At 42.8% G+C, this 63,158-nt stretch overlaps 1 protein-coding gene across 1 annotated transcript; it reads right to left on the reverse strand.

Moving 5' to 3' along the window:
- Positions 1-320: 320 nt before the first annotated feature.
- Positions 321-43,075, reverse strand: TGFBI (transforming growth factor beta induced). The gene is made up of 17 exons (XM_083428878.1): positions 42,287-43,075; positions 38,446-38,544; positions 24,909-24,973; positions 22,497-22,654; positions 20,250-20,414; positions 19,582-19,728; positions 19,291-19,432; positions 17,128-17,340; positions 15,978-16,115; positions 14,089-14,225; positions 13,390-13,526; positions 11,106-11,236; positions 7,691-7,815; positions 6,323-6,425; positions 5,026-5,105; positions 3,920-3,944; positions 321-2,073 (listed from the first exon to the last, which is right to left on the reverse strand). Exons 1-17 carry the CDS (start codon positions 42,406-42,408, stop codon positions 2,033-2,035), a joined length of 2,028 nt encoding a protein of 675 aa, XP_083285004.1. The 5' UTR covers positions 42,409-43,075; the 3' UTR covers positions 321-2,032.
- Between the last annotated feature and the right edge of the window lie 20,083 nt (positions 43,076-63,158).

The following is a 63,158-nucleotide window of genomic DNA, read 5'->3' on the forward strand; positions in this document are numbered from 1 at the left end:
TTCTCTCTAAAAAGAGAAATGGCTGTGATTTTCAGATGGCGATACTGCCAAACAAATAAGTTACCATGTGCAAACTGAGATGGCAGTGTCCTACTTCCTCACTGCCAGGATAGTGTGAGGTAATATTCTGAGGTAAATGGCTGAAAGAAAAGCTTCACAATGTGTAAAATCTGCAGAAAGACTTTGCAGTATTTTGGGGTGGTACTCATGGGATTTCTTAAAGCTATCTGAGGTAAAACTGTGCCCCTAAACAAAGTATGCTGATGTCACTTGTAATATTACTGACACAGTCAATTTATATTTTTAAAAGAAAACCCAAGTTTTATCACAAATGAATTGTTTATTTGAAGGTTTTGATGAGGGATTGCTCTATGACCACATTACAGAGAGGATGTATTGCCAGGCTCAGGAAGAAAAAAAGATATTAAAGTTAGAACCATATGTGTAAACAAAAGCTAATTGACAGCACTGATCAAACCATAGCTTATATCATGCAAATTCCCTAATATCATCAATGAGGCTTAAAAAAAAAAAAGCTAAGACACAGAATTTTGTGGAACATTTTCAAAGCACAGGAGGGAAGAAAATAAAAACCACATGTTCTTGCTGAAGTACACAACTGGCATTGTTCAGAGAGTGCCTAGCAAAGTCTCTTAAGACTACAGGCCGCAATTCTGAGAGCTCGTGTTAAAATGTGTGATAGTTTGTCCACACACAGGCAGCTTTTTGTAAGTGTACGTTACATCGAAACTCCCCCCTTTTTAAAGAAAATCTCCTGAATTTCTGACAGGTTTTGTTCTCTATCAGGGGTGGATGAATGAGAAAGCTTCCACAGCATGTAGGGAGCTAGTTCTGTAGCACCTGTATTGTGACCTAAATAGCCAGTTTTAACTGAAGGCACAAGCTGTACTTTTACATCCTTTAAAATGTCCACATACAAATTTATGTCTAAGTCATGCCTAGGCTGTGCGCTCTGAAAAATGATATTAAGATTTTACGTAATTGCTATGCAGCTTGCTGCCTTCATTTTCAAAATGTAGTTGAAAGCCCCACCCAAACCCATTAACTATGAGAGACCAAATCAGAATATCCTATCTGTAAGCTTGCAAGCCTCAAGCCATAAACTGTGGAAAAGTCACAAAGTTGGATTATTACTCCAAAGCAAGACTCTTTTAAAAACTCTGTTTTTTTTAAAGAAAAAGAAAAGCACCAGGGTACAGAGACCACTCATGATCCATCTGTACCTACCAATATACATATAGAAATGAATAATAAATGCTTCTGTGGCTATCTTCTAAAATATTTTACGACAAAACTCTGTTAAGTAGGAAAATACTACTGTTAGCACCTTATAGAAAACGGACCATTCATCTCACTGACCCTCAAGAATGTGAAGGGCCAATTTGGACAAATGAGCTTCACGAATCTTGGTTTTAGCAGTGACTGTGTGCAAAAGTGCAGGATCAGTCTACGTACCTGCACTCAAAACCATGTAGACAGACTGTAGCAATTGAAAGCCAGCCTGAGACTAATTCAGGCTGCATTTTTGAATAACTCCCTTTTCTAAAGCCAAAGCCTCAGATATTCAATAGGATTCTGAGCATAAGCCAGTGTGTGCAGTTCTTGACAGCACATGCAAGCCTTAAACATTTTTATTAAATACTAACCAGAGAGGGAACAATTTTAGCGTGTCTTGCAATCAGAGTCATTTTTAGCTCTTGCGCAACTGGAGGCTGGGCCTAAATAATTTTGGAGTAGACACACATACCTGAGGCTTCCTGAAATCTCAGCTACCAATTGTAACAAAATTAGGCTTATCAAACAATGGTTTAAATATATATGGCTTTTATTTTCTCTCCTTCATTTCAGTTGAAAAAAACATAACCTTTGTGTAATACATGGTGGCATGTGTGTATGTGTGGGTGTTGTTGTTGTTGTTTTGTAGAAAACAAAGTCCTTCTTTTCAGCAACCCAATGGCAAAAGCTAGTTGAATCCTTGGTTGTGCTTTACATATACAGAATGGCTGTTGCTTTAGTGTTTCATCCTGGCTAACAATCTGGAATACACAGGAGCTGAAAAAGGAGAGAAGCAGATGCTGTCATAAGCACAACTGCATTAATCATCTATGGCTGCATCAAAAAGATAGTCAGAGGTCTTCTCAAACTAAAATCAGTAAACCATTTACTACCACTATGTTATTCTGTTCCTCTCTAAAGCTGTTCACAGCTAAATGAAAACTGAATTGCTTGAAAGATGCTTTAGAATGTGCCTACAGTGTTTGTTTTGAACATTGACGGCAATCAGGCACACATTCCCACATACTTAATTTCACTGGATTTGCAAAGCTTCATTAAACTAGGCTGGATGCCTATGCCACAGTGCTCTGGCATGAACATGGCAATTTGCAAGAATTGGGCGATATGATATTACAGTATGCTATCCCCTTCACAGTGGGGTATAGTATGACACGTCTAGGTGTCTCCTAGACGTTTATATACACAGCATAATTTGTTGTGAATTTGGTGGCAACATCCTGAGATGGAAGAATGAAGAGTACCACTTCAGATTCCAGGTGGGGGAATTACATTTATAAAATATGTTCCTCTGTTAAAACAACACCCCGCAAGCCCTCCCTTGTCGCAGAGCAGGGAACAGAGCCAGAACCTAGCTTTTATTTAAAAGGAGGTATATTTTAAAATGTGGGTCAGTGTTCAAAAAATATAATCTACCATCTGCAGGCTGCAATGGCATAGACCACTCTGTTGCCTCAGGGTTTTATCACCTCACTCTGTTGCATGTCTAGACCAGGCAGGACAAGAGGAGAGAGATTGTTTGGCCACTATGCAAGGGAAAGGAAACCTGTCCCTCACCTTGCCTAAGCAGCCAAGCAATGTTCCCTATCTCCAGGTAGGGCCGGGAAGAAACCCTGACTGAAACCCTAGAGAGCGGCTGCTGTCCTGTGTGGGCAATATTGACCTAGATGATAAAAGGTGAAGGATCCCTGGACAGTTAAGTCCAGTCAAAGGCGACTGGGGTGCGGTGCTCATCTCGCTTCAGGCCGAGGGAGCCACCGTTTGTCCACAGACAGCTTTCTGGATCATGTGGCCAGCATGACAAAACTGCTTCTGGTGCAACAGGACACCGTGACGGAAACCAGAGTGCACGGAAATGCCATTTACCTTCCTGCGGCAGTGGTATCTATTTATCAACTTGCACTGGCATGCTTTGGAACTGCTAGGTTGGCAGGAGCTGGGACAGAACAACAGGAGCTCTCCACCGTCATGCGGATTCGAACCGCCGACCTTCCAATCAACAAGTCTAAGAGGCTCAGTGGTTTAGACCACAGTGCCACCTGCATCCCTATTGACCTAGATGGACCAGTGGTCTGTCTCAGTGAAAGGAGCAGTGGGAGACAGGGAAATATGGCTGAGCATATCTCCCTACTTCCAACACGTTTGTGTTTTGACTGGGGCATTTCACATTCCTTGTTATCCCAAACATTTTTTCATAGCTGATAGTTCAACTCAGCCTTAGCAAATTGCCCTTGAAGAGCCTACAAGAAACAAAGAGCAGGAAAGCCTCACTAAGAAAGGAGGGACTGGCATTGCTTCCCAGAAGGCAAATTTAGAGGGGCAAATTCAGCAGGCAAATTCAGAGGGGGTCCAAAGTATACATGACCCCCACTCAGAGTGTGTCTAAAAATGTTTCCATTGGCCAGCACCCACACAGCACTCGTAAGATATCAACTGAAGATGCCTGGAATATATGGAGGTCCCTGTGAGTGGATTAAATATGTCCATGTTCTGAGAGAACACAAATGGTTCTCATGGGTGAGGCATAGGATGCAACTACAAATCCTGGTAGCTGCCACACCACAGAGGAACCATTTAAGTAATGTGGCATGAAAATTTTGCTTACCTAATCGAACATTCCTGTGGGAAATCTGCAAGGGGGGAAAAGAGAGAGAGAACGTTTACATTTGTACAGATGAAACAAATCAATAATATTTATATAATTTTATAGCAAACTGGTGTGCAATTGAAAACCCCAAACAAAAACATTCCCTTAGTAAGCATGGGTTTTGCCCATATCAGAGCAGTGTTGTGGGGCTGGGGGCAAGAACCAGTGGGCTAATCCAAAGGGAACTTGTGTCAGAACAGCATCTGTGTGCCCTGCGGTTCCCCCTGCGCCACCTGGAAAGCTGCTGTAGGTCTAACTTCAGCCCTCGGCTGCTACCACCGTAAGCCTCTGTAAAGATGGAACGAAAACTGGGAGAAGCAGGCTGTGCCCGGGGGAGGCCATTTGAACCACAATCATTACTTTGGAGGCCATTAAAATATGGCCAAATGAGAGATTGCATAGCATGATTTAGAGAGCTGGTACAAAGTATTTCACATCTGATCCAGGGATAGCAGTTCCATTGGTTCTGTATGGTTCACTACATACTTAGGATTGTGATTTTAGGAGGGTGCTGCAAACAGGCAAATTTCACTGTAATCAGTGGGAGATCTTTCCAAGCAAGCACATTTTTGGATATGTTCAAAATATATTTTTGGGAGAGTACCTCCTGTTGCAAACCTCTATGTGTGGTGACATAAAGGCAGTGGGCCAAGTCCTTAACTCACATGGGCTCTCTCCCTGCCCTCTTCACAACATATAACTGATCTGGAAGATAGCAGCTTAAGACACATCTGTCTACCCTGGCCTTTGCAGGAGATTGATGTGTTCAAGGTCTGCTGTGATTACATTGCCCTCTGCTGTGTTGATTTTGAGAGCCTGAATATGATGATGATGATTATAAAATTAGTGGTTAAAGGTTTAGTGGTTTTATTACGGTTTCGACTAGATATTTTACAAACTGCCCCAGGATCTTAATTGAAGAGGGCAGTTTAAAAGTGGAACAAGTAAATAAATTATAATAATTTAATCTGAATGTAGGTTCCAGTGATATGATCTATGTTGTACATGTCCAAATACAGGGCCATTAGAAATGTCTCTATATGCTGCTTGAGCATTATGCTTACCTTGGATAACGCAGAGGCTTGCTTGAAGATTTCCAGCGCAGGATCTGCAGGCTCATCGCTTCTTTCATTAGGCCTGGAAGCTAAAAGACACAAACAACGTTCAAACAACATTCAAATACACTTGTGGATGTTTTCCGCTTCCATTAATTTAGAACACCAAATTACAACGTTCTGTTGTAATGCTTTTATTTTGGGTTGGTGTTTTGTTTCTTGAGCTACCTTAAGCATCAAATGAAAAGGAAGGACACAAATTTATGGGACAAACTAAATGCAATGGCAACAACTCCATAGAGGTGCTTCAAACTCTGCTGTCAGTCTGTCCAAGCAACCAAACATTACTCTTCTGTGCACAAACCCAGAAAATTCCACATACTCTCCTAGATACTTCTTTAAGAGAAATGCTTTGTTGCCATATGCAGGAAAGGGAAACTACTACAGCTGGATTGTACATTGTATTTTTAGGAGGTGTCCACTGCTCCTGTCATTGCCCTCCACCCACCAAAACTGGTAGACTTTCGGGTAGAACACAATTAAGATCATAGGTTGGGATATGGGGAACCTTTAGTGTTCCAGATTTTGCAGAACTACAACTCCCATCAGCCCCAGCAAGCATGGGAAATGGCCAGGGATGATAGAAGTAGTAGTTAAGAGTGTGGTGCTGATAATGCCAAGGTTGCAGGTTTGATTCCCATATGGGACAGCTGCATATTCCTGCATTGCAGGGCATTGGACTAGGTGATCCTGGGGCTTCTCTTCCAACTCTGCTGTCTTCAGCACTTCCATATTAAGTAAAGAGGCCTGGAGCTCAAATCAACACCACTGCCATCATTCTCACGGATGAGTAGGCAGGCAAACATCCTGTTTGTTCTCAAATGAGCAAAGGAGCCCTTTGAGCTGGCTCACCAGGAGCAGCCTGATGGAAGCTGACCACCACCCACCCAAAAATATTGTGTCCAGTATGTTTTTTGTTAAATTGTCAAAGGAAATTATGATTCACAGCCCTGCAAAATCACTTTCCCTTCTTCCCTCCCAATGTTTCCAATCACGTATATGGCACATGCAGTTTTCCTAACGCTTCATGTGCGCCCTGTTGAAGTGAATGAGGGCTTTGGAGACTGAAAATACAATGTTTCTCAGGAAGATGAGAATTACCCACTTGTTTCCTGCTGCACAGGAAATGTGCATTTCACTGCTGCTCCACAGTAATAATAATGTGACCTTAACTCCTTAGGAAAGAGAAGCAAACCTGAGGGAGGGGGTGGAGATCTCTTCTATTCCTGAACCTAACTTGACCTACCTGGTGGTTGTAAAACAGTATTCACAGCATAAATCACACCATTAGTGGCCATAATATCAGCATCGGCCACAGGTTCCTTGTTGACATTTACGATGTGGTTTTTCTTAAGAGAAAAAAAAAGAAGCAGAGATAAGTCATCAGAAACATATGCTAGGAGAAATAATTCTAGAGGAGAAAATATGCAGAGGGGTTTTTTTTTAATCTTCTCCAAAAGACCCAGCAGCATATTGCACGGAAATCTGCTGCACCCAAGCAGTTTGTTTGTTTTAACAAACTAATTAATATGCCTTGAACAAACTTTTGTGTTCAGAGGCCTGGGGTTCCAGTAAGTAAGAATGTGGATGCAGACTACGTTAAACAAATGTAAGATTGCTTTTTGTGGTTCCTCCCTTGCAGGCAGCCACAAGTAGACTCCTATTTTCCTGCAGGCTGTCCCTTGCTCTGCCAGGCCAGCATAAGTCGTGAGGGGCACTAGGCTGTGCTTAATCCCCAACACACTGCCATGGATCAAGGAATCTGCTGCATAAACTATCACAATTACTGTATCAGTAGAAGCTCAATGCGAAGCTGTTCGTGCCATGATTGCTAACAGCACTGCATGTGTTTTTGACAAGTGAAAAGGTTATTAAAATGAGATAACGTTATTATGTAACAGTGTCTAGACAGTGTGTGTATTTTGTTGGTAGTTGCTAACCACACACAACTGGACTTTCTTTTCCAGCCTCTCTCCCTCTGTGGATAGTGTCATTATGTAGCTTTGTCATAGATGGCACTGGACTTAGTTGTGTCCAGGTTTGAAGTCTGAAGGTTCATGTTCTTGTTTAAGAGACATGATAAACATCATTGTCTAGTTTCCTCTAAACCTTCCATGACAACCCTGTACCTATTCAGATTATATGTCAGAACAAACCTTGAACTATCTCCACTACTCTATTCACTTCTAGAAGTGAATGAATGGATAGGGGATAGAAGATCTGAACATGAGATCACTCAGTCATTGTGAGATAAAGGCTACATTTCCTCCATGGTGAGGAGAGGAGGGAGAAAGGGTATGCAAAATTGAGGCTCACTTCTAATCTTCTCTTCCCCTCCCAGCCTCCCACAAAGGAATCCCAGGGAGGTAAAGCTTTGTGTGAACATTGTTAACTGGCTAATATTAGGAGTATGTCTTTGTATTTATAACAATCCTGCATGATTTCTTACGAAAATGCAGGGAAGGAAAAATAAGAGGATATTATACGAGCACAGAAATGAGACATGCAACAATAAAACCAATGTCTGCTTTTCAGAAATTCAAGTTATTTGCATATAAACAACTCAGTAATTTCACAACAAGAGATAAAGGGTGTTGGGGGGAGTTGAACTTACAGTGCTGACTTCCAGTTTATCACCCTGCAAGGTCTTCATTCTTACAACTGCACCAACTGCTCCACTAACCAATATTTCATCCCCGATGTGGTACTTCAGAATGCTGGCAAGTTCTTTAGCATTACCTGTGGGTGAAAGAGACCCAACACATGTGTTATAGCTCATTTTACTTGTTTCGTGGTATTTAGGAAAGAAAACAAAGTATCACATAGTGAGGTAAACAGATGAAGGACAATACCGGGAGTATTCCGCCTTCCACTAACAGTATGCAGCTGTTCCATGAAGTCAGAATACAGCCATATATCTCTAGAGTGCCCATATTCAGATTCTCATGTATGCTGGCAAGTATTCCTTCCAGCAAAGAAACTCTTAAGTACTGAGCAGCTGAAGTGTTTTGCGCAGCAGGAGGAAGGATGCAGTATAAACAGCTATACTGTATTACATAGAATGTATTGAAGTTATTTGACTTAGCTCTTCAAATGCATGAATGTGTGATCTGAGTGATCTGCAATTTGGGGGGGAAACACAGGGCTTTAAAAATAATTGGAACCTCTATCCTTTAACAGCAGCAATGATTCCCGTAGTGCTCTGGGGTTTTTTTAAATAGTAAAACTGCTCATTTGACATCACATCATTTCCTTGCAATATTTTTCTGCTATGCTGCCGCAGCTGGTGCCTTCATTGCTTATGATTGCCTTTGTCTCTATCTGTTTCTTCCATAAGCAGAAGAGGATGCCAACATATACTGGCAATGAATCATAGCAGCTTATAAATCTGATATCTGGCAAGTGCTTCCAAAAGTGGCAGAAGACGTACTGGAAAAGAAAACCCCGGTGCTGTTTTTGGAAACAGGTGAAACTGAACCAAAATGTTTGAAGCTGTTTTGATAAGCCTTTACACATTACTGATCTTTTCCTCTGTGCCTTTACCAACAAAGGCACATTTGTAAAACAGAAAATATCATGATCCCCAAAACACCCATCTAAATTTGCTCTCTATCACAACATTGATAAATCCATTCAAGAAAGGTTCAAGGCCTCACTATGAAAAACGGATTTCGTGTTTCAGTTGGTCTGGGATGAGATCAATATGTATACTTTCTGGCAAAGTTTTAGGCTAGAAAGTAATCAACAGTTCCTCATTTAAAAGATAGCACTGGAATTTCAAAGGAAGCATTGCAATTATATTGCTGAAAATTCACTCTCATATCTCATGCATCTATGGACTGGTTTGGTATTGAATTCAGTACTTTTCTATATGTACTTTGCAAAGCATGTGCAAAGGCATAACACTGGAGGTAATGAATTTCAGGATTTTGTGTGTGAGCCTTAACTCGTGCAGGTTTTCTCAGCTCCAGAGTGAAACTGAAATTTCTGAGATGCAGAAATGATATGCAGTCAGACATTATACCATTTATATAATTTATACTGCCATCATAGAGTTGGAAAAGACCACAAGAGTCATACACAACCTGCTTCTATATTTGCTCCAAACAATTCAGTAGCAGGGGGCTAGACTAGAACCCCCTGCTACTGAATTGTTTGGAGCAAATATAGAAGTAGGCTGTATATTGTCCCAAATCCAGCTGCAGCTACGAGTAACACATCCAAGAGATAAAGCTGATCAAACAAGAAATTACAGCTCTTCTTCCCTTTTCCGTCTTACACAAGTTGCTCTTTGCTATATATTCCCATCAATGGTGATTCATTGCTTTCAGAGGAGTAAGCTAAATATTTTGCTTACAAAGCCTCAGAACATTTTGGCTGTTCACATCTGGGATGCTTCAGTTCCACAGCTACTTACGGTAGCTACAAATCAGTTACAAACTATTTGTGCATTAAGCAATAGAGCAAATGTGCAGACTGCTGCTCTGCGAACTTAAAAGGATAACCAGCTCCCATCAGCAGATGTTGCATTATGATGTCACAAATGGGATGGGCATGAACTGAGAAAAGCCATTGCACCAGAACAGCTCATATTCTTTTCTAAGCCACAACTATGTTTCAGTTCAGGCAAGAGAATGTTTCAATATTTACATGAAAGATAATTGAACAAGTTCACATACCCTTTCCTTATAGGGCTTCCAAGCTGAAGCTTTTTTTTTTTCTTCACTGGGCCTGGGGCCTATGAAAATCTCACCCCTGTCCTTACCAGCCCGGCTAACATTCATCAACATTTATTGATGGCCATCTGTGATTTCCATCTTCCCTGCTATGATTCTTGGCAACTCTTTTAGACATACACATGACATTTTTCTTACTTAGGTCCTTCAGTAGCCCAGGCGTGGTTTCCCTCTCTCTCTTGAGGAACATATTAGAAGTAGTTTTTTAGATGTTGGTTGTTAACCTCTTTTTAGATGTTGTTTGTTAACAGAGGATGTAGCATATAAATACCCATGCACTACAGCCCACACCACAGAGCCAGTGTGGTGTAGTGGTTAAGAGCAGTGGACTCGTAATCTGGTGAACCGGGTTCGCTTCCCTGCTCCTCCACATGCAGCTGCTGGGTGACCTTGGGCCAGTCACACTTCTCTGAAGTCTCTCAGCCCCACTCACCTCACAGAGTGTTTGTTGTGGGGGAGGAGGGGAAAGGAGATTGTTAGCCGCTTTGAGACTCCTGAAGGGGAGTGATAAAGCGGGATATCAAATCCAAACTCTTCTACTACTACTACTACTGCTTGTCCATCTTATCAACCCTGAATCTTGACTGATACTCTTCTTTCTTTGCCTTTTTTCTACTCCTTTATTACCCCTGCAATATTCCATAAATGTACTAGGAAATTTCAAGGACTGAGGCATAAGGGATGTCTGGACTATCTATGTCTTTTCCACACACACAGACAATTGCACACATGGCAGAGAGACTGGCAGGTAGACTATCATTGCCTGGCTCTCACAGACTTGCTCTTTCACACATACATAATCACACACATAGAGAGAACAGAGACTAGCTCTTTCTCTTTCTCTCTCTCACAACTAAACTTGCAATCACACATGCTAGCATATAGAAAAACAGGACATTCCCCCCTCCCCATAACAGCAGTCTGATGAGCAGGGGAGGGAAGTTCAGCAGAGTGGGTGGCAACTCTGCAAAATATTTCTTTTCATTCTGATAAATTGTTGGGATCTAGTGCACCCCCCCCCCCAAAGTTTGAAGGGCCTGAACTGTCTCACCATGGGTGTCGATACTAAATCACTGTCACCTCACGGACAAATCATTCCTTGTGACATCAGTGAAAACCAGAGCCACCACTTTTGTAACCTATTGTCACTATCCCATGGACGAGCAAACAAAAGAGAAGCTGAATATGAGACTGTAATAGCACAGAATACTGTAAAGCTCACTTATCCAAGGAACTCAGTGTAAGTAATCTCAATATCACACACCACAGCCAACCAGATCTATGGACATTTACCCATAAGTTTGTTCAGCTCCCCTTGTGGCATGGCTCGGAAGGCTTCGTTTGTTGGTGCGAACACTGTGAAGGACCTTGGCCTGTTCAGCGTTTCTGTGAGGCCTGCAGACTGGATGGCAGCCACTAGAGTGCTGTCGGAAACACACAGAGAAAATATGCATTTAACGCTCAAGCATTTTCAAAGAGCAGTTTAAAATGTCACGGCTGAAATAACAAAGAGATCCAGCATAGAGCTCCATATATGTCCCAGCGTATACATAGAACTCCCGAGCTAGTGGGCTTCTCTGTTCCTTTCGCCGGAAGAGATTGCTGTGTTTAGGGAACCCTGATGTGCCTGCAATATATTATTGGGGAGGAGCAAGGAGCTCTTAAACAAAGACTGCCCAAAGGGAACTGGCTGGACACTGCTGGAAACAGGATGCTCTAGACCTTTGTGTTGGCAGGTCACATGTCCCATTAGAGCAGCAGTGCCGGGTGAGGCGCTCAGGCCCAGGAGCCAAAGATGGCTTTCCAGACACCTCTCTTTGGCCCTGCCACAGGCCACACCCTCCTGAGTTCTTTTCTTTGGCCGGAATATGTCCTTGAACACGGATAATACTTCTTGCTTGCCTGGAAGGAGGACAGAGGAATGTGTGCGGTTTGTTGAAACCTCTGACTTTTGCGTTTCTGAAATATAACCTACTGTACCAAGGTGAGCATCGCACCATCGCTCTTCCCACTTTTGCATCTGGCAACTTTGCAAAAAGTTCCCCACTGCAATATTAGAGCAAAAGCATCCCAGTGGCTTGACTGGGTGCTATTTGCATTCAGGTGACACAGTTCAATCAGCTTAGAAACCTTGACCACTGCTGTCTTTAATCATGAGCTCTTTATCTGCAAAAGGGAATTAATACTGCCCTACTGGCCTGCTGCACTTATTATTAAAGAGGAAAAGAAAGTACAAACACTTAACATGGAAAGAATTATAATGAAGTTAGGATCTAATTAAATTGCACCATTGGTCTGTGTTGAATTACTTCTGGGCAATCCTAACCCTGGCTGGGTAGCACTGAGCCTTAAAGGAGAGGCAGAACCAGGTTAGATGCAGCAAATGGGCTTGAACTGGAGTTCCTGACAAAATCTGCAGCTCACTAAAGCTGCGTAGGATCTAGTAGATCCTTGGTTCCCACCAGCTCTGTCCCTCCTTTTCTCCAAAATGATGTATTCTGGAATTTTTTGCTGCCTTTCCACATTTTAGATGAGTGAAGGAAAGACCTCTATGGAGGGAACAATCAGATAGAGCTGCCTTCCACCTCATCCAAACCCTCTCCAGGGTGGAATGCTCTGCCCGTCCTCTGTAATCATGGAGAATACAAATCACTGTGATAAAAATGTATTTTGATTAAATATTCAAATAAAAGTTAGGTCTACAATGCCACTGAGAAAAGCTTTCAAGCAAGAGCCTCAAATTAATTTTAAATGCTTTGCCAATGTATGAGTTAGGCTTGAACTGGAGAGACACAAATAGAATTTCCAAGTAACAGACAGACAACTACACAACTATGTGTGCCCATCAGGACTTTTGATTCATTTATTTTTTTAAAAAACATAATAAAATCCAGAGGAGGTACAACAGCTGCCTTCTGTTTAAACCTTTAAACACCAGTCAGAAACTTTTCTATGTTGCCACATTTATACTGGCCATTAAGAAAATATCCTTTTGCAATAGTTGCTTTCCAATTTTAAATATTTACATGGTTTTTATTGTATGGTTTTCAGTTTAATTGTGGTAAACGGCTCTGGGTTGTGTTTTTTAATGAATAGTGATACGTAAGTATTTTTATAAATAAAAATAATTCAAAAATCATGTCCTTAATATTATAATAATGGTGTCAATTTATTTATTTGTGAGTCAAAAGCCATGCTGTTAAACACTATATCTCAGTGGCATGGCACCTGCTTTGCATGCATCAGCCCCCAACATCTCTAGGCAGGTCCAGGAAAGACTCCTGTCTGAAAAACCGGAGAACTTCTGCCAGTCAGTGTATACACAATACAATACAATATACAATGTATATACAATATTGACCTAGAAGGACTAATCGTCTGAATCTCTATAGGACAGTTTCCTATGTCTGTCTTCCATACTTTTTTTATATAAAAAAGGTTTAAATCAGATAATTGGTTTTAAAATTCAAAATGTGATTAAATATGCAGAAATAATCAGCCTCAAGCTCTCACTAAAGCAAAACCACTTCTCCCACGTCACTGTTCTCAAGCTAACAATACAAACTAAAAATGTCACCTGAAACGATCATCCGCTTTGAGCACATCCATAACGGTGCCAAGAGGGGGAGTCACCAACTTTTCCATACTGAACAAGGTTCCAAACCTTCCTCTTTTGTCGTGGGCAGCAATGCAGGCATTTTCGATGCAGAGAGTCTACAGGATGGATTGGGTTTTAATTAAAAGCATTGCAGAAGTTTAAAATGATTTAAGTTTCCACACTAGAGACCCTGTACATCTTGGTCTATGGCATGAGGCCTAGAAGTACTTGAACACCAACTGACTAGTAAATCGGACATTCCCACAAGGTTAACAGTCTCTCGACTGCATGCTGATCAAGTGGTTTAAAAGGCAGAGCATTCACACAAATCAGCTCAGTGTAACACTACAGTGGAATCAATACAGTGTCGTGTGAAAAGAACTTTCAAGTGTAGAAAAGGAAGGAACCAGCTTGTTCATCCATACAGAATCACCAGGCCTTGTTCTACTGTGAAACCCACTGAATAATCTTAGGTCAAATACAGGATTGCTGTGAGGACAGAAATGAAATAACCCCATTTAAACTGCTACATATGAGTACCTGGAGAAAGGATTTTATTTGAACTGATTGTTACTACTACTACTATTATTTCCCTACCCTTCCTCCCAAAGGAGCCCAGAGCAACAAACCCTGTTTTAAAAGTAAGAACTGGGAGGAGTAATTAAATGGCAAACATACATTTCGGTACACAAATACTCTCAGTTGCTTGCCACTCAGAGTTTCTAGTTTCTGTCCATGGAAAAGGTATTTAGAGGAAAGCTGCTCTTTAATAATGTGATCCCGGAGCACGTTCCTGCCTGGTGTAGGAGTCTGATCTGCAGAACAAAAGAAAGCCAAGAGTCATAGTTTTATAACAAGGCATCTAAAGCATGCTGTTGTGTAGAATTTTGTTGCAAAATGCAAGTTTCAAACTGAGTCCTCTGCGCGACCCCTCCCCCACCGCAAAAAAAGGGCCGGGAACTGCTTTCTTTTAAAATGTAGTCAGTGTCTGCAAAAACAAAATTTGCATCTGCAAACCCATGTGGCTACACAGAAAACCCGCTGAGGGGAAAATTGTGATTCACACCAGTGTCACCCTTGTGCATCACTCTGATAGTTCCTGAAACTAAAAATAATAAAAGTGCTTATTATTATAAAAGAGAAAACGCCACTCGAGTCAACACTTTCAGTATTTCAGTGCAGCATGCACTGTTTCCTTTGTAGCTCATGGTTCCACAGTGTGAGGACCAAGCATACTCCATTGCCTCTTTCTCCCTCCATGTTAGTGCCAATGCATTTCAATTCCAAAGAGATAGCCATTTAGCTTCTGTAACAAAAGCAACACAGAATTCTGTGGCACTTCAAAGACTTAATGTTATTGAAGCATAAACTTTTGCATCACATTGTCATAAAGTTCTAGCAATTGTTGATCAAGCTCATTTTTTTAATCGCCTTGGGCGAGAGGTAGCCTGAGGTTCTCTGAACCCAGCTCCAGAGAAGCGGAGACGGAGCAATGGATCCAAACTACAAGAGGCTTGACAACCATATGTCAGGAGTGCTCTGATGGTGTTTCCTGCTTGGCAGGGGGTTGGACTCGATGGTCCTTGTGGTCTCTTCCAACTCTATGATTCTATGATTCTAGGTCCACATGACAGCCTCAGAGTTCTTGAGAGGAAAAGCAGGATCTAAAGGTAACATCTAAGTAGAGAGTTACTGTCAGAGCAACTGGTACCACTGTGTAAATCTGTAATGAGGAACCTGTGTCCTTCCATACATTGCTGGACTCCCATCAGCCCCAGCGAGCATAACAAATGGTCAGAGATGACAGGAAATGTAGTCCAATGAAATTGGGAGAGCCTTGGTTTCCCCACCTCTGCTGAACACCGCCCATTCATTCCCCAAAGCCAAAACACACAATGAGCTCCTGTGACAAGAACTGGGTGTTATGTTGACAGGACAAAAGGCAGGATTCCCATTCCCCCATATCTATCATTTCAGAGTGCTTTCACACACACTGTAAAGTTCATTCAATCAACCAGGTACCCCTATACTATACATGAATTAATAGGTGACCCTGTAGAAACAATGTGAATTATTCCACTGATAACGAATACATTCAGATGAATGTGGATTCTTTCGATCAGGCAGAATTGTGAGTTCCCCAGAAACTAGTCAGCGCAAATGAAGATGATCTTTGGGGAAGCAGCATGCCTTTAGAGTGCCAATATCACACTGTAACCTGGGCTGGCTGGTCCTGTGTTTGATAGGCATATCCTGCATGCATTAAAGCGACTGCATTTTACATTCCCTTTTACAGTCATGCATTAGAACCAGAATAACACCAAAAAAAGAAAGAGATGTGACCTTAACTTGCAACCTTACAAGCTCAAATTGACTTTCAACAATAAAATGAAGCTTTAGGGACAGCTCATGCATGCAGAGGGGATTATAATCTCTCCTCGTTTTCAGTCATGGCTGTCACACACAACCAGCAGTGCCCACCGGAGTATGGATTCTGTCCTGAGTTGATTGACGCTTCTGGTTCTGCCACTAAGCAGATTAGAGTGCAGATGAGTGCCAGAGCTTACCTGTGAAGAAAGAATTGATGGGGGCGAGAACTGTCAGCCGCTCACTTCCAGTGAGATGCGAACTGAGGCCAGATCTTCTAAAAAGGTCCATAGCCTTTGAAACATCGGAATCCTGACCCAGCTCCAACAAAGTTTTAGCTGCAATTTAAAAAGAAAAGATGTTAACATGAGTCTCAACATTATTATTTATTACAGAAGGAGTAACTGATGAATGACCAGAGCAGGGGTCAGCAAACATTTTCAGCAGGGGGCCGGTCCACTGTCCCTCAGACCTTGTGGGGGGGGGGGCGGACTATATTTTGAAGAAAAAAATGAACGAATTCCTATGCCCCACAAATAACCCAGAGATGCATTTTAAATAAAAGGACACATTCTACTCATGTAAAAACATGCTGATTGGGCCAGATCCAGCCCCCGGGCCTTAGTTTGCCTACCCATGGACCAGAGCTTTAAATTAAAATATGCAACAAAAATATGTGTATTCTATGCCAGATTCATTATGTGTTTTTTAAAAATGAGACTTTATGGTTGATTTTACATCTCCATTTCAACGCTCATGCTTTGCTTCCTTTATCAAAAAAACAAACCCAGAAAGATTTGGCATTTCGATTCTTAATTTTGTTGACATTACGCTTATTTTTAATATTTTTCTTTCTGTGAAATACATTCATATATAACCTCATTTTAGAAGTGGGAAAGATACGCTATGGAAGACAAGTGACTCAGTTGGAACATCAGCTGAGCTGACATGGAATTAGGCCAGTCACAACTGGGTCAGGTTGTTGTAGTGCATTCTCCATATATTCGAATAAAAGAATACAATTGATGGCAATGAGCAGGGGTGTTGCTTAAAAGGTATAATTAAAAGGTACTTAAAATGGGTATAATTTATATGAAGAGATGCTTCTGGGCAAGTTGGCTGGTGTCTCATCTGCACTTTGCTCTGCAGTGTGCTCAGCCATGCTATAAGGAAAGAAAAAACCTACAAAAATGGGCAGGATGTCCAACACGGAACACAAAGGACCTGGAACTGAGGCCCTGGGGGTCATCCCTAAACAGCAGCCCTGGCGGTTAAGCTGCACTGTTCACACTGGCAAGCTCACCAAGCACATCTTGTCTGAGACAAAATCATAATGAGAAAAAGGTTTACCAGAGTCTGGGATGAGTAATTCGTTGACAAAGTGTATCACGCCATTGGTCGCGATGACATCCTTGTTAGCAATGATGGGCCTTCCATTAAGCGTCAGTTCGTCGCCATTGCAGCCTACGTCCAGCATGTTCCCCTCCAGTGTTTCCATTGATAAACCAGCAATAATGGCTTCTGCACACATAGCTGTTTTCAAAATGTGGTTGCTCAGCAAGTCTACGTGGAAACAAAATATACCAAGTAGATTTGAAAAGAGGGGAAATCTCTTTAAAATTTTTAAAAAGGAAAGATATAGTGGCTTGAAAATTGCTACCAGTGTGTCATAGGCTATGGAATGAAAATGAAAACAAACAACAAGGTATCACGTTTAATCTGATCACGCCCCCCACAAAAGAACAAAATACATGTTGTATGTACATATGCACACTAATTGCAAGAGGCTGGAGACAAGGGAAGTAAATAGTACAGCTTTGAAGCCAATTAGCTTCATTGTAATGTCCTAAATTAGCCAGAGAATCTGTACTCTTGAGGTACAAAGTTTCCCTGATGGTTTCCAAAAACATTTCCACTTTGCCAAGAAATGTGTTTGGGACACTCATCTGCAAAAGCAGATGCACACTTTTTAATGGAGGTATGGTTTTGATTTTTAAATTGTGTAATGGTTTTTTCAAAATGAGTTCATTGTGACTTTTGCTTTATGCTGAACTTAAAACTGATTGATTTCATTGTGTGAGATGCCCAGAGAATTGTTATGGGGCGGCTAGAGTGATTTAATCAATAAATTTCCAAAATTTTCTTTCCTCTACCACATTTGATCAAGACCTGCCAGTGCTGAGCATTGTTCTCCATTTCAAGGCACAAAGACCTGGTTTATTTGTGCTTTAGTTTCCTGCTTAGGAGACGAGTGGGTAGCCTTGAGTTTGGTTTGGTGTTTTTAAAACCAGCTTGCTATTGCTACGTAGAGCCAGGCTAATGCTCATCTAGCACATCGCTCAAAGTGCTGACCAACTTGCTCTTGCTCATCTAGTTCCCCATGGAAAGTGCTGATGAGCTTGTTATTGCTTATCTAGTTCTCCATTCATCTGTGCTCCCTGTCTGCCTTCTGGCTTCTGACTCAGTACAAATACAGCTTCTTCTTTTTTCCATGGCCTTCTCTCTACATTCCTGCCCTAAATCCAGAGGGTGGAGAATGAGCAGAGAAAGGCCACCACCATAGCAGCGGGTCATGCAAACAGAACACTGGGCTATGGGGATTGAAACCCGCCTTCTCCTTAGAGGACCTTTCCGTCAGCTGCCCTTAAAAGCCGAGTGGTGGTGCTCACTTGGCCTCCTGAGTCACTGCTGCTTACTGGGAAGGAGAGGGAGAGATGGTGGGGAGGTTGGCGCAGTGCAGGCGCACCGGCAGAGCCAATCTGGTGCTCCTGCTGGTACACACGCACCAATTGGACTTCACCTCCTTGTCCCTCCCCTTCTCCTTCCCAGGAAGCAGCAGCAGCGCAGCTGTCGAGGTCACCACAATGTCCATCTGCTACTAACTTTAAGGAGAGAAATCAGAGAGAGAAAAGATTTGAGGTCAGTGGTATGTCACTTCGAACCATTACAGAAATATAAGTTTCTCCCCACCCCATACCCCTGAAAAATTAACATTTAACCTTGCCTTTCAAGATATGGCAATGTTATAAAATCATCAGTGAATTACGCACCAAGAAAAAGTATATCAAAGTTCCAGAAATACATCTGACCCAGATTCATTACTAACATTAGACCACATATACTAGCTGGAGACTTCTGGCAAAACACATAGTCTAAGACGTTCCCCTACCTCCAGTGCCCTTCTACTCAGGATTTTTCAAAAAAATTATTTTATAAAATTTATACAGTGGACCCTTGGGTTACGTTACCTTCGGGTAATGTAACTTTTGGGTTGCAAACGCGGCAAACCTCCAGGTTTCACCACACACACATGTGCAGAAATGCTCTATAGCACCGCGCAAGTGCGCAGAAGCGACACCTCTAGATATGGACTTTACGGGGTACGTACGGATCCCCAGAACGAATTAAGTTCGTATCCAGAGAGTCCACTGTATACCGCTTGACTGTAGAAAAAAAGTCAAAGTGGTTTACAAATTATATCTATGTACAATAGACATTTTCACAGCTGTTTACCTTTCAGAGCTTCTGGGTCTCCTAGGATCCTGGTCAGGGTTTCTGGTGGGATCTTCTTAAAAGCTTCATTGGTTGGAGCCAGCAATGTAAACTGGCCTTCACTTTCCAAAAGACTGTCGAGACCAGCAGCTGCCACAGCAGTCTTTGAATAAATACAAAAGAAACGGAATTAGGCATGTTAGAAAGGAAGGAATCCAGTAGGGATACAAGTTAATAGGTTTTCAAGAAAGTGATTTCGCCCTAAATGGGCATCAAAGGAAATATTGGGATATATATTTGAAATGGACTTACTCTTAGGGTTTCAAGATTCTCTTCAAGCTCAACAATTTGAAGGATGCTGTTTGTTGTTGTGGAAATGACTTTGTCTATCAGGTGGACCACTCCATTGGTGGCGTGATGGTCAGCCTCCAACAACCTAGCACAGTTCACTGTCACGATCTGGGGAACACAGGGACCAGACAAATAAAAAACTAAAGCTAGTATATGAGTAACATATTATATTATGCCAGTGGAATAATATGTCAACAGCTGGTTTAAAGAATTCCACGTATCATTTTCTCTATCATTAAGTCTATGTGCACTTAAGAGGGACAGGGAGAATTCTAAAGGTTGTTTGTATGCATCTCTGAGAGCCACCTTGAAGGATCCTAGTGGTTTGAAAGTCAGTTTCATCCTTTTAATAAGTCAATAAATAAGTTACTCATTTATTCGTATTTTTAAAAGTGTCAACTGATTTCCTGGACATGAGGCCATAATGGTGGCTGGCCCCAAGCCTTTGATTACATCACCCACCCCTTATATTGGGAAAAGCCAGTTCATATTAATACATCTGGCAGAACAATTAAGTTGGCCATCTAAAATAGAAGCAAAATAATATCCTGAGCTCTTTAAAGTATATTTGGTACATATCAATTGCCCTTGTAGTTTCAGTTTTCCTTGCAGTTTTACCAAATACTCACTCCATTTGGATAATGATGGATCTGTACATCAATATTCTGGTACATTGAAGGGAGAGTTGTTCCATGTTTCAGTTCATCCGTAAGAACTTTTTTATTCACCATATGGTAGCGGAGAGCATTTAACAGCTCAATGTTAACATTGCTCACCAAAGAATCCAACATTTCCTGAGAAAAAGCAAATGAGACCAAATACTCAGTTCCGCTGAGCTTATTCTCACAAAGCCATAGACGTCAATGATTGACTAATAGTACCTGACTATTTCTACCTGCTTCTACCTTCTACCTTCTAGCCCTCACTATAGGGGAGGGGCAGTTCCAGTCCAAGCATGGACTCCAGTCCAAGCATGGACTCACATTCTGCAACCAATAAAGCAGGAAGCAAATATGCTTGGACTGGAACTGCCCCTCCCCTATAGTGAGGGCTAACAACTGTTCCACTGGGAAGATTCCTTGACTGCAACTTCTTGTGTACAGCTCCCCAGCTGAAAGGGGAATGCATCCTCAAGCTAGCAATTGTGTTACTTGCACTACCCAGCTCCCATCCAATGAACTGAGCCCACTGTGAATAAAATTATACAATGCCTTTTCTCAACCTTGGGTCCCCAAATGCTGTTAACTACAACTCTCAACATCCTTGACCACTGGGGTCCTGCTAGCTAGGGATGATAGGAGCTGTATTCCAGCAACATCTGGGGACCCAAGGTTGAGAAAGGTTGTTCTAGATCTTGCTTTCAGCTACTGGCAGCCTTTTGTATTTTCTACTTTAAGAGAAGTAATTTCATCTAATCATCCCTCTTATGAATAGCTATGGGAGGCACAGGAAAAGAAACAGGATAAAAGATAAGCAGGAGAAGAAGAAGAAGAAGAAGAAGAAGAAGAAGAAGAAGAGGCGTTTGGATTTGATATCCCGCCTTTCACTCCCTTTAAGAAGTCTCAAAGTGGCTAACATTCTCCTTTCCCTTCCTCCCCCACAACAAACACTCTGTGAAGTGAGTGGGGCTGAGAGACTTCAGAGAAGTGTGACTGGCCCAAGGTCACCCAGCAGCTGCATGTGGAGGAGCGGAGACGCGAACCCGGTTCCCCAGATTAGGAGACTACCGCTCTTAACCACTACACCACACTGGCTCTTGGTAGTGCTCTTGGAAGTTGAAAGGGTTAAAGAACACAGAATGGGAGCTTGAGCAACTAAGATTAGAAAGCTGCTCCACTGGTGGGGCAGTGTTGCGGGCAGGCCATGTGCCCTTCTGCACACAGCGGGGGCAGGGCCAAGCTTCCGGGTCATTTGGGAGTCTCCAGCCACGTCCCAGCCCTAGCCAGCCAATCCAGCTGGTGGGGGGAGGGGCGTGACTTGGCTAATTTAAGCAGCCAGATGGCCAGGGATCTTTCTGTTTTCACCTACCTCGTAGCAATCATCACAACTTTTGTAAGGTTTGGCGATTAGGCATTTGTAAAACCTGGTTTGGGGGAGGGGAGGTGTGGCCATCACCTGCTCCTCCATTTTTAAGGGTGTTCCATTAAAGGGATCCAGGGGTGTGGATCTTGTCCGAAGCCCGGGTAGGGGCTAGGGCCATGCCATGACCCCATCAGGGACCCTGGGGGAGTTCTTAGTTGATGTACATCAACAGGACTCCCCCTATTGATGGTTGACCCTTACTGGATTACCTGCATGGCAGGCAGGAGTGAGATATAGTTGGTTCAATTCCAGTGTCTAAGCCAATACCACACACATTCTGTAACCAATAAAGTTGTGGCCTTTATCTGCCCATTAACCCAAAATACTGTGTCCAGGTGTTATTATAAGGGGGTCTTGACATGCAATTAGGAGTCCCACTGGATTTGGCCAAAGGCCCATGTGGAGCAGCATCCTGCTTTCACAGTGCCCAACCGGATGCCTAGGAGAAGCCATCAAGCAGGACCTGAGCTCCAGAAGTGTGATCCCAATAGTTCCTTTATTTAAATAATTTGTATATTGCCTTTCATTTCAAAGAAATATCACAGTGGTTTACGGAACAACAAAACAACACATTAGAAAGGGCAACAATGAAATAATATATAACAATGTTTAAATGTGAATATACGTATAATGATGCTTAATTATGGTGTCTGAATATTCTTATTCCTTCATTTAAAAGAATGATTCCAATCTTCTTACTGTGTCCTACCCACTTTGTGGATAGACCACCTCTATTTTTCATGATTTCCTCAACACATTCAAGTTTTAGAAACTGAAGTGGCACTTATTCTTACGGCAGGCAAGGATGCCCAGGCTTCATTGGTTGGGGCAAAGATTGTGTAGCTTCCAGGGCCTGTGATTTCAGCACTCAGGTTAGAGCTGGCAGAGTAGAGCTGTGTGGTTGAGGCCCCAACAGTTCCAAGTGTTTCGTACAGGTTGGAAAGAGGCAAAGCTGTTTAAAAATAATAATACAGATGACATTTCACTTTGACAAGGCAATAGCATAATCATAACATTTACTACTTCACCATAAAAATGCATATTACATGGAAATGCTTGTAAGAATTGCCCAATGACCCATTTTTTAAAACTGAAAAAGCTGCTTTGCGAGTGGAGAAATAGCAGGGGGAAAGCGAACTTCACCCTTTCTCCACCCACTATCTTCCTATGTGAAACTGCTCTCCTAAGCACCCTTTGTAACCAATGCGTTTTCAAGGGCATGTTCGCATCTGCCCTAGAAAATGCATGTTTGAAACAATTTGGTGGCAGGGAAGTCACTAGGAGGGACAGTTTGCAGCCGGCAGTCTGTGTGTGGATAAAGGGTTAAGCACCCTTATCTCTCCTGCTGTTTCTCCACTGCAAGTCACACCCTCCTTGGCAAAAAAGAAAAAAGGGCTGTCCTGTCACTGTTACATGTAGTCATGCCGCGGATTAAATATGCTTCAGGTTGAGTGTTTTCAGGTTATGCTCTGCGGCGACCTGGAAGTAACAGAATGTGTTACTTCCGGGTTTCACCGCTTGCGCATGAGCAGACACTCAAAATGATGTCACGCGCATGCACGGAAGCGGCGAACTGTGACCCGCAGGCGCGGGTTGCGTTTGCTTCAGGATGCAAACGGGGCTCCGGAACGGATCCGGTTCACATCCAGAGGTACCACTGTACTAGATAGTAATGTGCAGCATGTTCCAGACATGACAGAAGGCATGGGAGCGGAAGAGGCAACTGAGATAATAGATATGTTTGTGCAGAATACAGTGGACTTAACAACTGCCTTGCTGCCTCAAACCAAGGCTCCATCTGGTCCAGCATTCTATTCCTAATAAAGCTGGGCTCTCTGTGGGCAGTGACAAGGAAACATATTAGCAGCAATGACAGACTTGCTTGCAGCCAGGTTATAAAGAAAAGAAAAGGGAGGTGAAGTTCAAACCTCATACTCCCTGCCCCTTATAACTGAGGCTACCATCTAAGATTGCTTAACTTTTAATGCTAATTTACTAGCAACTTGGTGCATAGGACATTGTTTATTAACAGCTACTGCTGAAGGCAGACAAACTGGGCTCTACCCACCCTGAGGGTGTTTTGGGATGGGAAGGAATATGCAGAGAATGAAAATCCTAGCTACTACATATTTCACATGGCTGTTTATTTGTATATATTTTAAAATTTTATATATGGATGTTTTATAATGGCCTATACTTGTATAAAGGTTCAGTGAAGTAAGTAAGAAAGATACTGTGTCTAATTTGATATTGCTGCTTAATATGTATCCGTGATATCTGTTCTATATTAGGTACCATGATATTGCTTCTTATTATGAACTGTATTTATTTGGCTGTTTTCAATGTTTTATATTGTATAGATATTATGTACTGACATATATTGTGCATTATGTTTTATGTTGTAAATGAAGGGAGGTATATAATTTTCAAAAAAAATTAATAGTGGTCAACCAGCTGCTTCTTGCAAGCCCATAAGCAGGGACAGAATGCAACACCCCACCCCTCTTGCTTTCCTCAAGTAACTCATGTTCAGAGGCACGATACCCTTGATTTCAGGTAGTTATCATGCCACCCTACATTCCAAATAGCCATCATGAGAAATAGTCACTAATAATGGATCTGGGAACTCTAGGGGGGAGGGAAAGAAATATGAGCAGAATTGCCAAGACTGCTTGCCTATGGAAGGAATAGGTTGCATGCAGACATCAACAGCAACCCCAATGGTGACAGGAATGATGGGGACAAGGAAGGTTTGGGTTGAATATCAGGAACTCGCCTGCACCATGCTCATTTTAAGATGTTGGCAAGATATAATTTGGGCCCAGAAGAGTAGCAGCTCACCACATATTCATGAATCAGTGAACTACATCTAGAGTGATATCCAATATTAGTTGACCCATTTATATCAACAATCCTAAGTAACTTAAGTGCATTGATTTCAATGGGTCTCATCTGCATATGACTAACACTTAATTTGCCTTGTTGGTTACTGACTGCATTCTGTACTCCCAAAATGTAATGAGTAAAGCAGCCTGGGGATTAAATGACCTGCTGCTACTCCCATCATAATTTCTGGAAACTACTAGGCATCTCCTCCTCACTGAAAGCTACCTGTGAGGCCCACTGGCTGAATCAATGTATGCACTGACGTTCCCACACCATCCCAAATTCGCACAAGGTATTAGTTTGTACTTCAATTGATTTACCAGCTGGACAGCCTTTTTCCCCTGGAACTTCTTCATATCCTGGACAACATTCGTAGGTAATCATTCTGCAGCAAGAAAGAAATGCAGCATAGTCAAAGCAATGGCTAGCTGTCATGCCAATTTCAATTGGTTGCATGGCACAGAGCTCCAAAAGACCATACCACAGCATACTATAGATGGAAGATTACACTATCTGCATGAATGGTGAGCTGTTTGTCACAAGCATATCAGGTGATGAATCTGCCAATGAATATTTGATGAAGCATTTACGTTGACTGTTTTTCAGCCTTTTATGCTGTGTTTCATTCACTCTGTTTTGATAGTTTCTTTACTGATTTATGGGTGTGGTTGTTTGTAATTTAAAGTAAATCATGACAAATGATGCTTAAATGATGCAGTGTGTGTGTGTGTAGAAAATTAGAAGTAGAAGGCTGGGTTGTAATCCTCCCTGACATGCTAGTTGTTCACATGAAGGCTATTTGGAGCATGGGGCGGCAATCGGACACACAACCTTAAGTAGCAGAGTTTAATCAGGCAGTACTGTGACTTTTGTGACTTTTTAAATTGTAGCACAGGTACCCCCATTCTATGCATTTGACTACCGTTCATATATAAGCTTTATATTGTGGTCCAAAGGCTTGCCTGCAATTATAGGGGTGGCTCATACAAGTCAAGTTTCTCAGCTGGAGATGTAATCATGCTCACACCTACCTGAACTGGAATTCACTTTCTACTTGCAATTCTCATCATGACAACACCCAAAATGGGACATCACAATCACAGCAACAACCTATGAGGTATGCATCTATTTTCCATTCATACACCACTTCCTCACCATAAAAACAGGTAAACACAATTCTTTCCCCCCATAAAATTGTATTAAGGCTTTTCATAATACAATACAATTTAAAAAATCTAAATAAAAACAAAAAGAGAAAGAGAAAAGTACAGAGTCATCACTTTAAGGTAGATCTTAATCCTTGTCTCACACAGAAAGAGGTGGACCCTCCCAGCTCTCATTTGGAGCTGCCCATTCTTCCCCCAGTTTCCCACCCTGGAAGATCTTCACTTTCCTATCTCTCACACAGGGTCCTTCACCAACCATCCATCACCTTCATGGGTGTATAAACACAGAAACTGAGACCCAAAATAAACAGTACAGCGATGGTATATATCAGCAGTTATTAAGCTGTAGGGGTAGCCTTACTGGCCAACAGAGTAACTTTAGCCCTCTAAGAGAAATTTTGCTATGGCCAGTGTAATAGTATCAGTCTTATCCTCATGGATAAGTGCATTGCAGTAGTCCAAGAGGGAGAAAACTTTATGGCAGGGATATCTCTGGACTACAACTCCCATCATCCCTGACTATTGGTAATGCTGACTGGTGCTGATGGGGATTGTAGTTTAACAACATAGGGAGGGCCACAGGTGTCTCACCTCTGCCTTGGAGCTTCCAGCAATCCACTACTACTTCTTAAATCTTAAAAGTGTTAAGCTGCAGTTCTATACTTGCTTAGCTGTGACCATGTACTACTGAACTCAGTGTTGCTTACTTCTAAGAATCAATGTATGGGGTTGTGGCTCTCAATTACTTTGTTTAGCTGTGGTGTACAGAGCCTCTTGAAGAACAAGCAGAGTGTTTGGTAACAGTCTTTTGTGTCCACTTTAAAAGGAATGAAGTTGCCAGTGCTGTGTTTTGTTAGCAGATTAAGATATTTTGGGAACCACTGGCCTTGTACACCACATTTAATCATTGTTTGGATAACATTGTAATTCCATTATGTTTATTATCTTAACGAAGCAACCTAGTGTTTTCTCTCATGGGCCCACCAGTTCTGGAATAATACTTCTCTCCTTGAGACACACTTTTTGCTTTCTTGGATCAAATTAGAGCTCTCAGCCTTAAACATTAGGAATTAATTATTCCCTCGATGTAGATGGCCTCATTTATCCTCTGTACTTATTTGGATGGGCACAGGGGACACATCAATTATGTTGTAGCCGAAAGATAAGTAAAGCAGCAAATGCTCTTCTGCGATATAAACCAAGCAGCTAAGCCAATTAGTTGTGTTCAGAAGCTTTAGAGAAAAAACAGAAGCTGGTCAATTGCACACACTAATGAACTGTCTGATAGATTTAATAGCTCTTGGCTTGCTCTTTCTCTGCTCTTGAATGCTATTAAATGAAGTCACCATAGTAGACCACACTTTAATTAAGCTACAATTTATGTACCAACTTTTTTTTTCACTTTACAAAAAACGCTTCCTACATTAATGCAATTTTTTTTTAAAGCAGCAACAGACCATGCTTTAATATTCATAAGCAGGTTCATGATTTCCCCAGGGTTGTATTATTTCTAGCTTTACAACATTTAGAAGAGACTGGACCATTTAATTCCATGACAAAAATGCAAAGAATACAACTGCTGATCTGAGTTGTAAAACTGGTTGAAAGGAATTATACCCAAGAAAACACCCACCCACCCCTCTCTCTCTATATATATATATTCTGGGGAGGGAGGTCAAGGGTAAAACTATTTCATATGTCATAAAAATGAACAGGGGAAACTATTGAATGAAACAAAGTTCTTCAAGGTAATTAAGATTTAGCATGTAGCAAATACCTGTACATGAGTTATAGAAGCAAATAAATTATGTGTCATAGTTTCCAAGCAAAATTACACCAAAAAATCCAGACTGATTGTCTAGACATTATATATTCCATGTGGGAAATGGCTAAATCGCTTTCTTTGACTTCTAGAGATCTCAACACCCCACTGGTACAACTTTTCAATCTCATCTACCCTACTTTCTCTTTAGAAAAAAACCACACACACATACTTTGTATTCCTTAATTGTTCTTTTTGGACACAAAAGAGCCAATTGTATATTCTCTCAAAGTCTAGACAGCACTTTGTTTCAAAACTGGAATAAACACAAAGGAATGATTAAAGGCAAGTCCACCCAAAGTTTAACCTAAAGAATTCTCGAGAACTGACGTCGTTTCCCAAAGGCTTATTTATAGAGAGATGGGAGGTTAATGAAGTGCTGCTAATAGGCCAGGAACCTAATGTACACAAAACTCAGGAGGGCAGTCTAAACGTGGACGGATCTGCTTGGGAAGACCCTGCAGAGGGTAGGGGAAGCGGTGGAAGTGACCTCAGCTTCAAAGCAACTGGCAAGAGGCCTGAAAGAACTAAGAGCAACAATTTATAAGCCGCTACAGTTATGTCACACATCTTTTTAATCTGGTATGTAAAGTTAAGGTGTACAGTACATATTTGAGTAATGCTATGTCTGTGAATGTGTGCTCCATATCCCGATCCACCTCTGTGCTGGCAAGCAGCTTATCATCATGCTACAATTGCAGGTCCAGATGGTAGTGAGTTTGGGGTGGTCTGGGTACACTGGTGGGAGTGCCTGCAGCACCCCAACATCGCTGACACCCTGCCCCACTGCAATATGCCGTAAACAGACCCTTGTATTGCAATATAGACAAGCTGAACAAAATGACACAACACGATGGCCATTAACAATGGCAGTAAACACTATTTATAGACTAATACAAATGAACAGAAATTGCAACCAAAGTCTCTAAATCTTCTTCACCAGTCGTGGTAGAATCATACAAGAGTTTGATATATTCATAATCTGTCACCAAATATCGCCGGAACAGAGTTTCTGGATAACCAATCTGTTTCATTCAATGCATCATCAGCCAATCTTGATCAATTCATCATCAGCCAGACTTGTAAGAATTAATAATTTCTGTTCCGGCGATATTTGGTGGCAGATTATGTATATATCAAACTTTTGTATGATTCTACTGCAACTGGTGAAGAAGATTTAGAGACTTTGGTTGCAATTTCTGTTCATTTGCATTAGTCTATAAATAGTGTTTAGTGCCATTGTTATTGGCCATCGTGTTGTGGTATTTTGTTCAACCACCGCACTATGATACTGCTGCCAAGAGTTCTGGGGATGCCTCTCCCCCCAGTTGCTCCTGGTTGACAAGCATTTCATTGTTGATTTAATGCAGGAGACTTCCATTTGGGTTGATCCCGTCCCACCTCATTCCCTCTCTCTGCAGCTGCTCACACCCCTTCACTTCTTGCTGCTTCCAGCCCATCTCTTAAAGGAGCTTCTCCTTGACCCAATGGTAAAGCCAGTGTGTGCAGCAAAATATACGGTACTTCCAGCCTCCAAACACTTATCTGCAAACAGAGCAGCCTGTGACCATACAGTTGTTGATTATGTCTGCTGCAGCACATCATCACAGCCAAGGCAAGCACTTAGATCAGCTGTTCAGACATTCCCAGTTCAAGCTGTAGTGGGTTTGGGCTCTAATCAGCCTTTCTTGTAGATTATATTGTGGTCTCAGATCAGCCCAACTCTGTGCTGCATTGAGTTCCCAGTGTCATAGCAAGGTTGCTTTTGAATAATAGCTTGATGGTTTCCAGACCACTAGGGTCAGAATCTTATCTCCTCTGACTCCCTTCCCTCCTTCCTTGGGTTTAGCTCCTGCCTCCTTTCTCAGCCTGATATGCTGGTTACTGAGCACTGACCTTCTGGTTTCCGGGTTACTCCTGGCTCCCAGAAATATGTACCATTAAATAAAACACTAACAAAAACAAAGCAAAATTTTTGATCTTCTCTACCCACTATTTATTTTGAATCGGTCAGCCTGCCTCTCTCAGTCATAGGCTAAGCAACAGTAAAATTCCCCCCAATTTATCATAAAATCAATCACCTTTTGTGGGTTTTGCAGTGTATAACTAACTATAGTTGGAGCGCGCGCAACATAACCAATCACGATAACAATCATATTTGGCCACTCATCACTCTTCCAAAGCCCATACACATCAGAAGTAAGTAAATCATCTCAAATGAACACTTCAAATAATACAAGAATACAACTTGCCTCCCATGATTGGACACACAATTGTTCTGTGTGTACACAAAGCAAAATGCATGTAAGGGTGATAATCACCCATAATTACTCCACACTATTTGCCTCTTTTCTTCGCATTCTTTCTATAAAAACATTGTTATGTTTTATTTACCCAATTGTTCTGGGATATTCTAAACAGATTTTGCTCTCTTCTGCTTCCATACAAACTAACAGAGGCTAGAAAAGTTAGGTTTTTCTTTCTTAAGGTTACAGAAACATCATTTTTTCCCAGCAATTAAATGAAATGAAAGCACCAAATTCAGTTCCTAGAGAACCACTGGATCCAGTGTTCAGAATCAACAAGCTGCACAAATCACTAGTATATTCTGTGAACAGTAATACATTTATATACTGTGCCTATGATGTCTGATTAGCAATGAGTGATAATTTGAATGTTTGGCTCCACTGAGATATAACTAAGTCAACAACTCCCCTATAAGTACCTGCTTACACCATGAGTGTCTGTCCTATATACTCAAATGGTTTCTAACCCCACATTTCCTGCCTTATTTGGTGGGTGGTTTTAAGGGAAATCTTTTTCCATTAGTAAATCAGACGTTGACTTCAAAATGTGTGGGAAATCCTTGCTTGTATTGGCCATTGCTTCCCCTCCCAGTTATTCTTAGCATCTGAGAGTTAATTTAAAATGAAATTTTGAAGTAATAAAAATAAGCTTAAACATATCGGCCTGGTCAAGATCCATGAGTAATAGTTTGTTGTAACAAAATCCACATATTTTGATTTCAAAAACAGTATCATCACCACCCACCCCAAGGCTGGAAAAATCCTTTCATGTGGCTAAAAAAGGATATAAATTCAAAAGTAACAGGAGAACAGCAATGAAGCACATTGTTTGTTTGTTTGTTTAAAAAAGGATCTAATATCATGAAACGCCAAGGGCTGGTTCCCACACAAACAAGCAACCATTGTGTTCTTCATGCAACCACATACCTGAATACATGACAACATAAAGAAGCTTTGCTGATGACGATAAGTGCTTTGCATAGAGACAGCAGCTACAATGTCTGTGGCTGCAGCAGCTGCAGGGCTGGTTCATTAGTTGCCTTGCAAGCTCACGGGGCTGCCACTGGGCTGGGATGTGAACAATGGAGCCACATCCGCAAGGACGTAAATAATGGCAGCCACTCTCGCACTCCTCCAGTGGAGGCATGGCAGTCCACACAAGAACCTGACTTGTCTGTGAGCACAGTGGTGGCCCCATGAGCTTCAGGAAACAGCAGCAGTATAAGGATGCCTAAAGCAGAAATAAAATTATGCAGATTATTTTTTGTACATGTTCAAGAACCAAAGTGCATGACTGTAGAAGGGAAGGGAATCAGTGGTAGTAGCCCTAAGGACAGAAGGGACAAACCACCCACTTCTAGTTTTATGAAATCTCATTTCTAATTATCAAGTGGCAAAGCTATTCTTGTTTACATTTTTGTGGGGCAGGCTGTCAAATAATTCCAGGTTGGCTATGGAACGGGCAAAACAAAACATAAAGCACATATAAATCTATCAGCGGGGGCGGTGGGGGGGGGGAAATCTTCCTTTTCCCTGCAGTATCCAACTCTGGAAAGTTACATAATTAACCAAACAGAGCTCTGCTTTCACTGTACAGTTAATAAAACACCATGATGTCACATAAGCTGCCTCTGCTCTAAGGCCAATTTATCCACAACTTATCCAAACATAGGCTGACAATTATACAAACCAACTTCTGTATCAGATCTACTTCCAACATAAGAGCACATTCAAAATGCTGAATATCCAAAAGTATGTCCTGTGCCTTATGAAGGCAGCAGAGTGAAGTCTTCACTTCAACTACCATACATATTTCAAAGTAGCTGATTTTTGGGATGCCCAAGGATTTTTTTATTTTATGGCCCACATTTTTAAGCAAGCCCTTCTGATTTGCACTTCCCAGTTTAATATATAGATCAAAACACAGTTATACTCTAGCTTTGCAGTTCTTCAAATGTTATGGAAAAAAAGTACCACTCACATTCTGTAACCAATAAAGTTGTGGCCTTTTTCACCCATTAACCTAAAATACTGTTTCATGTTTCTTTATTCCATTTCCCAGGAGGGTTTGGGACCTTGCCACGCAACACATTCAACTATGCATACATTTTAGAATATTATTCTAAGGGTAGTGGAACTACTAAGAAAGCCACCTCTGCAGAACGTAACATCTAAGAAGGCTGGTAGGAATGGAGATGGTTATAATGTTTTGGTGATCATTGTGAATATCATCAAATGGGCTGGCAGGGTAGGAGAATTCACACAAGTGAGATGTGGAGTGGACTTTTAGATGTGCACAAGAATAATGAGGCGAGTGGTGTTCACAAGAGAAAGAAAGATGATGGTTGAGCATCAAACAGCTTTGCAGGAAACCTGTAGGAACAGTAATTAAACATATTTGGTTGCTCACCTTGATGGACAAGGCATGATTCAGAGAGCTTTATATGTAGCAGATATGAAAGCTGGAGGGTAAATACTTTGAGGCCGGCAAGCAAGTGGCTGGAGGCCAATGTCCAGCAGGAAAGAAAGATAAAATGGTAACTCCCTCAATGATAAGTTGCCCACACTAAATAAATGCAGAAGGCATGGGAAAATGTACCAATCAGGCAAGGGCATGAGACTGGCTCTTTGGGCCACAAAGTTTCTGTTGTGTGAATGTCTCAGCTGCAACCGTCCACAGTTCCAACCAACAGCCCTAGTGCCACATGGTGCCATTGCTTGGTGTGGGGTGGAGCCCCACAGCACCTGGTGACAGGAGTGAGAATTGGCTGTGTGCTACCTCACACACAGCATGTCATAATGTGCCACTTGTTTTATTATCTTGGCAGCTCTTCCAGATAGGCTTAACCAAAGTGGCTTTGTGGCTGAGCAGGGATCTGAACCCACATTCTATACATCTAACTTAATATTCTCTGGGCTGGCAGATGTTCCCACCCTCACATATGAAGGAGAGAACCCCTATCATCAGCAACTCTTCTTTGCAGACATTTTAAATGTCTTCCAAATTAATAGTCTGCAATAGGACATCCAGAGGGAAACACAGAGAGGGCAACCCTGTGGAGGCAAATGTTTCTAATTACATTAGCTGTGTCTGTGCCAGTGATTCATAACCGCTAGACTCTATTGAGACTTCACAGTAGACAAGTGTTGAAATGAGCTTCTTGTCTGAAAATAGAAGGGGAGGGTGGAATACAGATTTAAAAAAAAAAACCAACAATAGACAGAACTCTTTATAGAGTTGAACCAAATATTCAGGAAGGGCTGTAACTAAGCAGTGGGGCATCTGCTTTACATGCAGAAGGCCCAAGGTTCAGTTTCTGTCAAGCCCTGGTAGGTAGACTGGGAATGCCCAGTCTAAAACCCTGGCAAGCCTCTGCCAATCAGTGTTGGCAATACTGACCTAGATGGACTATTTGTCTGACATGGCATCGGGCAGCTTCCTATACAATGTTGTATAGGAACATTGTTCCTATACGTCTTATTCCAGATATACTTGACTTGATGGCCCAAATAATTGAGACTGAGATACAGGGGTTTGTTTGCTTTTAAAGTACATCTGAGAACATCAGCAAGCTGCAGATGCACTATATACCTCTCAACATGCTACTGGCAATGTCCCAAGAGCATCTCTTCCCATATGAGCTCCCCAGGCTAGGGAGATCAGCTTGGCAGGGACCTAGGAAGAAGGTCTTTCCTGCCATGTAATTTTGTTGTTGGGTTGTATTATTTGTTTTGTTGGGGTCAGGCTGGGTTATTCTTTCGATCCAAGTGCAAAATATGTAAACAGCATGTCAGTACAGACGAGTGAGTACAAGAATGTACAAATCATCACAATCCTTAAAAATACACAGAAACAGAAGCCTAGTCATTTCTCAGTTGCTCCTTCCATATAAAGGCAGTTGCCTTTATATACGTGTATGCTTCACAGCACATGAATTTTGTGATCATGTATCTATACCAAAGAACACAGTTAAAGCGTGAAAGGCTGCCCTGAGAAATTTTACCCAAGCCTGCTGGCACGTTGAAGGTGCTTTAAGACATTCCTGTTCAGGCATGCTCTAATGCGGTCTGAATCCTGTGGGTCTATATGGATATGGATAAATGCAGGAAGCCTCTTTATGTGGGGTGTGCAACCTAATTTGGTCCTGACAAGCGCAGGACTAGCATGCCTTGTAGCACCCCCCCCCCGCATATCAGTATTGTGGAGAATCGAAATGCTCAACTGATCCCCCAAATTACAGCCAGATCAATGTCCCCAAAAATGGTTTGCTCGTATCGTGGCACTCTCCTCTAAATATACTAATTCATCAAAGCTTGGACAAGTCCGTGCTAGACAGACAATTACTGCTATGATTCTAGTATCAACATTTTTGCTGAATGATCATAAAATTCCCTTTTAGCCCAATGGCTCATCACAAATGCGTTTGCAAATCCGTGCTGAAGGAAAATATGTACATGATGAGAGACACACCCTCCAGCTGCACAGTATGGACAGCCACATTCTTCTCGGATCAAAGAGTAATTGCATTATGGAACTGAATGGAAGCAAAGGGCTTGTGTCAGAGCCATCCTTTTTTCCTCCTCTTCTCCCATCAACAAAGAAGCGCAGTATAGAATCTCCAGTTTATTCTGCTGGAGAACAATTAAGTTCTCTATTTTTCACACACACACACACACACACACACACACACACACAGGGCAGCTGATATTAAAGTTCTGTTTACATGATTATTTGCATGCTAATGGGTATATCATATATATAATGGGTATATCATATATACCCATTAGATTAGAGCCCCCTCCCACCTCGCTCTTGCTGTAAATGGACAAATGATCCCATCCACGATCTGGCTTAATAGAGGAAGTGAGAAACCACAAACTGTGCTGACTAAAGGACCAGGGATACTCCAAAAATGCAAGATAGACTGACGTTGCAGGGAACTTGGGGAAGGGCAAAGCTTGAGGGAGAAAGGAAAATATACACTCTGCACAAAACCAGATTTCTTTTGTCGTGTTTCTACCTGTTGCATTCCATAACCCCTTTTTATTAATAATTTCAGGGCTACTTCCTAAGGCTCACTTAGTAAAAGAGTTCATGTTTTGAAGCCCATCTGCAAGAAACAACACTGAAATCCTATCAAGCATAACATTATGCCTTTTGAATTTCCAACTCAACAGTCAACAAAGGAAAGTTCAGAGAGGGACTTCTTAATCAAGTTCCCAAACTCACTCCAATTTCTGATTTGTTTATACATGTGAGAAGCAAAACAGTCCCTGGCAAGATAAGGGATGGCTGACTCACATGTTCATCATTATGGGATCAGTGGTCATGTAAACAGTAATATGGCTGCTATCTTGGGTTGATGGGAGTTCCCAGATGCATAAGAAATAGTGGCCTATGAAAAGCATTGCCAGGCCAGGTCATGTCCCTGAGTTCTTGCATGTGTCTCAATACAGTGGGAGATGGAACCATTGCAAGTCGCTGCATCCAGCATGTTGCCCAACCTCCTTTGCCATCTGCTGTTGCACCAACCTAGAGTCATGATTATTGCAAGACATGGATAATAGGACGGTAGGGAGAACAGGAGGGGGAGATGTTATGTATCACCCCAAAATTTTAAAAAGTACAAACATATTCCAACTTTCCTTTTGTAAGCAGTATAGTTCTATTTGAGCACCATAAGGATCTGGTTCCTTGTGCTGCTTGACAATCCCGTCAAGAAATCATTTCCTACAGCCTAAACCCAACAAGAAGTTAGGTCTGCTTAAGTCCACTGAAACTGAAGAGCTTATGCATGCCTAATGATATGCTAGATTTAGCACTGTATCTATTCCCATACTGCTTGACTGTTCTTCTATTCCTCAGTCCAGCTCTAGGTTGGTGGCTGGCCTGCTTGAAATTGCTCTACGTTTTTAATTTTAATGTCATTGGTTGAAAGTATAGCCTTCCCACTTCCGTTCACAGAGAATGTTTTCTTCTTGCTTACTCTAGTTACCGGATTCTGCTCTCCACAGTGGTTGGCTGAATTGCATATTTAATATCCACAAAGTTTGGCTGGATTGCAAGCTAAATATCCACACCAGCAATGAACTTTGAGACTGGCCCAACCACATGACAGAGTGAGGTAAGCACCTCAAGTAAAGGATTTGAAGGTTTTGTGGAAGGACAGCAAATGGATAGTTTATTTAATTTATTGCTATTGTATTTTTACTGCCAGGGAAGGAGAGAGGTTCTTCTGAGGTTTCCTGTATCAACATAATTTGATTTCAAAATAATTTTACCAGACTTGGGTACTGTGCACCTTGACTGGTGGAGGGAGCGGCCATATTTTCTGCTCCATTTTAGGCTGGCCCTGTTTCCAACTATGCAGAAATAGCAAGCACACTGTTATGGTAACGTTCAAATTGGTCCTAAGTCTGCATTGGGGTAAAAATCCTAGTTTTTAAAAAGTGGGTGGGGTGGGGTGAGGGATAGAGTTTTCACCCTTTCCCTGAGAAATACTCTGTGCCTTTAATTTTAGCTAAACACTCTTTTCACCATATGATACTGAGTTTTTAAAATGCTGTGAGACAATGTCATTTCCCACCTCTAAGGAGATACTTGGTCACATAACTTTCATTGACCCACTTCTGTTTCCCTGGAAAATTGTTGCTGTAATTCCTGCATTTGTCTAAGCATATCTAGAAAATTACACTTACTGCTGACAAACGTAACAGTCATTCAAGTGAATTTAGCTGTCTGGAGTCTTCCTTGAACTTTAAAAAGACTGTTTCATTCTGCCCTCTGCCCACCCTCCCCAAATTTCATTTTTTCCTGGAGCTTGTATGACCCCGTGGAGGTTACACCTTTCCTGGAAGACTAGCAGGCTTCAACTCATGCCTGGCAGCCAGCCAGCACTGCACACATTCATAATTAGGTGCAGACTGCCCCTTCCAGAGGACGTGTTGAGGCCACTTTCCTAGGGTGCTTTATGCAAGGTTTATTGAATGCTAACATCTGCAGGGACAGGCATCGGACTGATTTGAAAGTCTTCCTCGTGCGACTGAAGGGGCTGCAAACAAAGGCCGGATAGTTTTGCATACGCTTGATCTACACAAACCCATGTAATTATGACAAAACAGGATTGCAATGTCTTTCATACATGACAGTGTGAACCATTTTCTCTCCAAGGAAATGATCTCCCCAGAAAGCACCCCTCAGTTTACCATCAATAAATTCAAAAGAAGAGAAGAGACCACTGTGCTATGCAGTAAAAGGGATAATCCCAGGAAAAGGGATTATCATGATAAATCTTGTGTCTGATTTACATGGAGGTGCTATGTAAATCAACTAAACTCAAGTTTAGTTAAGAGCAAATAGACTGGGTCACCCAGTAACCTATCCAGTCCACTAACTTGCCTCTGACAACAACCACATCCATTCCCCATTCTCACTAGCTCTTTCCAGACTCAAGAGGCTCCATGAATTCAAAATGTTACATAAAAATGGATGCCTTGCACATCCAGTAGTGCAGATGCCCACACTGAGAAAAGCTTCTCATATGCGGCTGCATGTTTTCCCCAGAAAATATTTTTAGGTCAACAGAACATTATTGAGACAACATTATCTAAGGACTGTTTATTTTAGCAGATGAATGACCAGGCGTACAAATTGATTTGCAAATTTGGAATTCTGTTATTCTGCCAGAAGGAGTCACATAATCACCATCTTTCAGGGAGATGCAGGTCAGAGCAGCAATTTAAAGACACAAAGCAGGTTTTAAGAAGGTCCCTAAAACTTGCAAAGCAATGATTTAGGGGCACCAGAGGCAGTACCAGTTGCTGGAAACCACAGGAAGAGAAGAGCACCATTGTGCTCAAGTCCTGCTTTTGGATTTCTCAGAGGCATCTAGTTGTCTACTGTGAGAACAAGATGCTGGACTAGATGGGACACTGGCCTGATCCAGCAGGCTCTTCTTATGTTCTTATATAAGGGTGGATCAGAAGTGACACTAGAAGTAAACCAGTGTTAGGAAACTGACTTACTAGAAGCATGGCCACTCTAATGCAATATGGCATACATTGACAGGCATCAATTCCCTAGACAGGGGGCTTTCTCAGTCTTAGGGGCAGATAGTTGGAATTTGAACCTGGGACCTCCTGTATGCAAAGCATTACTACTGAGCAATGACCGTTCCCAAGGGGAAAGGGAGAATTTAGGATAATGTGCTGCCATTCGTGCAGTGCGATTGACTTCCTCCAATCTTGGTTTATCCTGCAAGCAGGATAGCAAGCCAAAGTCAAAATCTGGTTTGTAGACCTGAGTTGGAAATGGCACTATGGTTTGCTGCAGATTTCTGAGAAATGAAACCCCAAAGTGTCTTGTGCTTCTCAGGGGCTTGATAGACCTCTTGCTTTTACAGCACGCCTGGTACTATGAAAACAGGGCAGCTGCGAAGCTGGCAAACTATGTTTGGCCTGGTGGTAACAAGAAACAGAACACCTGCCGCACAGCACCCCAAAACCACCAGAGACCCATCTGCTTCACAGCACTGTATTTTCTTCAAACCACTCAAGTACTTACGTTGATTTGCCGCAGATTTTCCTATGGTACCACATTTTGCAGTTTGGCAAGTATTTCTGGTTTGTTCCCATGAGCTTCAGCACAGCACACACATTGGGACTACAGGTAAAGGAGAGAAAAATATATATATTGAGTTCCCTATACATACCCTGGCATTCAACGACGTCTTGTAAATAATAAGTCCTAAAAGAAGCACTGTATTTATAAAGAAGGAATCATTGCTCCCACAGTTTAAATTTCCATGAGATCAGAATATAAATCATAAATGAAGCTGAAATGTGGAAGACCTTTCCCTTCACTAAGCCAGGTTAGATTTCCCCCACCTCTATTGCAACCTTCTTTTGAATGCATTCAAACTTTGTATATTTCCACTAGGGCAAGTGATCCCCTGAGTGAGTGTGTGAGCAAATGTGAGTTATAACTTAGGAAGAAATTTTCATCCAATTTAAATTAACCCTACTTCAGTTTTGATGAGGAAAAGGATATGGAGGACGGCTGATTGACAGGGGCTTGGAAGAGAGCCTGCCTGCTACCTTCCTGCATCAAAGTTCATCACTCATGGATAGAAGGACGCTCATGGGGAACAGTTTACACACAGAGACAGAGACAGACTGGGGGTGGAGAAGGCTTCTGTGTGGCTTGACACAAATGCACAAGTGTGAAGGTTCCCAGAGAGGAGATCTTGGCCACTGTAAACTCAAAGGCAAATCCTGGCAACAGCCCATGGTTTGTGGGGTATGAGACAAACCATAAACCTTGGCTCAGATAACACACCATGGCTTTACATCACAGCAGCAGGACCAGAGGAGCAAAGCAGCTTTCTGTGGGATCCTGCACACTCACGCATTTGCACGAAGCTATGGTTTTGGCTTAGCATTGCTTGTGAATAAGCTGACATGATAACGATGAAAAACACTGAGTAATGAGAAAAGGGCCTTTCCTTCAAGTAACCACAGCGGGCAAACAATAGAAGGATGAGCTGCTTGCATGAGGAGTGCTTTTCTTTCCCCTTCACCCTGTGATAGGAATCTCATAGTGACGTGTGTGAGAAAGAAGGAAAGAGCAAAATTGAAGCCATGATGTGGACTGAGCTGACTGCATTGGTATTTCATATTAAAAAGTCAGCATGCAAGTGACCAGTTCCACCCATCTGTTTGGGATATTCACACACAACACAAAGAGAAATGAATCTTATACTACCGAGTGAGTGAGTGAGTGAGTGTGTGGGTGACTGTGGGTGAGGAAAGGTGATGATAAAACAGTGGCTAATGCAAGATCTAACCAAGATACAGAATCTAGTCCCTGTGTTAACAATGATACAGTGCTGGAATAGGATGTGGAAAGACCATATTGAAATCTTCACTTAGCTACAATCTTACTTGTTGGCTTGTTGGCATCTCTCAGCCCAGCCTACACCACCAAGCTGTTAGGAGGATAATATGCTCCCCTAAACTCCTTTGAAGAAAGGCAGGAAACGAGCAATGTCAATTCCAAATACCTGATCTATGAAAGAGAAGCAGCATTTCTGGCTATCAGAACTACTTGCCCTTGATAGTTGTGTATTTAATTTCATCCAGTTGTTTCCTTGTTTTTAAGTTAATTTGTGGGTGGGTGGTGTTGTTTTTTAAAAAAATGCTAGTGGGCATTACCATTGAGGGGTTAATAATGAATCACACAGCTTAGGTAGAAGCCATCAAGATGACTTAGTCTTACTGTAGTAAGTGAAGTGTCTTGTGTGAGGGTCAGGATAATTATTATAATCTATCTAAAGGTCCCCGAGAGAAGGAATCCCAGAGCCCATTCACAGCTAAGCCTGTGCCTGCCTGTTGCTTCACAACTTGCACCAGAATTCTCTGAATTGAATGCCCCTAAAAGGACCACACTTGTGGCTGTTTACACACCAATGAAAAGAGCATCTAGAGAACTGCATTCTATAAACACTCTGATCCCTCTGACTTATCAGCTCCTATTGTAGTACTGCCTTTCTCAATCTGTCCCTCCAAACATCTTGAACTTCAGCCTCCATCAGCCACAGCTAGGATAGCCAACCGTCATGGAGGATGGGATCTGTAGTGCAGCAAAAGCTATATAAATACTTTAAAAGGGACCCATGACCGTTAGGTCCAGTCGTGGATGACTCTGGGGTTGTGACGCTCATCTCGCTTTACTGGCCGAGGGAGCCGGCGTACAGCTTCTGGGTCATGACTAAGCCGCTTCTGGCTAACCAAAGCATGGAAACGCCATTTACCTTCCCACTGGAGTGGTACCTATTTATCTACTTGCAGTTTGACGTGCTTTCGAACTGCTAGGTTAACAGGAGCAGGGACCAAACAACGGGAGCTCACCCTGTCACGAGGATTCGAACCGCCAACCTTCTGATCGGCAAGCCCTAGGCTCTGTGGTTTAGACCACAGCGCCACCCGCGCCCCCAAATAGGCCTTTTAGAATTTGCCCCCAAATGACTAAAGTGATTTGTTTCCTTCATACTCAAAGCCTTCCAGGAGGTTTTCCATTCCTGCATGTATCAGCTTGGCTTGATTCACATTTCTTTGGTTTCAGTGTGCCTGAAGTTCCCCTTAATGCCATCAGCCTTATGAAATTCACTAGTGGCATGAGCCCAAAATGTGCTATTTCAAAAGCTGTGCTTAAAGAGCATATACGTGTTCATGCCATTTAGGACAGAAATGTTAACCAGCTCTACTGTTAGTCAGAATGAGGTGGCTACCTCAGGTAGTTGATTTCAAGTGTCATTTAATTTAATATTGATTGCATTTTTACTGCTAGGAAGGGGAAAGAGTCATTAGTGGGGTTTTCTGCCTCAGGTGCCAAACTAACATAGCTGGCCTGGCCACTGAGCACCTTAATTTTAATTTTTTTTTGGGGGGGGGAGAAGCAACCACGTTTATTGTTCTGCCTTATTTCACTTTATCTGTAGAACTGGCTTGGCAGGGGTGAGTTTGGAAAGGTGAGCACAAATGAACAGCTTGACAAACACTTGGCTAACTGAACCTTTGTCCATTTAAATGTAAGGCAAATGTTGGCAAGAACTGGATTGACTTTCAGTCATCTGAACACAATATTGGATGCATTCCTTAAAGAGAGAGAGAGTGAGAGGTGCAGCCAGTCCATAAAAGGTGGGTGTAGGGTTAGTGCCAGTATACTGTGCCTCAAGGGTAGCCAACCTTCAATTCATACAGCACTCTTCTTCATGCACGAAGAGTTCTATGTAACTTGAAAACAGACTACCTGAACCATCCATTGCAATAAATGCAAAACCAAAAAGATACAATCTTGCCTCCTATTCTTTCAGACCTACCTAATGGAGAATAAATAACTGGCAGGAGACAGAGCCTCACTCTTTTGGGAAGCACAGCTCATCTCCACAAGCCATTTGATCCCCACTGACCATAATCCAAGTGGATCCCCCAGCTGTTTAAAACTTGCTTTTTAATCCATGGATTGGGATTTTCTCTTCGTTTTCCAAATGCTTGCCCCTCCGACCATCCCTTCAATGAATTACAACAGGACAGGCGACGCATTTTGGGACCAAGAGCCATTTCTGTGGAACCCAAAATCTAAACTGAGATCTAAAAAATTAATCTAAACTCGAGAGGCAGCAGGGCGGCAGCGAAACACCTTCGGCCCATCATGTGGCCGCTGCTTCGCGTTCCCCAAACCTTCGGACATCCATTCTGGAGGAGAACGTGTGGAAACCGTCTCCCGCCTTTTGCCCGAGCCAGGCACACGCGCGTCGCCGCCAGCGTGCAAGAGGCACCGGGTTGGGTGGATCACCAGATCGCTCCCTCCCCCCCACCCTCCCAATTTAAGCTCGGAGACTTACCCTTGATGCCTGCCCCGGAGCCGGCTGTGATGCAAGATCTGCTGGTAAGGGGTCCGAGTGGCAGCCCAAGAGACGCTGACCCACAGAGCCAGGGCCAAAGGCAGCAGCAGTCCCGAGCGCATCGTGACGGAGGGGGAAGACCCGATGCGGAGCGAGGAGACGAGCGGCGGGACGGCGGAGTGAGCCGCTCCCCCTGTTGCGCGGCGGAGTTAAATAAGGGCGTGAGGAGCGAGGGGGCGGAGACAGGCCCCTCCGGCGGGACGGCGCTCGGGGGTGGGGCGGCGGCAGGCCAGGGGGCGGAAAGGCCGGGAGGCGGGTGGGGTCACCTGAAGCTGCTCTCGCGGCTCTCTCCGCCGGCCCCTCCAGCCTTCCTTCAAACTCCAGAGCAAGTTTTCCGCTCGGGCTGCCGGGGTCTGGTAGAAATCTCCGGTCCCTTGCTACCTCCCTTGCACACCCGCTACCTGCCGCCACCATTTGTTCCACTTCGGGTTAACGGCACCCGTTTGCGGATAAGAAGCGGACCCTGAACACTTTTGCTTTGCTTTTGGGCCTTTGGATGATTGCCCCATGGGAAGCCCTCCAGAGGGAGGAGGCGTCGGAACCGCGCCGTCGTTTGTCCCCCTGGGATGAAAGACAGAGGAGACCCCTCCCATTCAGCCAAGGGCTTGTGGGGGAACAGTAGGGGCAGTCTGAAGAGAGTGTGTGTGCTTTAAAAGGTGCCCCCCAACAAACAAAACCGAAGTCTTCCTTTTAGGAATTCTAGGTGCCGAAATCCTAAGGGAGCAGAAAAGACTATGTATGGGACCGCGGATGTTATTGGCCCAGAGATGGAAAGAAGATTAAGTCCCTACCAGAGAAGAATGGCAGATCAAGTTGATGGATTATGCCAAAATGGCTAAAATGACCAGAAGAGTCAGAAATCAGGAAGACCAAAATTTTAATAAGGGAATGGGGGAAATTTATAACCTATCTTAAAAACCATTGTTAAAAGTTAACATCGTTAGTAGGTTTGGAATATCACTTGTAGCTGAATAGTGAACTGTGGACACAATCAAGATGTAAAAGATTTGGATTATCATAAAAGATGCAGGAGGAAATTATGAACAATAGGACCCACAAAGGGGAGGAGGGAAGTGCAAGAGATTTTATTGAATCTTGCTTTTATGTTATATTCGATATATGACTAAAATTTTAATCTGAAAAAGCAAATAAATATTTTTTTAAAAAAATTTGTTGAGGTCCATTTACTAATCCACTGTGCTTTTGAAGAGTAGGACAGGGAGCCCCTCCTCCCTCCCCACATCCTATTTATTCATGATGACTTCTGCTCGGGATGATATCTGGATGGCTCCATGCAATCCCACCTTCAATGCTGTGTGCTTGCAAAAGTTTTTAGGTAGACATCTGCTTTGTTTCTAGTCTGCGCATGCCCCATAACATCCTGCTGAACTCTTGCAACTTCATACCACAAATGTCCCAAGAATTGAAGGTGCTGCTTTCGTTGCACTGGTGTGCTCCTCCAAACAACAATAATACAACAATATTGGGAAAGCATCGCAGGAAAACTAATAAAGGGGAATGATGTGTAGGACTAACATGCTATTACTGCATGAATGACATGTTGCAGAATGCACCTGTGAAGAAGAAAACCACCAGTCTGCAGCTGGTTTAAAGTGGTGGCATTTTGGTCTCTGCCATGAGCTCACTGTCCTGGTTCACACAGCATGAGAGTGAACCCATGTGAGCATATAGGCTCCCAGAGAGCTGCTAACACCTCCCTGGTTTTGCTCCTCCGTGGTCCTTTCTGCTGCTGCATCATGCTGAGCTAGCCTAAGATACAAACAGGAACTCATGGTTCAGCTCTCTCTTCACTAATCACAAGGTGTAAGCAAGGATTTAGCCTCCTTGTCCTGAGTCTATACAATTGTGCAGTCTCACTAAACCAAGGCTAGGCTTGTCCTGTGAACCAGGCATTCTTTTGGGCAATTCAGTCTTAAGTTCTCCATCTATGGGAGGTGAGAGTGAGACCTTTCTCATGATGAAGCTCTTGTGGGACCATCAGCACAATAAAAGACTGGAAAACAGTTTGCAAAAGATACAGTCACATGCATCATTCATAATTTCTGTAGTGCTTGCTTTGTGCCTAGCAATACATCTGTATGTCAACAAGGGTGATCTGGTAGACTACACACACACGACTTACAAACAGTTTTTGACTTCACCAAAGCCTCAGTAGTAGACTTTAGTCAAGCAGTGTTCTGCTTCCTAGTTGCTGAAACAGCTTGATTTAGAATTGTAGAGGATCATCTACTCTAGACCTCTTTTGCCCAACATGGGGCTTGAACACACAACCATGAGATTAAGAGTCTCATGCTCTACCAACTGAGCTATGCTCTTGAACATTCACCTCTACTGCCTCCACTTATATTTGGTAGTGAGGAATTCAACATAGGTGGCAGTGGATATACTAGATCCCAAGAGGAGGGGCCATTCCTGCCTCAAGACAAAGGGAAGGAAAATGAAACGTGGGTGAGCAATATTGACGAACATTTTAAAATTTTCTGTTGCAATTGGCAATTGGTCTCTAGGAGTATGAACACCATCAATTGTTTTCTGCATGATCATTTGGGAATACCTTTTTTGTTGTCCCAAGTTCTTGAATATGCTGGAAATAATGACTATTCACACGCAGACACAAAAATGCTTTTATACACATTTTCAAACCAAGAAGCAGCCAAGAAATGGCAGCTGTTCCAGTACAAGTCAGGAAGCTAATTTCTCCCAAAGGTATCACGGGGCCAAACAGAAGAAGCCTTTAGTGATGACAAAGCTTTATTATTTGGAAAGCACTCCCTCTTTTTTCCTTTCGTAAGCAAAATATGAAGAGCAAATGACTGAACATTTTGCTCAGGCATACTGCTGTTCTTGTTATGTGAACTGCGTAGGACAGCCTCACAGTTGGTAGCCATTTAGGGAGAATAACTAGGACCTTTTTCATGGGTTTCTGTGAGTGGAGAGAGCAGAGTAGTAGTCACCACTGAATTTGAAATAAACAACACTAAAATAAAGTAGAAAACATGAATGGATATAAAGAGTGTCCAGTAGTAATGAAGTATGTCCAATCACAGTGATTTCCACAAAGTATTTTTATCTTCTATTTTTATCCTCCACAAAGTATGCTTATTTTTGTTTCAGTTTTCACTTCTGGTAAGAAAGTTTTCTCCCTGTGATTTCTGGCCATCAGATGAGGTACACCTGCATGGTCCTTAGGGCTTACCCAGGTTTTGTAACACCATGTCTTTTTCAGGATCATGGAGCTTTCTTAGACATTTTTGGCCTCTGGGCTACCGCATCCAAGTGTTTTCCATCCTGGGCACCAGATAATTCTGATGTGATATCTCTTAACCATGAACTACATAGAGAACTTGGATTCTAATCTTCAGAATCAGATTTCATGTGTGATGCCTTTGGTGTAACACCAATCCACCACCAGCAAGTGTAAGAAAGCAAGAAGCGGTTATCCCATCAAGTAAAAATTCCATGTAGATAGCACCTTACAGCTCCTAAACCTATTCTGGGGTTTCCCCTCAACCTTTCTGGAGTAGATTTAGGCAGCAATGCAGGGGCATGTGGGGGGAGGAGGAGAGGGAGGGAAGGTCCTGTTGAGTGAGTGGACCTCATGCCACGCATGCAACAACTTAGCTAAATCCCACCCAACATAATTTAGTGACCATACTAAAACTTCATTTATTTATATCCCACCTTTTCCCATGACAGGGACTCAGGATGGTTTACAGAAAAAATAAGAACAGCTAAAAACATAGGGAGGAGGAGTCATTAAAAACACTTAAACATTAATAGATTTAAAACTCTCTCTCTTTCTCTTTCCCTCTAAGATCTATTACAAAGATACAGATAATTACAATAAAAATACCATGGCACCAGCCCTTTCATTCAAAGCAGTTAGTCCTCCCCAAGTAGGTCTTCACCTGCTGGCGAAAGGACAACAAGGAGGGAGATGGTCTACCTTCTCCAGTCAGGGAGTTCCAAAGGCAGATGCTGATGTGCTACCTTGGTAGCTTCCTGTCTGATATCAAAGATCTCAAGGGACCTTCAAAACGCATTTATTTAATCAGGAACCCTAATAACACAGGTTCCTCATAGCAGATAGGCTTTTAAGTGTGTTCAACATCAAGCCCTTGGAAGTTAAGCCACCAGAAAAGGCTCTTTCATGCTTGCCGGCTGCTGATGGCAATTGGACACAGATCAACAGGGCTTGCTTCCTAGCAAGTGCACAAAGGAGTGTAGACACAATCTCTTCAGCTGCAATTCAAAAATGTCATGACGGGGAAGAAGAGCGCACTTCTGGAAGTCTATGTGTTGTTGGGTGGTAGGTTGTGACAGCTGGTCACCCAACTGAATCCGAGGAAAAAACAGCTCTCTCTATTCCACGGAATAAGTGGCTTTTCCATTGAAACTGTTTCCCTTGAAAACTTCAGTTGAGTGAGCGCTTGCATTAAAAATGTTTAAAGTAGCTCCATCTGCATGTTCACTTCTCCTTAGCCTGCATCACTGGCGAGATGTGTGTTGTGCTGCTAGACATAGTCAAGTAGTTCTTCTTTACCACTTACAATGCCATAGAGAACACACTTTGGTAAGACTGTTCTGCCAGGCTTATAAGAGCTGGAAAGATGCAGCTAGACTTTTCAAGCTGAACATTTTATTGTGAAGAGAAAGAAAGAGCAGCTGTTGCTAGTTTAAGATGATTCATGGGTAGGTTTCCTTAGCATGTCAGCTTCAACGTGGGTGGTCGTAGCTCCCAAAAAGATTGTGTCTGTGTGTACTATCTGGCAAAACAATAACTGGTTGCAAAGTTCTGGCAGAAGCTGAAGATCTACCTAGATGTGACGGCTGACTGGTCTGTTGTGATGAGACAGGTATGGTTTTGGTTGCTTGTTAGCGGTCAGTGCTAAAGAATGTTCAGTAAATTGTGTGTGAGAGCACACACTTTCTCCATTCTCCTCTCCTCCTTTTCTGCTCCCTTTACCTCAAATGGGCACATTGAAAATAAGCCGAAATCAACCAGCACAGGATTTAGCAATACAAAAGGAGAGTCACATGGCCACTTGTATGATCCAGGCACACCGAGGTGCAGAATAGGCTCTGGAGAAGATGCTCAGGGATTACCATGTCAAGATGCTCAGGGATTACCATACCTAACTATTCCTCATTGCAACACATGCTTCAACAGAGTTGTCTGCTCTATCCATTTGAAAAGTACCCCTAGGTAGTTCAAGAAACCATCAGATTCCATTTGTCTCTGTGGTAGACCTTCCAGATTGGTCCACTACCCCTGCAATCAGTGTCATCAATTCATTGTGATATCCATCACACCTATTTCCAGACAACCCCTTCTTTGACCTGGAACAAAAACCTGCCCTGCCCTGTGTGTTGAGACAGCCCCATGGTCATCATGGAGGTCCGGAAGTCCTGAGGTAGAATATTGAAGGCAGTCTCAACAAGACTTCCCCTTCCTTTGCTCTCCCTGTGTGCTCCACAATCTGTTCTGGGAGGACCCCCAGCCCAGCACTGCAGGGGAGAGGAGAAGAGGCGGGAAGGTCCATTGTGTAAATGAATGTCTCTAGCAACAGCATTGGATACAACCCAGGGCCTCTCAGCTTCTGAAATATGGCATATTTTACAGCAAAGATAGGGCCCTGTGGCCCCATCAGTCCCAACCAGTATGGCCAGCAGCCAGAGGTGATGGGAGCTGGAACCCAACAACATCTGGAGAGCCATGAGCTCCTCAGCCTCGCCTGAGAGGATTGTTGTGAAGGTTACTGAGGGACTGTAGTGCTCTGAGCACTGTAACTTACTATCTGAACGCTCATTGTTGGGCCCTGTCCTTAGTCTTTGTATGGGCGTGGACCTGTCACTTCTGAGTTCTGCAAGGCAGCGAGCTTACTATGAGCACTGTAAAAATGTCAAATTCAGAGTACTGGTGGCTTTCTTCTATCCCCCCCTTTTTTAATATACCTTTCTAAATTTTAAGGGGGACGGGGGAAGGCAACATGGATACCCTCAGCTGCCGCCAGATGATAATAATCTCCAGCACTAGCTATGGAACATTCTAGGTCAGCCCTGGAAAGAAGCCATATCTGGAGCTGATCAGGCAAAGTTTGAAACAGATAACATGTTTCTGCTTTGCGTCCACTGATGTCAATGTTTTATGGGTGCCTAATGTTAGTGCGGTAATCGGCCACGGTGTTTGGCTGTTAGCCATTTTGTAATACATATAGCAAAAAAAGGCTGCTTCCCGGTGTTGCACTATTTAGCCTCTTGCTTTTAGGAGGGTTTGTTTTCAAATCTGAATTCATTTTTTTCACTAGCAGGGATGGCCGGAGTGAGGGAAGTAAATGACATTCGTCACAGCTTGGACAAGAACGATTCCATGGAGACCATCTGAACAATGTTACATTGCAGCAGAGATGCACTACAGAGCTGTCCGCTTATTCAAGCATTCTGGAGTCTCTACAGAGTCTGTCATCCTAGACTTCGGCAACAGTTTTTCTTACCTCAGGCTGGAACTGGATGTTGCAGAAGAGTGGGGCTGCAGTTGTAAATGCTTGCTCCTCCATAAGGTTTAGAGGTGCTCAATGCATTTTAAACTATTATTTATTCATCAATGTACATGCAGTGGTGTGGTGAGGTAAATCGAGATTCTGGACTTAATAATGGTCTTAATGGTCACACCCTACACATGTACATTTAAAGCACATTTAAAGGACATAGCTTCCCCCAAAGAAGCTACAATTCTCAACACCCTTAACATGCTGCAGTTCCCATGATTCTTTGGTCGTGTGCTTTAAATGTATGATGTAGAAGGAGTTAGATGATAGCATGCATTACTTCATTTAATGCAGTAAAGCCAGCCCTGTTGTATTCTCTCTTCCCAACCCCTGTTCATTCAGCTGGGCAGGCCCTGGACTTCTGTCTTAAAGTACTGCTTTGCTGTCAACTGTTTTAGATGTTTGCTCTCACCATCTGGCAATGAAAGACATAGGGGTCTTCCAGACAACCTGTTTGCTCAGCATGTGCCCCCATTTGCTTGCGCAACACTCAATCAGTGGTCCAGCCTTTATCAAGCTTTCCTTCTGATTGGATTCTGGGGCAGTTCAGAATTTATCCTGCATCTGTACTACTTTCCTTACAGGGTACCTGCACATATTCTCATTGGCCATTCAGCCATTCTACACTTTTCAGTGCATTCCCCCATCACTTTCTAAACCAGGCATAGGCAAACTCGGCCCTCCAGATGTTTTGGGACTACAACTCCCATGATCCCTAGCTAACAGGACCATTGGTCATGGATAATGGGAATTGTAGTCCCAAAACATCTGGAGGGCCGAGTTTGCCTATACCTATTCTAAACCCACCAAAAGACTTTGTTTTTAAGTGTATATGTTACACTAGGCCAACAGAACATTTTGATCCCTTTAATGTTCTGATATGGGCTTGAATCCCTCCTGCAAAATAATGACAATTTGGAGGAGGCACTTGTTTTGTCACTGAGCCATACCTGGATCCAGATTGCAAGGCTCCTGGGCAAAGTGCTTTATGGTTTTAGCTCCTCGCTATCCGTGGGTCCCAGCAGGATTTTCTGGTGGCAGTAGCAGTTATCCAAGCAGCACTGGATGGTTGGATCTGGCTACCATTCTCATATTCCACAACGCCTCAGAGTGATGCTACACCAGGAGCACTATGTAAAATTAAAAATGTCATCTCAACCCAGCTGTCTATCCAGCACTACTTAAAATGCTAGGTCATATTATTATTATTATTATTATTATTATTATTATTATTATTATTATTATTATCATTACTACTTAGGGACTGAGGACAGGCATTAAGATTGACCCTGCCAATGACTCATGGATGCCAGGGGGTGACACCTGCCCTGTTCTTAGCAATGTGTGTGTGTCATTTAACAGTGCCATTTTGATTTTGGGGGCCCACCCACGCTGTCTCAAGTGCCATGTCTCTGGCACCTATATGTTAGGAAAAAATTGCACTAATTTCCAAGCAACCGTCCTTCACGGTGTGTTTATAGTGTAAGTCTGGATCCTTTTTAACCTCAATGTGTTTGAGCTTTGGGGTGCCAAGTGTCTATTTATTTATTTAATTATTTTTTTGGACACTGAGATGTTTAATGCAGAGCTCTTTCCTTTGCTCCATTACATCATCATGTTAGACTTTCTAAGGCTGGTCCAGGCTCCGAGAGTGGAAAAATGGCAGCCAGCCATCTCCTTCTCTTCACCCTTGGGCCTTACATTGAGAACAACTTCAGCTAGCCACAGAAACCCTATGTGTGTGTGTGTCTGTACAGTCAACACATGCAGTCTAAGTCCTATCTTTGAATTTGGAAAACATATGGTTTAATTTAACAAGACTGATTTTGTAGATTATGGTTAAGCAAATAATTGGGAAAAGATGCTGCTCCTAAGAAAGAGAAATCACAGAGACGCCCGTTTAGGAGGTTTGTAAAAGTTCCTTATAAAAGAACTGGGAAGACAAAGAATATTATAACTATTCCTTCACTGCCCTCTTAATCAGCTGTGTTTTCATAAAATGCGCTACATTTTTCGTAACCAATCCATTGTTTAATGGTTTAATGGTTAACCAGGTAGTAATATTGAGTCTCTCTTTCTTTATGTAATGGTGCTTTCATGGGCTGGCCTAAGGCATTTTGAAGCCTGAGGCAAAGAGCATGATGGTGCCCCACTGCCTGACTGGACAGTCTTATTTCCACCCTAGTGATGAGATAGCACCCGTTGCTACACCTGAGCAAAAGCTACTGAAGAGAATGGCTGGGGAGCTAAGGAAGAATGGCTAAGGTTGCCACCATTGCCTTTCAGCATCTGCTGCTGGGGGCATCTGGGAGTTAAAGGTAAACGTAGACCATTAGGTCCAGTCATGACTGACTCTGGGATTGCGGCGCTCATCTCGCTTTACTGGTCGAGGGAGCCGGCGTACAGCTTCCGGGTCATGTGGCCAGCATGACTAAGCTGCTTCTGGCGAATCAGAGCAGTGCACGGAAATGCCGTTTACCTATTTATCTACATGCACTTGAACGTGCTTTCAAACTGCTAGGTTGGCAGGAGCAGGGACCGAGCAATGGGAGCTCACCCCGTCGCGGGGATTCAAACCGCCGACCTTCTGATCAGCAAGTCCTAGGCTCGGTGGTTTAACCCACAGCGCCACCCGTGTCCCTTGCATCTGGGAGTTACATAGAATAATAGAACCCTTTCCAATTTATTAGGGCATTGTCTCTTACTTTTAGACAAGGGTTCATTTATTTTGATTAAACAAGGAGGCCCAGCCATTGGGCACATAACATTCCCTCACCCCACTCCACCAGCCACATAATGGGCTCATATAAACATAATGTTCCTAGTGGTGAAATGGTCTCATTAAACTATAAAACAAATTTCTACCCAAGTCAACATGTTAGATGGTGGTAGGAGCATTGACCTCAGACTTTTTGTGTGTAGCTGGGGCAAGACAATTTTAGGTCAATTTTAGAGCCTTTGCTACCTCAGTTACAACCAGCATAATTGTGATTAGAACTAGTTTGTTCATCAGGAAGTTATCTAAGTGCTTTTATTCTTGACACCCACCTGCCATGGTCAGAAAGCATTTCAGTCCCACTGTATAATTTAGAAAATATTCCCCATACTTCACCTATTATGTTTGACAAGTACATACCCTCCCTTCCCATCCACTGCTGGCAATCTGGTGACTCCATAAAGCAATGTATTATACATACTGAGACTAAGAAGCTACATTTCCATGTAGAACTTGTAGGTCTTACTGCACTGTGTTTTTTTCCCCACCCTAAAAAAGTGTATAACCCAAGTCCCAGAAAGTGTCAGTATAGCAGACTGCTGCAGTCTTTTTCTTATACCAAGGGAAAATAAATTTCTACGGTTACATTTTTAAAAAGTCATCAACTCTTATATACGATACATGAATAGCATGATGTAACCGACAGAGAATTCTAGTAGGATTCATCTATATTTCACTGCATGATCAAGACAGGCAGATTTGGTGTTTATTACTTTTACTCATCTGAACCTGCAAAATCGCTTTCTGAATGGTATGTTGGCAAACTGAACCATCACTTCTGCAGTTCATTATACCTCTGAGATGTGCTAATTAAGGTTCTTTTGTGTCCGTTAAATTGTAAAATAAACAGAACATGCAAATTAGATTCTGCTTTTCTTGCCTGACAATGCCACAAGAGACTGTGGCGTTTGAAGTCATATGGTTTGAATTCTTCGAACTATATGAAGAGCTGACGTCATTCTTTGCCATATCCTCTTTTCTAAGACTTTCTTAGACACAGTAGATGAGGTAAAAAGTCAGGACCATCTTTGACGTGTTTTGATCTTTTCAGCGGTTTTGCCTATGTTGAAAGGATCTCACGAACAGGTCAGCATAGTTCCAAATGACTACTCAACAGCATGTAATGGTTTGCGGTGCACAATGTGCTACATTCCTCAAGAGGTGTTGTATCTCAGTCTAGACACATGTTTAATCAATTAGAAAACTGATTGGATGCATGGAAATACATTGAAAGAGCCCATGTGTGTTGGCTGGAACAAGACACAAAAATGGCTTTGAGAGAATCATCAGTCATTAGATACTGAATAAGACTGATGGTCAGTTACTGGAATACTTGGGCCATTTGTAGAGACTGGACAGCCTCGGCCACATTTGGTCCAAAGCTCATTGTATTACATGTTGGCCTCAAGCTGAAACTGGTGTTTACAGTATATTATTCACATTCCTGATAAGCACATATGTAAAAAATAAAGAGGGGACACGGGTGGCGCTGTGGTGTAAACCACTGAGCCTAGGGCTTGCTGATTGGAAGGTTGGCAGTTTGAATCCCTGCAACAGAGTGAGCTCCCATTGTTCGGTCCCAGCTCCTGCCAACCTAGCAGTTCAAAAGCACATCAAAGTGCAAGTAGATAAATAGGTACTGCTCCAGCAGGAAGGTAAACAGCGTTTCCATGCGCTGCTCTGGTTCGCCAGAAGCAGCTTAGTCATGCTGGCCACATGACCCGGAAGCTGTCTGCAGACAAACACTGGCTCCCTCGGCCTATAGAGCGAGATGAGCGCCGCAACCCCAGAGTCGGTCATCACTGGACCTAACAGTCAGGGGTACCTTTACCTTTAAAAAATAAAGAAGCCATTGACCTGCTATCAATTTCAACACAATGTTTCCAGATCGATGTTTCATAGAATCATAGATTTGAAGAGTTGGAAGGGACTCCAAGGGTCATCTAGTCCAATGCCTTGCAATGTAGGATTCTCAACTAGATCATACATGACAACCTCTGCTTAACAACTTCCAAAGAAGGAGAGTCCACTACTTCTCATGGGAGTCTGCTTCACTGTCGAACAGCTCTTATTGTCAGAAAGTTCTTCCTGATCTTTAGTTGGAATCTCCTTTCTTGTATCTTGAATCCATTGGTTCCGGTCCTAGCCTCCGGAGCAGAAGATAACAGGCTTGCTCCATCTTCCATGTGACAGCCCTTGAGATATTTGAAGATGGTTATCATAGCTCCTCTCAGTCTCCTCTTTACCAGTTCCCATCCCCTTCAGGTGTAGAGTGTAGTGCTGGCATGTGGGAATTGCATGCATTTCTGACTTGCAGCACACTGGTCCTAATCCAAAACAAACATAAGCAGTCTGGAGATCTGCTCTTTTGTGGCTAAATGGGCATCAGGTTTACAAAGACTGCTGTCAGCTATATGTAGTCCAGAGAAGCAGCCAGGTGTTTCCCTACTATGATTTATGCCCGAATATGTTTAAATAAAGAGGTGCTAGCTGATGGTATTCAAAATGTTGGCTAGGCAATAAAATGCCTTGTATGCAGTCGATTGCTGTCATCTAGACCAAGGCTGATCAGCATCTGGTGAACCTGAAGATGAGGATGGAGTTCCTACCTGTTCTCCCTCCCTTATCCTTGTTAGCTGAAAGGCATTTGGAAATCCTTCCCAATTTCCTTCCGGGTGTTTGGCCACAGCATAGAGGCCATTTGTGTGCATGTTTGTGCATTTGTGAAATCACAGTTGCTTTTGCTATTCCTCAATGTAAATCAGTGGTTGCAACCTCCAGGTGCATATCCTATAATGCCATGAGTCTTAAGTATGCATAACTTGCTGCAACCTCTGGACAGCGTTCCTAGTAAGTAGGACACCACCAAAATGAATGGCCCTGGCACTACTTATGTGCAGATTTAAATCCCATTGGTTTTCTTGAGGATTTCAGGAGCCCTAACTTTTATTTTTCATTTCTTTCAGGAATTAGGAAGCTGGCCCTCATGCCAATATCAGCACAGCAAATAGCTCATCTATACGGGATTTTGTTTTTTTCATTATGTTTTTGCCTTCCAAGTTTTCCTCGTTTTTCCAAATGTAGCAAAAGCTAGGCCAGTTCCTTTTTTTATGAGCTCTTCACATTCCATTCCCTGGGACAAGTCATTTGAGAGACATTTCCCCACCTATTCCAGTTCCGTAATCTGTTTCCTTTTCATATGGTTTCTTGATTAACCATTACGTTGTATTCTTTTAGTACTTATATACGTTGAGGGTTCAAATAACATTTATTTCCTAACTTCAGTGTTGTTGGCATCTCTTCCTTGCATTTGAATTCTGTTTCCAGAATGTTAGCTGGTGAATCCAAAAGGGGTAAAAATTAAATGAGCATTGCCACGGTGGCCTAGGACTTAATGAGATCTTTCTCATAAATAATTTCCAGATGTTAAGTGCAAGGAGGTTGCCACACACTGACATGAGCTCATGACAAGTGGCTCCCTCTTTGGTAATGACAGCTACCGTTCCCCGGGAGGGCAGCGTATGATTTCCTTCTACGTTTTCACTAAAAACGCCAAAGTGATTTTGCAGGAGTGTTTCTTTTTCCTGTTGCAAGCAAATCAATCAAGCTCTTAGCGAAATGGCTCCTACATGAATACTTTACTAAAGTTATGCTGCAGTGCTCATCATATCTTGAAAGTGAAGTTCCTTCGGATAAATTTGGCTTCAAAAGAAAAAGAAAAAGAAAGAAAGCTGGTGTCAGCAACTAGCACCCTGGGGAGGCTGTTGGGGCCGCAGCATAGTGGCAGGGTCCACTGCCAATACTTTCTCTAGGTAAAGGGACCTCTGACCATTAGGTCCAGTCGTTGCCGACTCTGGAGTTGCAGCACTCATCTCGCTTTATTGGCCGAGGGAGCCGGTGTACACTTCCGGGTCATGTGGCCAGCATGACTAAGCCACTTCTGGAAAACCAGTGCAGCACACGGAAACGCCGTTTACCTTTCCGCTGGAGCGGTACCTATTTATCTACTTGCACTTTGACGTGCTTTTGAACTGCTAGGTTGGCAGGAGCAGGGACCGGGCAGAGCCCCTCATTTATTGTGTGTGTGACCTGGTGCCCTGAGTACTGCCAGGAGACTGGCTCTAGCCACCCTTTTGATTTCCCACAATGCCCCTCACCTAGCATCATTCTGGGAAGTTGTAGGACTTGGAGCACTGCCACCACTCGGGCCTATTGACAGAGGACGGGGTCCTCTAGAAAACACTTTGCCCAGGCCCCTCCAACCCAGAAGGAAAGAGAGGCCCCATCTTAGAACACCATCTTGGCACTTTATTAGATTTTGTTCTACTTAATGTACTTATTCCCACATGCATGTCACAATGTTTAGGGAGCACCTCTTCCTATAAATCTAATCTCCTTAATTGGGCCAAAGGCATGCTTGGTCTCAGTCTACCTGAATGGTAACATCTGTGCAGACGTTTTCTGCACATAATGCTAAGCCTTGGTTTATTGAACTGTGGTTTATTAAACCATGGCGTAGCATTTGGGCTGAACCCTGTCCATTGGCTTAACTATGCCTTGTTCACTACAAACAAACCATGATATGGAGCCATGGTTTGTTATCGGCTCATGGACCTTGGTTTAACTATGGCTTGGTGTTACATGTGAACCCATCACCTCTCCTTAATCATTGTTTTTTTTACTACTTCACCCCAGCCACTCCCTGAGCTACAAAACTACAAGAAAAGAGCATGAAAACTTCAGAGGAACAAGCCAACATTTGCTTGCTATCTGGGGGACAACTGTGGTTTACTTATGGTATGTTTAGAAAACCATGGTTTGGCATTTTATGTTAACCAGACCTAGAAAGCAGAGCGTTCTTGGTGATAGATTCCCTTCTATGAAAGTGCCATCCTACATGGAAAAGCAAAGTTCTGATCAAGTCCAAAAGAAAAATGGCCTGGCCCACTTTGGTTCTGGATTTTGATTCTGAGTTTTAGTCCCAGAACAATCCTTTCATATCTGATCAGACCCAGATCCTGACAACCCCTCCCCCCAATATTCCTGTTGAGATTTGTGAAGGGACAAAAGAAAAATCTATCCAGTTCCCTCTGCTAACCACCACCTATATTTTATATGAGCAAATAATAGCCAATACAATAACTCATATTCTATTGGCAATGATATTCACTTGAAATGCCAAAGCTTTTTCCTTCTATGTAATTTGAAAAATATTATTTGACTTTCTCATGCCTAATAAGATGTAGCTGATGTTCCACTTCATAAAGTCTCTCCTTTTTGATGATAGAAACTACTTCAGGCTTTGTGTCCTTGGGCACTTAAAGCACTATGTCAGTTTTTACAAAAGACAATTGGGTTCTTGAAGTGTGTTCTGGTGGAATTCTTCACATTCTACTATAAATTTACTGTCTGGACTTTTTGACACAAGTTCCTTGACTTAGTCCTGTGGCTTCTACATGCATAATTTCCATTACCGTTAATATAAATCATCGGTACAAACCTCTGCTGAATTATGGGGATGGGAGGTTTACAAAGCTCTTATTCCCCCCCCCCCCCCGCAACTGGAACCCATCCTGTCTTGATTTAATTCCCAAAGGTGACCTAAGGGACATGCTGGCTCAAAACAAAACAGTGTGAGGAACGGAATGCGCAAACGTATTTCCAGAAGCTGGTGCATTTGCGCAATAATCGTTCGAGGTTTATAGCCTCTGAATAAAAATGGAGAGTGATACAACTTCCTTCCATTGGATTATAAACCTGATACCATAAAATATGCCATCAAAGACCCGAGTGAAGCTTGCACTGTTTTGGGGAAAGTATCATGAAAAGGAAGCCACACACAGGACGCAGCCATCATCTCCTGGAAACAGCATCATTTTTGCTTAATGGGAGAGGGGATGAGTGGGTGGTGAGACTGGGGCTTCACAGGTGCATTGGCCAAACTGGTGCTCCCATCAGTGATTCCACATGGCCCCAACCCTACCTTGCTTCTCCTGCTTCCACTAAGTGGCAGTGAAGCGGCTTCTGGGAGACTTGCTGCAGCTGGGCCAGCTGCCATGTATCAGTCTGCTGCTTGCAGTGCAAAACTGAAGCTTAAAGCAAGGTGTCTGAGAGCTGGCTCAGGTAGTTCTTGATGTAGCAAGCAGTGGCGTAGCGTGGGTTTTCAGCACCCGGGGCAAGGCAAGTAATTTGCGCCCCCTAACCCGGGGCAAGGCAAGTAATTTGCGCCCCCCCCCCCCCGCTGCACTGTCCCTCCCCCAGATAGTCCCTCGCTCTCTCTCCGCACCGCACACCTGGCACCCTCCCCTCCACAGTGGGCGGCGACCCGGCAGCTCGGATCGGATTCGCACAGCCAGCACTGCAGTGAGAGAGAGTGAGCGAGCCAGGTAGGGGCAGAGAGCTGCGAGTGCAAGCGCGCACCCCCCCCCAGATGTTGCGCCCGGTGCGGCCGGCCCCCCCTGCACCCCCCACGCTACACCACTGGTAGCAAGCCCAAAAGGCTAATAAATGACACACATGCCAGGAGTGCATTCACAAATGATACTAAGACTGGTGGTGTACACGCCATACATTTAAAGCACACGCAAAGAGCATGCACATCCAAGAATCATGAAAACTACTTTATTCCTCCCAGAGCTAAAATTCCCAGCACCCTTAACAAACTACAGTTCCCAGAATTCTTGGATGGAAGTCGGAAACGAGCTTTAAATGTATGAAGCCATTGTCCTTTGGATTTCAGTACATCACTGCTAACGCAGTACAGAAGCTTTTGGTAACACAGCAATTGGGAGAAACTCATCCATTTCCCATTAAATGTGCTCCTTTCATTTCATTTGTGGACACAGAACATTAAATCCCAACTTTTGGGGAAAATGCCACGGGACCACATGAATGCCTTCATCTTATTTTCAGCATAAGCACATGCCATAGCGCTGTCTAATAAATGTCTTTTGTTTAAAAAAGGGAAAAAAAGACAAACATTCAGATTGTGTTATTATACAATCTATAATCTCAGCCCATTTGCATTCCAAGAATAGAAGACTTGGTGCTATTGAAGTCTGCATCTGAAGCACTGCTTTTAATTTACACCCCCTAGTGAACCCATTAAGGGTAAATGTGAGACGGTAACGCATGTGCCCATTTTAGGAAGTGATGTAAGCAATTTCTTTGTATAATATTAGAACGTGATGTGGCAGCAGTAAAGGCTGCTGAATATAAACAATATGAGACTATGACGAAAGAAAGAGGATGAAGAAATCATGACAGCAGAGAAGCAGACATAACAAACAGATTCTCTTTCTATGTCCTTTCCAGGGCAAATCTACACTACGAGTTTAATCATCATTTCTCCTCTCTCTCCAAGGAACTCTTCTTCCTTGGGTTAGGATCTCCTGCAAATAATTCTCAGTACCCCTAACAAACTACAGTACAGTTCCCAGGATTCCTTGGGGGAAGGCAAGCCATGTAAGCTGGCATTAAATCATTATAAGCTATGTATGGTAAAGTTGACTTTAGAGTGATTATAGGCTGTTGCAGAAACACTCTGCATCAGTCTTCTTAACACACACCGCTGCACTAAATAAACAGGACCCTCAGCAGCAGTAGCGTTGGAGCATGATGTCAAAATATGCCCCCTTAATGTTTTTATATGCAAAAGCTTGTCATAAAATTATCTAACAATTTCAATTAACACAAGTTAATTGAACACAAGTCGCAAAGCAAAACACACACACACCTCAACACACAGACTGTAAATGTGCAAAACACACACTTTTGGTGCATGATAAGTAATATGAAGGATTTTGTTAATTTTTGGTTTTATTTAACACGAGGCTAGGTTTTCGGCCTATATATTATTTTCAATATGGTAACATAAATCACATGAAAATTGAGAGCAGATGTTACATAGCAAAAGTAGCTTGGGATTATTGTGCTTAGGTTGTACTTTCATGGAAAATACCCACAGAAGGCTTTGAAACATGTTTTACGTATAGAGTAATGTGGCTACTTGAAAAGAATATTTATGTGTTGGACTCTTTTATTACAAGAGGTAACTCATCTTGTTAGTCTGGTTTCAGATGAGTCAGACTAAATTTACAGATTGTTTGGCTGGAGAAATACTTTCCAGTACGTTGTCATTTGTAATTGTCTATATCCCTTGGGTATATAACCTTTTCACAGCTTCTTCTCCCACCTCTTTTTTTTTTTTTTTTTACAGTCCACAGAAGCCACTCCCATCCAATTTATATAGATGATTTTACTTTTTTCCATATGACATGGGCTGAAGCTTCCCTTTCACTGGGAAATGGCAGGTCTTTGCTCTGCTTTAGACTCAACCACAGGTCAAGGAATGGATCAAATGGTATGATAGGGCCAATATATTACCAGGCCAAGTTTTAGGTTTTGATAAAGGTGTACCCTACACAACTTGGAGGGGCTGCAGAGCTGGCTATAGGAACACATTTGATAAAAGCGCGTGACAAAGGAGACACTGGTTATGAGGGATAAAGCGCATGAGAGATACAGTGGTACCTTGGGTTAAGTACTTAATTCGTTCCGGAGGTCCTTTCTTAACCTGAAACTGTTCTTAACCTGAAGCACCACTGTAGCTAATGGGGCCTCCTGCTGCCGCCGCTGCACGATTTCTGTTCTCATCCTGAAGCAAAGTTTTTAACCTGAGGTACTATTTCTGGGTTAGTGGAGTCTGTAACCCGAAGCGTATGTAACCTGAAGCATATGTAACCCGAGGTACCACGGTATATGTTTAATTGCCATGTTCTTACTGGAGAGAGAGAGTACTCCAAATGAAATTAATGTAAGACTTAGGGAGTATATCTGCACACACTCAGCTGGGCCTAAAGAGCAGGGAGAAATTCTATTCCATTTGCATTTGAAAGTGAACGTACCTACAGTGGTACCTCGGGTTACATACGTTTGGGTCCATCAATTGTAATTAATGGTCAGTGCTAGGGATTGCCAGCAGCTCCATAATATAATACAAATCCTTATTAGTCTAATACTTTGACTAGCAATCTGTATGGGCACCAAGGAGACGATATATTTATTCATGTTATTCTCCTTTCGGAGGTTATGCAGTTGGCCCATCAAATGTAGGAAGCGTCTCTGATTTGTTGTGTTGCATATAAACAATTAAACAGCGAAAAAAGCACTGAGCATTTCAATCCTTATATTGTGAAGGCTCATCTAGCGATCCCAGACATGCCTTTGCTATCCACATCCTTTCCGCTTGACAATTCAATGCCCTGTCTTTCCCCACCCATGATTTATTTTAAAGTATTGCCTTTTTCAGTTTGCCTAACCGAACCTCATTTGACTAATCAAATTGCCCCAACCTTGGCCAACTGCCCCACAGTTGTGTGCGCAGCCCTAATTTTATGAAGCTTTCAAAAATCACCACATATGTGGAATTACATGTTCCAGATCCTACTACTACTATTTTTTTAAGGATGGTTCATGATTAAATAGAATGATTAATCTGGGATTACTTTGTTCATAGCTTTGTAATTATACCTTTGCTGTGCCAGCTTTCTGCTAGAGATCTGTCTTTCTTCAACCTTGCCTGTTCATGCAGACTCTATTCCTTGGGGCTGCTTCATATCTAATTATTTTCCTGCTCTCTGTACAGGAAAAAATGTCTATGCTCCTCCATACTGACTTTTCTCGGGGTGGAGCTGCAGCTGGTGCAGAATGTGGTGGTCTGTTGGTTTGTTTTTTACAATTTGCTGAAGTTAGCATATTTAACCAGTCCCTTGCAACTGCATTGGCCTATCATAAGGTTCTGGAAGCATTTCAGGTGCTGATGCTCACCTTTAAGCCTGGATCTCTCATACACTTCTCCAAGCATAAGAACATATTCAGTGTAGAGTTGGGACGCGGGTGGTGCTGTGGGTTAAAGCCTCAGCGCCTAGGGCTTGCCGATCGAAAGGTCGGTGGTTCGAATCCCTGCGGCGGGGTGCGCTCCCGTCGTTCGGTCCCAGCGCCTGCCAACCTAGCAGTTCGAAAGCACTCCCGGGTGCAAGTAGATAAATAGGGACCGCTTACTAGCGGGAAGGTAAACGGCGTTTCCGTGTGCGGCTCTGGCTCGCCAGAGCAGCGATGTCACGCTGGCCACGTGACCCGGAAGTGTCTCCGGACTGCGCTGGCCCCCGGCCTCTTAAGTGAGATGGGCGCACAACCCTAGAGTCTGTCAAGACTGGCCCGTATGGGCAGGGGTACCTTTACCTTTTATATGTGTGTCTGTGGAGCAGGGCCTTTGCAGTGGTGACTCAGGGTATTTGGAACTCTTTACCCAAGGGACCCAAAGTTTGCTGATTTTTCAAAAAATTCTAAGGTAATAATAGGGAGGATTAGCATGCTATTTTAAAGCTGGAACACTTAAATATCAGAGTGTGTGCATGGGCTGGTACACATGGCTGGGAACACATTTGATGCATGCCAGGAAGTTTAATCACAGAATGCTTGCTTAGGCTGCCTTCCCCTTCCCTGTGAAGCAGAGGTCTGACTCTGCCCAAATGAGTGGGAGGATACCACCAGGGTAAGATCCTGAAATGGGTAAGATCCACTGGTGGGGCCAGAGCAGGACTGGCCTGGCCTTTGATCCATTGGGTCATATGCCTGTCTAACTCCTGGAGGGGACCTGATTCAGCACCTTCAGTTATGCTAGCCTGAAACTAGTGCAGCAAAAAAGGCTCCAATGCGGCAGTAGCTCCTCCTCTCTGATCATCGTTAGGACTGCTCTGCCCATTTCCTGGTTAAAATATTTATACCTCCAGCTGTTATTAGATTATAGCAGGGTTCTGCAAACAGCCAATATAGTAAACAGTAAAACTCAATGAAGCGGCAAAAATAACTCCTGATAAATCATCTGCATTTATTGTAAAACTCTTATGAGATTTTTAAAATGTTATTTTATACATTTTATCTCATTTTCCTCCACTGCCTCCACCTCCTGCAGGATAATGTAGTTAGTAGCTTCTGCATTTTGTTTTGTATGGTATATTTTTATGGATAGAAGCTGCACAGAATCCTCTGGAGTACACAGAATATAAATACAAAGGAGTAAACGGTATAGGGTATTGTTTGTGTTGCTACTACGTGGATCAGAGTGTAGGCGTGGGGGAGAAATTCCATTTGCTTTGCATTAAAAGGCAAACCTACTGAAATTGATGTGTTCAAAACTTTCTGCAAACCAAAACACAGCCATCTTCTGAAATTCACATTTCTCTGAATTTTGCAGTACATTCTTCCAGCCAAGTCATGTGTACAAAAATTCACATACAAAGGGGAAGTTTGCATAAAAATACACATACAGTGGTGTTACACCTTGGGTTACAAACACTTCGGGTTACAGACTCTGCTAACCCAGAAGTAGTACCTCGGGTTAAGAACTTTACCTCAGAATGAAAACAGAAACCGTGCGGCAGCGGCGTGGCAGCAGTGGGATGCC

This window comes from Podarcis tiliguerta (genome assembly GCF_965153285.1).
Source record: "Podarcis tiliguerta genome assembly, chromosome: 2".
Classification (NCBI taxonomy): domain Eukaryota; kingdom Metazoa; phylum Chordata; class Lepidosauria; order Squamata; family Lacertidae; genus Podarcis; species Podarcis tiliguerta.

Bases quoted from the DNA above. Each gene is read 5' to 3' on its own strand.
- TGFBI (XM_083428878.1), bottom strand. From the start codon at position 42,408: ATGCGCTCGGGACTGCTGCTGCCTTTGGCCCTGGCTCTGTGGGTCAGC. The intron at 22,655-24,908 runs GTAAATCAATTG...ATTTTTAAACAG, and splicing joins GGAAAAAGGCTGTCCAGCTG to CTTTGCCTCTTTCCAACCTG. The intron at 3,945-5,025 runs GTAAGCATAATG...CCCCCCTTGCAG, and splicing joins AAGCCTCTGCGTTATCCAAG to ATTTCCCACAGGAATGTTCG.